A 72089-nucleotide genomic window follows, 5' to 3' on the forward strand; every position below is an offset into this window, starting at 1 on the left:
CCACCAATGTTCCCAGTATCCCTCCCACCTCCCCATCCCCCACCACCCGTGCACCCTGCCTCTTCGGCAGGACATTTCCTTTTGTTCTCTCTCCTTTTGGGTGTTGTAGAGAATATTTATTTATTTATTTATTTATTTATTTATTTATTTATTTATTTATTTTTTGCTTTTTTGGGTCACACCCAGCGACGCACAGGGGTCACTCCTGGCTCATGCACTCAGGAATTACTCCTGGTGGTGCTCGGGGGACCATATGGGATGCTGGGATTCGAACCCGGGTCGGCCGCGTGCAAGGCAAACGCCCTACCCGCTGTGCTATCACTCCAGCCCCGAGAATATTTATTTTTAATAATTTAAGAATTCTTAAATTTTGCCTGTTGTCTGTCGTCTACAAGTTGTTCACTCGAGTCATCCTGAATAGAATAAGGAGAACACTAGACAAAGGACTACCATGAGAGCAAGCCGGGTTCCGCAAAGGATTCAGCAAGATAGACCATATCCACAGTGATCAAACTTATTGAAGTTTTGCAAGAGTTCAAGACGCTGCTCTGTCTAACGTTCATCAATTTAAAGAAGGCCTTCGATTCTGTTGAGACTGATGCAGTCATCGAAGGCCTAGCCAAACAGGGTGTTCAAACTCAGTACATCAAGATCCTCTGTGAGCTGTATTACGGATTCACCACCAGGATCTCACCATTCTACAAGGAAGTGATCATTGACGTAAAGAGAGGGGTTCGGCAAGGTGATACCATTTCATTGAAACTCTTCAGTGCCACTCTTGAGTGGCATGACTGGAATGGGAAGGAATGGGAGTGAAGATAGACGGTTGGCAACTACATCACCTCCGCTTTGCGGATTACATCATTCTCATAATGCCAAACATTAGCCAAGTGCCACAAATGCTGGCCGACTTCGACTGCAAGTGTGGAAAGATCAGACTGCAGCAGAATATCAACAAAATGATGTTTATGAAAAACGAACTAGTCCTTGACGTTTTTCTCTCAATAGAACGAACATCTCCAAATGCAGCAGCTATGTGTACCTGGGTGGAGAACTCAACATGAGGAACGACTTGGAGCCAGAACTGTGCAGGAGTAAGAGAGCAGCATGGAACGCCTTTCAAGAGCATTGAAGAAGTGGCTAAGAGGACAAAGAACCTCCAGTTCTGGGCACATCTTTTCAACTCCAACATTCTTCTTGCACTAACATACGCCTCAGAGACCTGGGCCCTATGCAAACAGGATGAGAACGCTATTTGGGTATCCCAAAGAGGAATCGAAAGAGCCATGCTTGGAATATCACGTTTTACTCAAGTGAGAGAAGGAATCTGGAGTTCCGACCGTCAAGAATCAGGGACGCTGTCTCGTTTGCCAAAGCGTCAAAAATCAGATGGGCCAGACACATAATGCGATTCAGACGACGACTAGACTACGGTCGTTACCGACTGGATTCCATGGGATGTCAAAAGACCACATGGCCGCCCACCAACGAGATGGTCAGACTTCTTCGTCAAAACCCTGAATGAATGATTTGAGGCTCTTCCTGTTCCTGGAGAGAGTAGCTATCTATCATTGGGCTACACTCGCATGCGACAGGGACAAATGGAGACGTTACTGGTGCCCACTTGAGCAAATCGAAGACCAACAGGATGACAAATAACACAAGTGATACAAGAATTTAAAAACATTTCTATGTTGGAGAGATGGTTGAGTAGTTGCCTTGCATTTGCCTTGAATGCAGCTTACCCCCATTTGATCCCTTCATGGTATATGGTCCCTAAGCACCTCTAAGAGTGACCCATGAGCACTGCCAGATTTGACCTAACTCTTCCCTAAGCAAAATTAAAATAAAGTCTATTTTTTATCTCACCCTACCTATTAATTTTTTAATTTTATTTTTCAAAATTGTATCTAATTAGAGAACCAGGAATTACAAAGTTAAAGTTGTATTTTTGACATACAATGTTCCATCACCAATCCCACCATCAGTGTCAACTTCCCTCTACCAGTGTTCCCAGATTCCCTTACCTACTCACACACCCCAGCCCCTGCCTCTCATCTTGATAGACTCCTTTTAAATTTAGTTATTAAAGTTTGGGTCTTGCAATTTTCAGTGCTATTGACTCTACTGTTGGGATATATCTCTATAATTTATCTGAGACCCTTTGACCCCTACCCTTATTGCTTCTCATCTCTCTCTTCTCCCCTTCCCCTTCACTCTATTTCTTTCCATCTCCTCCCTATACTCTGGTGGTGATGCAGTGTTAAAATGAATTTCTATCCACTGTTACTGGGGATGTAGTCTAGTTCAACCCTTATAGAAAACAGTCTGGAGAGTTCTCAATAAACTTAAAATTGAGCTACACTATGACCCAGGATAGAAAAATATTCATTCAAAAAGATACAAAGAGACCGCAATTCACTGCAGCAATCAGTACAATAGCTAAGATTTGAAATCAACATGCCCAACAGGAAATCGGTGGATCATGAAGATGTGGTATATAAACACAATGGCATATTATGCAGCTGAAAGGAATGATGACATCATGCAATTGCTGCAGCATGGAGGAACTGGAAAATATCATGTTAAATGAAGTAAGCCAGAAGAAGAAGGACAAACACAGGACGATACCACTCATGTGTGATATTTAGAGTAACTGGATGAGAAATGAAATGGTTTAAGCGGGGGTGCCTAATATAAAGTCAATTTAAACTGAAAAAACTTTTTCCGGGGTCATAGATATTGTACAAGCTTACAGTGCTTGCCTTGCTTGTGGCAACTGTGGTTAGATTCCCAGCACCACACATGGTCCGCTGAGAACTGCCAGGAATTCTCCTAAATGCAGGGTGAAGAATAGCCATGAGCACTAATGGGTGTGTCCCCAAAAATAATGAATGAAAGACAATAAGACAATAAAAAAGAAAAGTATATTGTCTAAAGTGTGTAGGAAAGATAAAAATTTATCTTTCTTTTATTTTTTAAATATTTTTTCCTCTTTTTATTGAATCACCATGAGAACAGTTACAGAGCTTTCCAGTTTAAGTCTCGGTTATACAATGATCAAACACCCATCCCTTCACCGGTGCACACCCTCTACCACCAAAAACTCCAGTATACTCCCCATCCCACGCCTCCCCCTGCCTGTGTGGCAGATGATTTCCACTTTACTCTCTCTCCACTTAGATCACGTTCAATATTTCGACAAAAGACCCACCATTATTATTTGGAATTTTCCCCAACAATCAGGCCTGCTGAAAAGGCATTATTAGATAATTTGCTTTCTATTGCTGGTTATGAAGACCGTATGATGTTGGGCCGCCACTTTGGCCACACAATTTTGGATTTCTGATATTTAAGTAATAAGTCTGGAGGTATTTCTGCCCAAAGCCGCTGGGTTCCGAGATTGGTTTGTGTGCTTCTGGGATCATGGCCATTTAGGAGCTCTTCTTCTATTTTTTTAAATTAATTTTTTAATACCATGATTTGCAAAGTTGTTCATAGTATAGTTTCTTCAAGCATTTAGGATTCCAACACCACCAATGTGACCTTACCTCCACCAATATCTCCATTTTCCCTTACAACCCCTTCCTGTTCCCTTAAGCATCAAATAAATTTGCTTTATATTACTTGCTCCCCAAAAAAGAAATGCCAAATAGAATGATCAGAAAATAAATAAGGGACAATTTGTGATTGATATCTTACTTAACATATGTAAATAAATAAAAACATTTAATACAATATAATAAGATACTTATTCTAATTTACATAAGTAAGTTTTCCATTCTGGAATGTAAATTATATTTTGTTAACTTTTATTCTATACTTGATCTCATGGTAATAATCGTGTCTTACAAGTAATTAATAAATCTTTAAAAACAAATTTTGCTAATATATTTTGGAGTATAAATGAAATACGTAAGGCCTACTTAAGAAAATTTTACCCTTACACTTTATTTAAAGACTGTGGTTTATAAATTTGTTAATGATTATTTGTTATAGACATTCAATATCCCAACACCAATCCAACCACTACTATCACATTCCCTCCACCATTTTCTTCAATTTTCCCAACCACCTCTCAAGCTTATTGCTGTAGGAGGCCCACAATAATTTATTTTATATTGTTTGTTGCCAATAAATTGCTAACATAATGATAAATATTGTTTACTTAGAAGAAAATTAGTATAAATTATTTTATCTCATGAAGATATTGAGTCCTTGTATGAGGGATTACTAAGATGTTAGTTAAACCATCTGTGTTACAACAGCTAATTAGAGAGAGAGAACAGAAGGGAATGCCCTGCCACAGTGGCAGGGTGGGGTGGGGGGGAGATGGGATTGGGGAGGGTGGGAGGGACGCCGGGTTTACGGGTGGTGGAGAATGGGCATTGGTGAAGGGATGGGTTCCCGAACTTTGTATGAGGGAAGTATAAGCACAAAAGTGTATAAATCTGTAACTGTACCCTCACGGTGATTCTCTAATTAAAAATAAATAAATTATAATAAAAAAAATAAACCATCTGTGTTAATGTTTTTATTAGTCAAGATTGGTTAATTTCTTTTCTACTTTTCATCCCATCCAATCTGATATGCTACTACTGGATAGTAGTGTTGTAGAGTTTAGTGATGTTGCTCCAGAAAACCCAGAATTGTTAAAGGGTCTTACAGCTGGAATTCAATTTTTAACTGGGTAGTGGCTTTGGTGGGTGGATGCGATTGGTGGAGCTTTTGGAAGGAAGTACAGGGAAATGGGGGAGGTAGCCTATCCTGACTCTGAGAATGCCTAGGGATTTCAGTAACAAGAGCACGTGTACCTGAGTTTTCAGTAAGTTAATTTCTTGATGAGGCTCAGTCCTGATATGACATAATCCAGCTGTACAAAAGGCAGCGACTTTGGAGTATGGAAGTGAGTGGCTACCAAAGCACACCTCCAAAGTGTCCTAGATGTCTCAGCTGGGAACCAGTGTCTGAGAAATTTTGGCAGCCATTTGCTTATTTTTGAGATTTATTCATGAGTTTCCGGAACAATGCTAGTAGATGAGCTTACATGGCAGCAGAGGTGGTTTGTGGGTATGACTGCCAGGGCTTCTGGAAGTATAGGCCTGTAGGAGGAGGTAGTCCATCCTGATTCCAAGAAAGCCTGGAGATTTCAGTCACAGGGACCCATGTACCTGAGTTTTCAGCAGGTTAATTTCTCTGTGAGGTTCAGTCCTCAGATGATAGAATCCAGCCAGAAACACGGCGGCGACTTTGGAGCTGCTAGCATTATCTTTTAACAATAGCTCTTACCACTGATTGTATTAAGGTGGCATTGATCAAATCTAAGAGCTTTTCATTTCTTATGTATTATTATTATTATTATTATTATTATTATTATTATTATTTAAAACTCAGAGCCAATAAAGTCTGAGTACTTTTGGTGTTGCCCAAAAAATAACAGCAAAAAATTATGTTTAATTTTTTATTAAGTCATAGGATTTAATAAAGTTATTCATAGCTGAGTTTCAGACACCAATTCCATAACCAGTGGTGAACTTCCCTCCACCATGTCCTCTAGCTCTATCCTAAATCTTTGCTTGCCTCCTTAACAAGTACATTTTTAAGTTTGGTTATAGTTTGTATCTCATATTTTTAGTGTAGTTGGATCTGTGGTGTATATATATATATGTACATATATATATATATAGAGAGAGAGAGAGAGAAGGCACCCTACACTACTGATGTGCCCAATACCCCTGCTTCCTGCCCCTATAACCTCCATCCATCTCTTCTATCTCTCCCCTCAATTTATTTCCTTCCCTGCTTGTCTACTTTCTATACTTCACTATGAACCGTAATCCAGGTACCCCCCACCCTTGCTTCTCTCATCCCGATATTCTATATTCCATGTATATTTGAGATCATCCAGAGCTTTTCATTCTTCTGAATTACTCAATTAAAATGATATCCTTCAGTTTCATCTAAGTTGCAGCAATTACATGATTTTATCATTACTTAAAGTTGCATAATATGCCTTTCTGTATTTATATCATACCTTCCTTAGCCACTCATCTGTTGTTGGACATCAAGGTTGATTCTATAGGCTATTTCTCTAAGTGGTTCAGTGAGTATGATGTGTACATACTTTTGGATGAATGTTGTTTTGTCCTGGGTTTTAGTACCCAGAAGAGTAATTGTTGGGTCATACGGCAGCTCTATTATTCCTTCCTGAGAAATCTCCATACTGTTTCCCAAGGAGGTTGAACCAGACAACATTACCACCAATAGCGAATAAGAGTTCCATTTCACCACATCCTTGTCAACAGTTATTGTTCCAGTTTCTTTTATATGTACTATTCTAAGTTGTGCAAGATAATATCTCATTGTCATCTTGATTTGGGTTTCCCTAATAAGTGACTAAGAGCAATTTTTCGTGTGCTTATTGGCCATTTTTATGTCTTCTCTATACAAATGTCTATTCATTTATGGTCCCATAAAAATGTCCTAGGTTCTATTTAAAAAAAAACTTAAGCTGTATTTTGCATGACTTTTATAACATTTATATACTTTTTAAAACAAATTATTAAAGCACCATGATTTATAAAGTGATGCATAGTTGAATTTTAGACATATAATGTTCCAGCACCAATCCCACCCATTAGTATCAAATTCTCTCCACCAATACTCCGTGTTACCTCCCATGCCCTTTCCCCCACCAGATTGCACATCTTGACAGGAACCTTTTAAGTTTGATTTGTAAAGTTTAACTCTCATGTTTTCATTGTTGTTGACTTTGTGGTTTGGATATTTAACTCTATCTTAACAAAACCAATGTAGCTAAAACCACTTTATCCCTGCCCCTGTTGATTCTCATCTGTTTCTTTCCCCCATCCTTTCCATTCTATTTGTTTCCTTTTCCTCCCTATACATTGGGACCAAGTGTGATCTGGGCATCCCCCTTTAAAACATTTATGCTCCCAATTTTTTACAAAGTTTTTGTATTTGTGTGGTCTATCTTTGTGAGTATCTTATATGTCTTGGATATTGATTCTTTATCTGGTGTTTTGAGTGCAAGTATTTTCTCTGCCATACAGAAGTTCTTTAATTTGATGTCCTACCATTGTTTTATTTTTTATTATAATACCTTTGTTACTAGAATCATCATTGAAAACATTATTGTTGTCTAAATTTAGAAGAATTATGCTCATATTTTCTTCAGTGTAATTTATTGATTCTGGTCTAATCTCAAGACCTTTGATCCATTTCGAATTGACTTTTGTATAACGTGAGAGAGATATGGATCCAGCTTCATTTTTTAACATGTGGGTATCAAGTTTTCCCAGCATCATTTGTTGAAGAGCCTATCTATACTCCATTTCATGTACCCAATTACCTTGTTGAAAATTAGTTGACTATAGATCTGTGGATTTGTCTTTGGGTACTTGATTTTTACCCATTGGTGAGAGAGTCTTTTTGTATTCAAGCTACATGATAGCTTTATAATATGGGTTTTATTATGATAGTTTTATAGTATGGTTTCAAGTTAGGTAATGAGATACCTCTCACTTTCTTATTTTCAATATAAAACTTAATTTGATAATGTATGAGCTTTATTATTGACTGCTATAAGTTCTTAAAAAGTAACATGTGAGTTTGGATGGAGAAAGTGTTTATAATAATTTCAATAGGATGGCCATTTTGATAATATTGATCCTTCCAATCCATGAACGTGAGGCATTTTTTCATTTCCTTAGGTATTCTACCTCTTTATTAAGGGATTTATAGTTTTCATGGTATAGATAATTCACGTCTTTTGTTAGGCTGATTCCTAGATACTTGATGTTTGGGGCACTCTTTTGATTGTAGATTATCTGATCATTTATCTTCCAGTTTATTATTTGCAAGTATGTATGTGACAGATTTTTGTATATTGACCTGCAGCTGGCCACTTTTCTATAATGGTTCATTGTTTCCAGGTGCCTTTTTGTAGACATGTTAGGGTCCTTTATTTATATTATTATGTCCTCTAAAATAGTAATAGTGGGACTTATTTCCCAATTTGGATCCGTCTTATTTACCATTGTTGTCTGGTTGCTACTGTTAGGACATATATTGAATGAAAGTGGAAATATTCCAAGAAAATGTTTTAAATTTTTCACCTTTTAGAATAATATTGGCTATATGTAATAGATGGTTATTAAATATCTTATCACCCCTATTTTCTTGAGGTCCTTTCTCTTTTAATCATGAATGGATGTTGGATCTTATTGAATGATTTCTTTGCATCAATTGATACTTCCATGTAATGTTTATATTTTCTTCCACTGATATGGTGTATTATGTTAGTTTATTTGCCTGTGTTGAACCATCATTGGATGCTGCAATAATTCCACTTGATTGTGGTGTATGATTTTTTTATGTGCTCTTGGATTCAGTTCGCTAAGACTTTGTTGAGGACAGTTGTGTTGATGCTTATCAAGGAATTTGGTCTAAAATTTTCTTTTGTAGCACTGTCTCTATCTGCTTTGCATATTAATATAGTGATAGCTTCAGAGAAGATTTAAGGAAGGATTCATATTTCATCAATATTTTGGAAGAGCTTAATATGTAAAGGTAGGCAGTCTTCTTTGAATCTCCTTGTACAGTTTTGTGAAATAAGATGATGCTAAGCATCTATTTCTTCTAAGTTCTCCTGTTTATCAGCATAAAGATCTGATAGGATAATTGTATTTTCTATCCTTCAGTCAATGTAAAGGTTGGTCTATGTTGTTTATTCTTTTGAAGAACCAACTCCTAGTTTCATCAAGTCTTTTTATTGCTTTCTTGATTTATGTATTATTGATTTCTGCTCTAGGTTTTATTATTTTTTTCTTCTACTGCTGTTGGATTCATTTGTTGTTCCTCCTTTGGGTGTTTAAAATTTATGTTTATGTTGTTTATTGAGCTTCATAATATATTCTAAGGTAGACTTGTATCGTTGTAAATTTGCTCACATTATAATTTTTGATGTGTTCTATAGATTCTGATAGTTTGGTTCATCTTTTTCATTAGCTTCATGGAAACTTTTAATTTTTACTTGGTTTTGCCTTTGATCCAGTTAATATTTAGCAGTATATTTTTTCAGCTCCCAAGTGTTGGATTTTTTAACCTATCTTATTTTTGTGGTTAATTTCTACTTTCATGGCATTCTTGTCTGGGTGTGTGCCTCTTATTTCTACATCTATAAATTTATGCACTTAAATTATGTTGTGTTATGTGTAATATTCCATATGCACTAGATAAAGATATATATTTGGCATTGGGGGATAGAGAGCCTTCTAAGTGTCCATTAATCTCAGTTTTTCTAACTAATTAACGGTCTTGTGTCTTTACTGATATTTTGTTTTTTAATCTGCCAAGTGGAAAAAGTGAAATGTTGAAATCTCACTCTATTATTGTATTTCTATCAATGTGTTCCTGGAGGTATGTGTGTAGAAGCTATATAAACTTTGCTGACCCTTTATTTGATGCATATATGTTGATGAGGCTTAGCAATTCTTGTTGCTCCTACCAGTAAGTAGTGCCAATCCCTGTTCTCTAATTACTTTCTTTATATAGAATGCTATTTGGTATGAAGAAAGTCTGGCTGACCGAACCTTTTTTTTCTGATCTGCCATTTGCTCATATGCTTGTTTTTCATCCTTTACTCTCAGTCTGTATTTATCTTGCTATTTTAGGTGTGTTTCCTGTAAGTAGTAAATAGATAAATTTTGTTTGCTGATCCATCCAACCACTAACCATATATGTTTTGATAGGACAGTTATGTCAACTTGTATTCAGAATACTTATTTATTCAAAAGGCTGTGTTGCCATTTTATGTGTGGGGCTTAGTAATTTTTTTTCAATTTGGCCATTTGATTTTATAGGCGCCTTTTTAGTAATTCTTGCAAGGTTAGTTTAATTATGCAAACATTGCTGGCTCTTGTTTGTCTGAGAACTAATATCCCTCCTTCAAATCTAAATGACAGTTTTACAGGATAATGGACTCTAGGTTGAAGTCTTTTTCTTGTAATGGTTAAATGTCATTTAAATTTTTTATTTTTGCTAGAATTGTTTCATATGAGATATCTATTGTGATCCATATGCTATTTCCCTGTACATCAAGTTTGACATTTCTCTCAATGCATTAAGCAGTGCATCTATCTTTCTGGATCTTGCAATTTTTTATTACAACGTATCTTGGTGTTCTATTTATGTCTATTTAGTGTCTTAAATCTGTGCAGAATTCTCACTGCAGAGATTGGGGAATATGTCAAATATTATTTCTTCTTTCAGCCGTTCTTCCCATTCCCAATTTCCCTCTCCTTGTATTCCTGTAATTCAAAATTTATTCATCCTGTTTTGCATTAAGTATTTTACTTCCATTCTTTTACATTTTTCTCATGTCATCATTGCTGTTGAATAATATTTTGTCTTCAAGTTTGCTGATATGTTTTTTTGTACTCAAACTTCTGTTACAGTGTCTTGATATTGTATTCTTTAGCTCTTTCAATTCCATTTCTATGAATTATTTCATACTTTGAATTAATTCTTCTTTGAATTCATTTCATTTCTCTTCCAGTGATTGCTTAATTTCCATCCCCATTGCATCAAGAGTTGATCTGAGGTCCTCCTGTACTAGGTCTTGGAATTTTGATGAGACTGAGGACTTGCCTGAACATCTGCTCCTGTCTGTCAGTGCAGCTGAGTTCCTTTCTTTCCCTATTGTCCTTAGAGTTTTGAAGGTGATGACTGTTGAGCTTTTGGCTCCTGATTACTAATAAGATTTCTTATTTCTCACTAAGGGGATATTATTTGTGCCCGTTATTCTGACTATACCCATTACATGTATTTCTGTGGGCCAGTCAGGTGTAGGTTGATTTCTTCCCATTTGATTGTCAGGGCTTTTATGGAGGTATCCTGGGATAGAATTAAGACCCTGCAATTTTACACCATTGCTTAGAGTGTTTGGGGTCAGCTTTTCCACTGAAGCACCTGATTGGATTTAGATATGGTATTTGCTGCTACAGGTCCCTACTATTGGATAGTTGGCCAATGTGGGTTTAAAGGAGGGTCTTTGTAGTTTGGCACCTGGAACAGATATTGCGTTGGGCAGAAAGGGCAGGCAATAAGAATGTATTTGTATGTGAAAACAAACATATCTCACAAAAGATCAGTGAAACTTAGAGATGATTTCTTTGAAAGGATTAATTAAAAGCTATAAATGCATGCTAAGCTCAGAAAGTAAATTAAGAGAAAGCACTTCTAAAGTGAATCTGAAATAAAAGAGGAAATGTTTCAAGAAGTACAGCAAAAAAAAAACAAAGTATCATAAGAAAGTATTATAAAAATCTATGTACAAATTGGAAAGTCTAGAAGTATCAGAGAGAATTTCAAACCTTCTATGCCACAGACAGGAGAAAAACTGTAACTTGAACATAACTGATGTCATTCTGCTATAATTATTACAAAAGTTTAACATGGGGAAGCAAATCAGAATAAAGAAAACTACAGGACAATAACTCTGATGTAAAATGATACAAACATCCTCAATAATATCTCAGTGACCCAAATTCAGTATTTAAAAATATTGCACTGCTCCAGCACCAAGTACACTATTCACCAACCATAATCCAGAAAGTCATAAATAAATCTCAAATGAGACCAAATAGCTTCAGAGATACTTCTGAAGCCCATGGGAGGCTGAATTGTCTTGGTCACCCCGGAGGGAGACAGGTCATCCCAATGCCCGCCCAAAGAGAACCCCAGAAGACAAAATTGTCCACACTTCACAATCGCTACCATGCTCCCAGGTGGAATCCACTGCTTGGGATGAGCCTAACACAGAAATTAATCTGCTGAAGAATTCAGGTATGTGGGTTTTGTGACTGGAATCTCTAGATTTTCATCGAGTTGATGATGGGTTACCCCCCCATCTCTTTGTACTTCCAGAAGGCCTAGCTGTTATGCACATGCCCCAAAGCAGCCACACAGTTAAAAATTTAACTCCAGCTGTATGACCCTGTTAAAAATTTTGGACTTACTGGAACAACATCTCAAACTCTACAACACTGATGAACCAGCAGTAGCCCACCTGATTGGATGGGATGTAATGTAGAAGGCAACAAATCTCAATTAACAAAATGTAAACACAGAAGGTTTTACCTGCTTAATGACTCCATGGTGAGATACAACAATTTTGATTAATTTTATTCTAAGGAAATATTTCTGATCATTCTGTTAGCCAGTCATTGATAACAAGCAATATAAAGTAAATTAGTGGGGGCCTACTATGGGGGCAGGTCTAAGGAATGGTTGGGAAAATTGGAGACAATGGTGGAGGAAAGGTGTAATTGTGGTGGGATTAGTGCTGAAATACTGAATGCCTGTAACAAATGATCATAAACAACTTTGTAAACCAGTGTTTATATAAAGTGATAGGGGAAAATAAAATTAAAAAATGAAAGACCAAGAAGATTGTATGTCATGACAGAGTAGAATTTATTGCTAGAATCTAACAAAGGGGGCAGTCTGTGGGTGTGACCGCCTAGCTACTGGGAAATGGGAAATTTCTGTGTTGCTCTCTTCTGGGAGCTTGCTTTTAAGTCTCTGGATGCTGGCTGTGGATGGGATTACACGGCGCTGGGGGCAGAGAGTCTCTTGCCTGCATGCCTGGCTGTATTTTCCAGGGCCCCTTGGAGGGGATGGGCTTCAGCTTCCCTCTCCACCTCATGCAGAGCTCTCGGCGGCCGAAGACCTCAACAACCTACCACAGCCATGCTCAAGACCCCTCTCCACACGTTGGGACGAGCCTCACTCATGAAGTACCGGCAGAGGAACACAGGTGTGTGGGACCCAGGGCTGAGACCACCAAGCCTGCTCGGATCGTGACTGGGCCTCCTACGCCCAGATTTCCTATTTCCCAGTAGCTAGGCGGTCACACCCAGGGACTACCCCCAGCTCTGTGTAATCCCATCCACGGCCAGCATCTAGAGACTTAAAAGCAAGCTCCCGGAAGCACCCGGAAGCACCCGGCTGCTTTGCGGCCTAGAAATATCTTATAGCCTACTTCTCCTCTGGGAGATCCTGGCAAACTACCGAGAGTTTCATGCCTACATGGGAGAGCCTCACAAGGTCTCAATGATGTATTAATATGCCAAAACCAGTAATAAGCTGGGTCTCATTCTCCTAACCCTGAAAGAGCCTCCAATGCAGCATCGTTGGGAAGGATGAGGAAAGAGAGGCTTCTAAAATCTCAGGGCTAGGATGAATGGAGACGTTACTGAGACTGCTCGAGAAATTGGATGATCAACGGGATGATGATGATGATGATGATAATGATGATGATCTAACAGGGGTAGAAAATATATATGTATATGTATACATATATATAACATTGAAATGATTTATTGTGCTACATAGCATAGCATAAAGAAAAGGAAAGAATAATTTGTGATTATATAAATAGATGCAGAGAAATTTCGTTAAACTACAACATACATTTATGATAAAATCCCTCAACAAAACAGGTATCTCTCAACAAAAACGGGACTGGAGCGATAGCACAGAAGGTAGGGTGTTTGCCTTGCATGCTGCCGACCTGGGTTCAATTCCTCTGTCTCTCTCAGAGAGCCTGGCAAGCTACCAAGAGTATGCTGCCCGCATGGCACAGCCTGGCAAGCTACCCGTGGCATATCTGATATGCCAAAAACAGTAACAACAAGCCTCACAATGGAGACGTTACTGGTGCCTGCTTGAGCAAATCGATGACCAATGGGACTACAGTGCTACAGTGCAGTGTATTTTAATATAGAAAAAGACACAACTGTTGATTAAATTCTAGAAATGAAATTTATTAGATAACAAACTTGCCATATTGAAATAGTATAGATATCAATTTATGTATATATTGCTATATCTGATCGTAGGGTTGTTAAGTCCTGGTCTAAGAATATATTAAGCTGTCTGTTGCTTTGAGAGGTTATGTGGCCACACGGTCCAAGATTTCAGGATCTGCGATCTAGGCCAATATGTCGACATGGCAGTGTCTATGGGAGATTTGGCATGGCTGTGGGCCCTTTGGGAAGCATGTAGCTTGGGGGCCAGGTTACACACCAACTCTGGTTAAAACACCAAAATTCTCAGCTAGGGCACAGTATACCTGAAATTATTTACAGATTGGTATCTATACAGAGAATATTTGTGAAACGGTGGAGTTGAACCCTTGGCATGGCTCCATAGGTGGGGTGTGGGTGTAGCTGCTGGAGTATCTTCTGAGCAGATATTCAACCTGCCTGCCTCCCCAGGGTGCCCTGGAGATTTCAGCTGAAAAGACTTGTGATTCCATAAATTTTAATTCATTGGTGTGCAACTCATTGGAGATCTAGTTGGGAATTCGTAGAGAAAGGTTGGTGTATGAGTCAGCTTGGAGGTGGTTTTGTCAGACGTCTACTTCCACCACTGTAATTCAATTCAGAATTAGATTTTTTAGCTAGAGTAATAAAGCAAGTACAATAAATGAAATACATTCAAAATCAAAAACAAGAAAAATACCACTATTTGCTGACAACACGATAAATGTGTAGATACTCCTCTATCATAAAACTGTTGGAAATAATAAATAAATGCAGTAAACTGACAGCCTAATAAATCATTTTAAAATATATTTTGGGGGCCAGAGCGATAGTACAGCAGGCAGGATGCTTGCTTTGCACTTGGCCAACCTAAGTTCAAACACGACAATCATATGGTTCCTCAAGCCTGTCAAGGATGATCTCTGAATGCAGAATCAGGAGTAAAACCCCTGTTGGTGTGTATATATGATTATGTATCATTATTTATAATGATATTACATGTTATATGGAATAATATAGTGTCTATACCTATATATTATGTTTTGATATTAAAACAAGAAAGTATTAGAGACATGCAACATATCCCATTTAAAATTGCATAGATTTCATAGGAAATAAGTTTTTAAGAGCCAATTTTGCAAAGGAGGTTAAATAAATACACCACAAAAAACCAAAAACAAACAGCATTAGCATGGGTGTGGGGAAAAAGGACCCTCGTTCACTGCTGTGGGAATGCTGACTGATCCAACCACTTGAGGATAACAATATGAAAACACCTTTCAAAAAATTAGGAATTGAACTCCCATATGAACCAGTAATTCTATTTATGGGTTTCTACCCTAAGGATCAAAAGACTCAATTTAGAAAAAACATCCTAACTTCTATATTTATTGCAGCACCAGTCACAATAGTAAAGATCTGGAAACAATTCAAGTGTCCAAGATAAGATGACTGCATCAAGAGACTGTGGTACAAAGACACAATGTAATATTACTCCGCTGTAGGAAAAAGTGAAATTTACTTCCACATGGATAGAGCTGGAAAATATTATGTTGAGTGAAATCAGTCAGAAGAAGGAAAGGTACAAAATGATCTCTCTCATCTATGTAATAAAAAGAGATATAACTTAGGGAATAACTAATGCCCAAAGACATAAGAAATTGAGAATTTGTCATCGGTAGAAGCTTAACCAAAGGGGTGAGGAGAGGATTGTGAGGGCCCCTAGATCATTGGTGAAGGGAAGCAGAATACAAATAATGGCAGTTTATAAACCACGGTGCCAAAATTAAAAGTTTTAAAAAAGACATGAACTGACAACAGTGAATTGCTTTAAAACAACTTAGGGGACACATATAGAAATTAGAAAATATATTACAGTATTGAATAGGAAGAGTTAGTTTTGTTAAAATAACCATGATACACAAAGTATCATATAACTTTGTGTTATATGATACACAATCAATGAACACAATCACTTCAATCATTCAAAATGTCAAGCTGTAGAGGACATAAAACAAATGCTACTGAATTTGTATGGAACCAATAAACCTCCTGAATGGCTATGTAGACCTGAGGGTAAAAAGATTGGCATTTTTGTTTTAAATTATACTATAAACCTATACCAATCCAACAGTATAGTTATCTGGAATCAATGCCATCACTCAAAAAATGGAATACATTTGAGAGTAAATACATAAACTCTCACATATGTAGATAGTTAATTTATGACTTAGGAGCCAAAACCTTAAAATTAAAGAAGAAAATGCTCTTTAACAAATTATGTTGACTGAGGTAGTTAACAACATACTAATATTGAAAGTGGGCTCCTTTTACCATGCACAGAACTTAACTCAATCAGAGACCTAAATGGAAGACACAAATGCATAAAATGGATAAATAAAATATAGGCAGAACAAGCCATAATATTGGCTTCAGAGTATTATCAGTGAATCAATTGCTTTGACAAGGAGAATAAAAACAAGAAAACAATTGGTATTCATGAAACAAAATAGGAAAATAGACACTACTCAAAGCAAATAAAATTTTATGTTTTGATGACAGTTCTGAAGTTAATAATAGGGGAGAGGAATATAAAGGTCCTATAGACAGTGATGAATTGGAGATGTATTGGATCTTTGGTAGTGGACACGCTGTGTTACATTTTATTTCTAATACAAATATTTACAGTCTTGTAAAAGTAAACCTTTGTAAATTGAATTCAGCACTGTAATAAGAGAATTTGTCATTACAACCAAATTAGTTTCATGTCAGGAATTCATAGATGGCTTTCACATATGCAAATAAATTAATGCAATACACTGTCAATAAAGAAAGCATCAAAACATCATAATCAATAGCTGCTAAGAACTTTGATAATATTCAATGTTTATATGTGATAAAATACTCAGTAATTTAAGAATGCATATAGATTTCCTCAGCATAATTAAAAACCATATATGACAAACTCACAAATAGTATCCTGCCTCTGCCATTTAAGAGACAAGGTTGTCAACTCTGATCACTACTTTTTAAAATTAAATCATAGTGAGATAAACAGTTACAAAGTTGTTAATGATTCGATTTTAGTCATACTATGTTCCAACACCCATGCCTCCACCAGCGCACATTTTCCACGACCAATGTACCCAGTTTCCCTCCCGACAACCCTTCGCCAGCCTGTCTCGATGGTAGGCACTTTCATTCTCTCTCTTTCTTCTTTTGCGGTTTGTAATACAGATACTGAGAGGTTATCATGTTTTTCCTTTACCTATTTTCACCATATAGTTCTTATTCAGAGTGATAATTTCCAACGGTCTTTGTCATAGCTGTACCTTCTCTATACCAGCTTCCTTCTTTCCCAACACTTGAGGCATGGTTCCAACCGCGGACCAATATTCCTGGTCTTTGTTTTCTACTGCCCTTGGGTTCTAGTCTCACATTATGTATTTTTTATGTCTCAGAAATTAGTGTGATAATTCTATGATTCTATATCTGTCCTTATTTTGACTCATTTCAATCAGCATGATACTCTCCATGTCAACCCATTCATAAACAAAAAATAATTATAAACGAAAAAACATCCCACCCCATCAAAAAATGGGCAGAAGAAATGAACAGAAACTTCCTCAAAAAAAGAAATACAAATGGCAAAAAGACACATGAATATACAGTCTACATCGCTAATTATCAGGGTGATGCAAATAAAAACAATGAAATATCGTCTTACACCACATACTGACACACATCAAGAGGAACAAGAGCAACCAGTGCTGGTGTGGAAGTAGGGAGAAAGAAACTCCTTCACTGTTGGTGGGAATTCCAACTGGTTCAGCCATTTTTGAAAACAATATGGGCACTCCTCAAAAAACTACAAATTGAGCTTCCATACTACCCAGCAATACTGTTTCTAGGGATACATCCCATGAGCCCAAAGACACACAGCAAAAATGCCAAATACACTTCTATGTTCATTCACTTATAGCCAGTATCTGGAAACAGTAAAAGTATTGAAGAACAGATGACTGGTTAAAGGAATTATGGTTTCTACACAATGGAGTACTACACAGATGTTAGGGAAAATGAAGTTATGAATTTGTCACCACTACTTTTCAAACAGTTTTGAAACAAGTCACTAAGTTTGGCAAGAAAGAGGTACAAAAGTTATATAACTTGGAGAAGAGTAAGTAAATCTTTCACTATTAGCAGATGTCATAATATACACAAAATACCTAAGAACTGCTACCCCAAAACCACAAGAGTTAATGAGTTCTGTAAAATGGCAGCATAAAAGTCAATGCACATTGTAGTTCTGTATATATTTCTATATGTATTCACAATGATTTGATGGAAAGGGAAATTAAGAAAACAGTTCAATTGGACATTGTATTAAAAAGATAAAATCTCTGGGAATAAATCTAACAGATGAAAACTGAAATTATGAGGCTTTACTAAAAGATAGAAGATGCAGTTGAATGAAAATACATCTTCTGTTTGCTCATGGACTGGAAGAATAAACATTATTTTAAAAAGCTCTTAAGTTTTCCCCATTGAGGATAACGCTTGCCATCGGCTTGTGGAAGATGTCTTTGATGATATTGAGGAAAGTTCTTTCAAAACCCATTTTGGCAAGAGTTTAAATCATAAATGGGTGCTGGATCTTGTCAAATGCTTTCTCTGCATCTATTGATATGATAATATGGTTTATCATTTCTTTTGTTGATATGTTGACTGATTTTCAAATGTTAAACCATCTTTGCATTCCTGGGATGAATCCCACTTGGTTATGGTGTATGATCTTTTTGATGAGTTGTTGGATTCTATTTGCTAATATTTTGTTGAGGATCTTTGCATTCATGTTCATCAGGGATATTGGCCTGTAGTTTTTTTTTTTTTTTAGTGGTGTCTTTGTTTGCTTTTGGTATTAGGAAGATATGAGCCTCATAAAAACTGTTTGGGAGAGTTTCTGTTTCGCTAATGTCCTGGAAAAGCTTGAGAAGAACTGGCAATAGGTCCTCTTTAAATGTTTAAAATAATTCGCTAGTGAATCCATTGGGGCCTGGGCTTTTGTTTTGGGGAAGATTTTTGATTACAGTTTCAATTTCCTTGATAGTGATAGGTATATTCAGATATTCCAAGTCTTCTTGTTTCCCTCTTGGGAGATTATAGGAGTCCAGGAATTTATCCACTTCTTCTAGGTTCTCTTGTTTCTTGGCATACAGCCTTTTGAAGTAGTCTCTGATGATCTTTTTTTTTTTCTTAACATTTTTATTAGTGAATCACCGTGGGGTACAGTTACAGACTTACCAACTTCCCTGTTTGTGTTTCAGTCATGTAATGATCGAGTACCAATCCCTCCACCAGTGCCCTTTCTCCACCAGCAATGATCCCAGTGTCCCTCCCAGTACCCCCACCCCCTCCCCCCACCCCAGACCACCTCTGTGGCAGGGCATTACCTTTTGTTCTTTCTTTCCTTTTGGGTGTTGTAGTTTGCACTGGAGGCATTGAGTGACCATTGTGTTCGATCTATAGTCCACATTCGGTTAGCATCTCCCAACCTGAGCTGGTCCTCCAAATACACTTTACTTGGTGTTCCCTTCTCTCTGAGCTGCCTTTTCCCCCAGGATTCAAGGCCGGCTTCCAAGCCATGGAGTAAACCTCCTGGTCCTTACCTCTACTATTCTTGGGTGTTAGTCTCCTATTCTATTACTTTATATTCCACAGATGAGTGCAATCTTTCTCTGATGATCTTTTGAATTTCTTTGTTTTCTGTTGTGATGGCCCCCTTTTCATTTCTGATTCAGATTTTTAGGGCGCTCTCTCTCTTTCGTTGTGAATCTTGCCAGTGTTTCATCGATCTTGTTAATTTTTTTCGAAGAAACAGCTCTTGGTTTAATTGATCTTTGGGATTGTTTTTCGGGTTTCTATGTTATTAATTTCTGCTCTAAGTTTTGTTATTTATTTCCTTCTGCCTGGTTTGGGCTCCTTTTGTTGGTCCTTTTCTAAGATTTTGAGCTGTGAAGTCAACTTATCTATGCAGGCCATTTCTTCCTTCCTGAGAAATGCTTGCACCACTATCAATTTTCCCTTTAATATGGCTTTAGCTCTGTCCCATAGGTTCTGATAACTCGTGTCTTCGTTCTCATTTGTTTCCAGGTATCTTTTGATTTCTTCCTTGATTTCCTTCCTGACCCACTCATTTTTCAACATTAAGTTGTTTAATTTCCAGGTGTTTGATCTTACTTAAAGTAATCTACAGATTCACCACAGAACCTATTAAAATACCTACTAAATTATAGTTAACTTGCTTTAGTTACCTTTTTTCCCACGTGTGAATGAAACAATCCAGTAATTTAATTCATTTTTTACTGTTTCACTGAATGCAATCACTTTAAGTTTTATCTATTTTCCCTCAAAATACCCCATTTCATCTTTTTTTGACGTTATTATCCTATTTTATTTAGGGGAGGATTTTTTTTATTTTATATTCTTTTTAAATTTTTTTAAATTTTATGTTCTTTTTATTATTATTATTATTTTTAAATGTTTTATTAGTGTATAACCGTGAGGTACAGTTACAAACTTATGAACTTTTGTGTTTGCATTTCAGTCATACAGTGATCGTTTAAATTACAGAATAGGGGATCAAAGCAATAGTCAGCAGGTAGGTACTTGCCTTGCACACAGCTAATCCAGGTTCAGTCTCTGGCACCACGTGGTCACCCTAGCTCTGCCAGAAGTGACCCCTCAGAGAAAGCTAGGAGTAAACCCTGTGCACTTCTGGGTATAGCCCCCAAACAAAAAAAAATTGCACTGTATTCCACTTAGCATATATAAAAGTGGTATTCTACTTAGTATATATACATATCATTACTTCTTTACCCAAACATCTGTCAATGGGCATTGAGTTTGATTTCATGTTTTGACTATTGTGAATAATGTTAATGTGAATATAGGTCAAATATCTTTTCTAATTAAATATGAATATGCTGTCAAATATCTTTTCTAATTAAAGCTTTTTGGGGGATGTGCTATACCTGGCAGCACTCAAAGTCTACTTCTGGAGTGTGCTCAGGAGTCAGTCCTCAAAATGCTCCATGGGGCATAGGTACATGTCAGGAATCAAACCAGAAAAGGTAGCATGCAATGTAAGTGGCTTCACCTTTATACTATCCTTCTGGCCATAATTAATGCTTTTTAATTCTTTGGACAACTGCCTAGGAAGACTGTCACTTGAATCATATGTTATTTCTAAGTTTTTGATTTTCCATAATTTCATCAAAAAGACTGCACCAATTCCAACTCCCACAAATATTGTGCCGAGGTTCATAGATATGAATGTGTGTATACATACATATGCATACATATGTAGCACTGTAACACTGTTGTCTCATTGTTCATCCATTTGCTTGGATGAACAATAACAACAAGTCTCACAATGGAGATGTTATTGGTTCCTGCTAGAGCAAATTGATGAACAATAGGACAACAGTGCTACAGTGCTTTATTCTATTCCGTTGGTCGGTCTGCATATTTTGATACATTTCCATATTTCTATAATTACTATTGATTTATAATATAATCTAAAATTGAATAATGTGATAAAGGAATTGTATTATATATATTTAGATGCTTAAAGCCAAACCCTGTAATCCCAGAATATTTCAAACCAATGATAAACCAAAACATCAAAATAAAATATTTTTTGTTTGCTTTTTGGCCACAACCAGAGATGTTCATGTTCTTTGCGCAAGGATCACTCCTGTGGGTACTCAAGGGATAATAATGGGTATCAGGAATGGAACCTGGGTTGGTTGATGCAAGGCAAGCTTCTCATCCACTGTACTATCTGGCCTCTAAAATAGAATATTTTATGAATTATGTAATCTTAAAAGAAGGTTTTAGTTTTGTGATTGTTATCTTAACTTGTGAGAATATTTGATGAAAAGGATTAGGTAGAAAGTATTGTTGGGATAATTGGAAAAGAAATCTAGTTACACCAGCACATTTTTTCATTCATATTTCTCTTTTCCTAATTTCCCATTCTCTCTTGTCCTTTCCACCATCTTCACTAAATACCAATTATCTACACTTTGGAAAAACATCATTAAAGCAAATTTGCAGATAAACTTATTTGCCAGTTAAAGAGCCAAACTTTCGACTTTTAAGCCAAAAATTTAACAATACTGTTCTACAATTCATGTATTTTTTAGCTTAATACTTGTGCTTAGAACCATAGAGATAGTACAGAAGTTAAAGTCCATGATGGTGCATTCAGGCAAATTCAGTTTGATCCCCAATATCTCTGCATATGGTCTCCTGAGCAAATCTAGGAGTGATCCCTGAGCACAGAGCTAGGAGTGGTCCCTGGGCATCTTTGCGTGTGACTTAAAGCAGAAATAAAATAAATTAATAAGTAAACAAGTGTTTAAATGGACCTCAGAAACCATAAAACTATTTCTAAGAATTGTGCTTAAATAAGTTAAGTTTTATAGCTGAAAAAATGAGTCATAAATTTTTACAAAGAAAATCTTAAGAAGGAAACTTTCTATTTATGTTACTGGAATCTTTGCTAACAAAGTAGTCTCTACTATCATCTTAATAAGGATATACGGTTTTATTGTTTTTATTTTAATGTATTTTATTCATATTTATTTTCATTTTTATGACTGGATTTTTTATGGAATGTAGACTGTGCTGTTTTTAGTGGCATATTTTCTTTTTTTAAATTTAAATAAGTTTTATTTCAGAATTTCCAACATTGACAACTCTTATAAAAGCATCCAAGCACAGGGTACAGGACCACAGCACTCCGCATTCTCAGGATAGGGCAGGCACCAGGGCCACCACCCCGCCCCCTCCCTGACTAACTCCACTCTGAGACTCCTGTACAGCATGCAAAATCAGCCCATCAGCACCAGTCTACAGGATCACACCTATAGATCTGGAGCAGGAGTGTGCACCCACCATACCGTATTCACAGCAGTTGAAAACGGGACAGAGCAGATACAGGTATTGTGTCACTAATACATGCAGCTAACATATATTTTCTAAGAACAAGACTCTCTTCAAGTCTTCCAACAGATGTGGATGTTCTATGAATGCAAGAAACATTCTACATACATTATCTGATGCCATTACTCTCTGCACACTCTCACACCAAAGCCATGGCTTGAGAGACAGTTAAAGAATCTCCAATATACACCACCAAGTACAGTGCCCCACGGCAGACTGTTTACAGAACTCCTGTCAGTGAGTGCTTCCTCCACAGACATTTGAAATGAGACGAACTGCAGAGAGTAAATGAAGTCTTCATATCGTACTCTCACATATGAGGGGAGACAAATGTTAAAAAAACAAGCGGACTCCCATCCAAGTACTAACCAGGCCCAACCCTGCTTAGCTTCCGAGATCAGACGAGATCGGGCGCGTTCAGAGAGGGTGGGAAAGGGAGAGTATACCTTGGATATTGGTGGTGGGGAATGTGCACTGGTGGAGGGATGGGAGTTTGATCATTGTGTGATTGTAACCCAAACATGAAAGCTTGTCACTACCTCACAGTGATTCAATAAAAATTAAAAAAAAAAACAAGCGGAAAACAAAGAACCAAACATTGCAATACCATGATCTCCTGAGATCTGTATAGTAGGGTTCGAATTAAAACGAGGAGGAAAAATGTAGCTCTAACCAATGGTTTCCATTTTGAACATGCAAATCATTCGGCTGACAGGTCCAGGGATAAAATATTACAGGAGAAACCTCTTGATAGCAATTGTAGTGTTGGTTTACCAAGCAGCCAAACAGCAGTTCACTTTCAAACACTCACTATTTCAACCGTTCAGGTAACAGAACTTACAAAATTCCTTTAGCTTTACCTCTTTTTCTAAAGAAAAATGTCAAAAATACTGCTGAATATACTCCGTACAAGAACAAATCAATTTTGAAAAATTTTAGTACATATGTATTTTGCAATATACTTACCATGAGTTTAGAAAAAAATGAATTCCCACCAGTGTCTAGTATCTAACTGAATCTAACTGACTAGCGTGTGGCTTACATCTCCCAGCCCGAGGACTCTGAGTCTAGGCTTCGGCCTAAGCCGTCATTGAAGCCGCTCCTTGAGCCTGTATTGCAGGCCGACCCCCACCCGATCGCAGCGCCTGAATTCGAGCTGCTGTACAGTTATTCCCAGAGCCAAAGGCCCTTCTACAAGTTGCCCTGGCTCTGACGGGCCCAACTGGTCCTGCTGACTGGTCAACACCATCATCATGCGCCAGCTGCTCTTCAGGGTGGCCTGGCCACAGTCACCAGGGCCGAGTTGATACTGAAGGCGTCGAAGTTCATCCCACCCCTTATGTTACTTCCCGGATGTCCCCCAGCCCTGCCCCACCGTCACGCTGTTCCTGAACCCACTCTGATTCCCAAAGCCACCTGGATTACCACCAAGTGTTTCATTTCTCTCTGTCTATTGCTTGTGCTTAAGCTCTGAATTGGATATATGCTTGCGGATTCCTTTGATGATCAAGTCCTTGCCACGCAGAGATTGGGCCACGTGATCATCTACAAATGTAAGGAAGCCAAATGCCCAGAAGGGCTTGGGAATGACGACATCGACCACTTCCCTGTACTGGCAGAAGAACTGCCGCGGTTCATGGGTCATCATGATCTCTGTACAGCACCCCACATACACCCTTCTGGTCTTTAAAGGCTCGCTTGGGCTTTGCTTAGAATTTGGGAGCTTATAGTCACGCCATTGTCTGTCAATCATATGTCACTGGGACCACACTTTCACCTGGGTTTCATATTCTGTGACTCTAACAAAGCCAAACCCTTTTGAATGACCAGTATTGATATCTTTCTTTGACCTGGACCATGAGGACCTCCCCGAAGGTACTAAAATACTCCTTGAGGTCCTTCTCGGTGGTCATCCATGGGAGATCCAGCACAATGAGGTCAGATGTCTTCTGCACGGCCCTTTACACCTTCACCGCCGACGAAGCATCAGACTAGTCCATTTTCCTTTTGTTATCTTTGGGGTAGTTGACCACGTAGACCAGGTTCTCCAAGCCTGCTTTGGGAGCTTGCAGGATCCCCTCCACCAGCCACCCCACATGCACTGCAAAACGGGGTTCCAGTAGCACAGGCCGCAGGACCCAGAGAAGTCGGCCTTGACTGTGGACAGCAACGCGGTGCCATCGTTCTCGGACAGGATCTCGATAGGCTCGTCATTCTTGTCTTTCGTCACCCAGATGAACTCAGACATCTTCCTCCAGGCTTGTTCACTAGGCCACTGCGCGGAAACCGACAGGAGAGCAGAGCATGAGACCCGACAGCTCTAGTGGCATATTTTCTTTTCGATTTGTAAAAAATTCAAATTTAGTCTGCGTTAAGACAAAAGCCAACTTTAATATACAAGTTGATTATTTTAAGTGTTCCTTCCAAAGAACACGATGTATGTGTATCCAGAGCAAAGAATCAGTGAAGAAAGAAAACCATCTTTTTTGTAGTAAAGCTATGGAATTTTAATTTCTCTTTACTCAAAAGTATAGAACACATGATAAATTATCTTTTTTTAACAAATGAAATGGTTAATTGATCATTACAATGTTCTATTATTACTGAATTTTATTTAATTTGCCCATAAATTATAACAGCATATTATGAGCTTTGGAAGAGTTAAGATTTTAAATGTAATCTTTTGTGAGTCTCTATAATTCAGTGCTCTGGGAGACCAAAGGGCACCCCCGGAGATTCTTGAACAGTCAGCCTAGCAGTTCAATGCAAATGACCAAAAATGCAGTGCTGCTCAGGTTCTGCAGGGTCAGAGACCACGTATTGCCTCCCTAACAGAGTTCAAAGACCTCAAGTGACATAGCCAGTGGTGCTCAGGGACCTCCAAAACTATACCTGGTAATGCTGGGTGACCATGTGTTATAGGGCCGGGCATATGCTAAGTATGCACCTAATCATTATAGTATCTCCTGATTCTTACATGTATTGCTTGTAAGTGTTTAATAAAGACAGGAGAAATCCTAGTTTAGGAAACATTAATTATTCCATTGAGTAAATATAAAAATGCAACAAGAATAATTAAAGAATAAACACAAAAATGGTAGAACAAACTTCAAGCATAGGCCATCATACCCCACATGAATCATTTGGTAGAATTTAAAAACAACAAAACAGGGGCTGGAGCGATAGCACAGCGGGTAGGGAGTTCGCCTTGCATGCGGCCGACCCGGGTTCGATCCCTGGCATCCCATATGGTCCCCCAAGCACCGCCAGGAGTAATTCCTGAGTGCAGAGCCAGGAGTAACCCCTGAGTATCGCTGGGTGTGACCCAAAAAGCAAAAAAAAAAAGAAAACAACAACAAAACATCACAATGACATCCTGAATTAGAAAGCTGAGAACCCAGTTAAAATTCCCTAAGTTTCACTGGAATCAAGAACTGGTACACCACTTATCTTTCCATACTTGAAGGATGACTATCGTGATACATCTCACATGACAAATATTTATTTGAAATACAACTGCATTAATTATCTACCTGGAAAATAATGACTTACATACAAAAAATAATAAAAACAGCAATGTATAATACTTCTCTCTTTCAAATATGTCATTTTCTGAAGAACACCCATGTTTTACCCCAAACCTATTGATAAATTTATACTTTATCAAAGTATAAAGAATTATGTCAGCAGCACATGAATTATGTCTCTTTTGAATGCATACTCAATTCACCCGAATAATATAAAATGTACTAATAAAAAAATTACCTACTCTGAACGAATATCTATTGATTTCTAAGCTTTCCACTTCTTTGTCTCTAGACTCCAGTAAAGGAAGAAAATTATGCGGATGGATTTAATATTTTCTTTTCATTTCCTTATGTCTCTGTTGTTTATTGCTTATTCTATTCACATAATACATAAATGATTATTAAGTATTTTATATGTCAAGCACTGATTCGATGACAGGTATATGAAATAGATCTGACTGCCCTCCAGGAGTTTACCATTTATTTGGAGTATTCAAGCTAATATGACTATAATTGTAATATAATGTGATAAGTACCAGAACTTGTGAAGTGTTATATAAACATGAAAATTGTATTTATGCGAATTCAAAAAAAAGCTGACACCTGGTTGGCAAGTATAAGCTGATATGTAGATTGTTGCATGGTAAATGTTTTCGATGTTTATTGATGAATGTTTCTGTGTAGCTACAGAGTAGATAATGAATAAGGAGAAGAGGTTAAACAGTGAGACAGATGAACTTTTAAGAGATTGTTGTAGTAATTCATATAATAATTGTGACAACTTCATATAAGGTAATGACATTGAATTTAAAGTTAAATTGAAGACTTACTAAAACAATATTTTCAATGAATCAGCAGTGAATTAAACACGGATAAGGGAGGAAGAATAAAAACTTACATCCTTTTGTGAATTAGAAATTTTATAGATAGTGGTTGTATTTGGGAGACAAGGAACACAGAAGGAATGATTTGAGAGTGAATATGAAGATGAGTTCAAAGGATTTTTATACTTTTTCAATAGTAAATTAATGTTTCATTGATATTGGGTATTCTATTTCTATTCAGGTGACATTTTTGTACATAGACAACTTCATTGCAAGTTTTATTTATTAATGCAGAGCATTTTCTTATAATATTTTCTAACATAGAGATAATATTCCCGTTTTTGGATAAAACACACTTTCAACTATTTTACTGGCCTATTCATATTTTTCTTTCAACTTTTAAAATTCTCCTTACTCTTACTAAATTACGCATTTATAGAATTTATCTATTTCATATAAAATTTTAATGTGTTTAATATTATGGCTTATGCATCTGTAAAGAAATTTGTGCAGTTTTTGAAAAAATAAACTTGTCAGTGATTTAGTTTGTGGAATTTCAGGAGTTAAGCTTTATCTATATAATTGCATCTGTTACCATCTTCACAATAAAAATAAGTTGTCTCTCATATGCGAGATATAATGAAAAACAGTAAGAAATCAACTGATGGCCAAAAACAGAAACTGAAGATTTTGTTACTGGCTTTATCTGATGGAAGGGGGTGCTCAGAGGAAAGTTGACAGTCTGGTGATGGGTGTGGAGGAGAAATAATGTATGTGTTAGGATATAATTAACATTATTGTAAATCATGGCACCTCAATTAAAGAAGGCAGAAAAAAATCTAGAAAATTTTACTCTTTTTTTTGGTTTGTTTTGGGTCATACATGGTTGTATCCAGGGAGCCTGTAGTACTGATGATTGAACCCTAGCTTTCTGCTTGCAAAGTATGTGTTCCAGCCCATTGAACTATCTCTCTCATCCAGAATCTTGACCTATTTTTTATTAATTAGATTATATATTATTAGATCTAAAACACCAAGAGACAACTAAAAAGTATACCAATAAATATTTGTTATATAATTTATTAACAGATATTGTTCTGGTTTACCATTTATAAAATAAAATTGCATTGTACATTTAATTATAAGATTCTTCAGAATATTTAAAAAATGAAAAAATTAAGTCAACCACATGTAAAAATTTAAAATATTATAAATATTACTAATTATAGTGAAATTTTAAAAAGCTTAGTTCACATTAGTACTTAGAATTAATCAAGTAATTATAAATATTATTGAAGATAATATTTTTAAAGGAGTATCATTGGGGTCTTAATAAAATACATATATTGTTGTTGAATTGGAAACTTAAAGTAAATATTTTCTTTGGTTGTTAACATTTTCATAGATTGATAAGTGGGAGGGATTTCTATAATAGGGAGTTTAACAATGAAGTCTACACAAAAATTCAATTTGGAAATTTATGAGAAAAGAAACAAAGTTTCTGATGTAGGATTCAATTTAAATATTTTATGTTCTGAAGAGCTAAACTAAAGCATGGCTGTCAACAATATCTAACCTTTGATTGTGTAGTCTACATTTAATTTTTCATTGTTGTGTAGCTTTATAATTTGGTTTGTCTATTGTGCTAAGAAGATAAAAACTAAAGTTTGTTTGTTAATCTGTTTTATCAGAGCTTCATTTTTAGTGTATTGTTCCAAATATTAGCTGGATATTGGTTTGAGGTCTAACTCTGTGACAAAGCTATTGATACCTTAAACAATTTGGTCTTGCTTATCATTGTTTTATTTGTAAAATGTAAGCATTTACATTATCTAAATCATATAATTGTTTTTTTGTGTGTGTGTTTTGTTTTTTTTGTTGTTGTTGTTGTTCAGCCCTTTTGGAAAACTATATGGACTATTCTCAAAAAGTTAGAAATTGAGTTCCCATTTGACCCAGCAATACCACTCCTGGGAATATACCCCGGAGAGGCAAAAAGGTATAGTAGAAATGACATCTGCATGTCTATGTTCATTGCAGCACTGTTTACAATAGCCACAATCTGGAATAAAACGGAGTGCCCAAAAACAGATGACTGGTTAAAGAAACTTTGGTACATCTACACGATGGAATACTATGCAGCTGTTAGAAAAGATGAAGTCATGAAATTTGCATATAAGTTGATCAACATATAAATGTTTTGAAGATTAGAAAAGACTTAGAATGTTAAGGTCATAGCACAGAGCTTAGAATATGATAAGTATTTGATTCATAAGGTTTTATTTCATCACCTGTGATCCATATCATTTCTCTTATAATTTGAAAAGATTTCTGAGTAAGCATCATTAATATTTTTTACCTGCTCTATAGTACTTATAGCTTACTCCATCTTCAGTGCTCAGGGATCACTCTTGTTGGTGTTCAGGGGGCCATGTAGCATGCCAGTGATTTAATCAGAGTTAGCCACTTTGAAATAAAGAGCTTTAAACCTTGTGCTATCAATCTGGTCCCACAATCAATAATTTTTCCATATCAAAAAACCAGATTTTGGGGACTGGAGTGATAGCACAGCGGGTAGGGCGTTTGCCTTGCACAACCCGGGTTCGATTCCCAGCATCCCATACGATCCCCCAGCACCACCAGGAGTAATTCCTGAGTGTAGAGCCAGAAGTAACCCCTGTGCATTGCCAGGTGTGACCCGAAAAGAAAAAAAAACAGATTTAGCTATGTCTAAAAGTAAGATCATACCAAATTTAACTCCTGAAATACAGCAACTTGTAAATGAACTGGTTTCCTACTTTCTGATTCCTATATTTGGACTTAGTATACTGAGTTTACACCGGGTGTTCAAAATCATGCAATTTGTCGCAACATGGATGGAACTAGAGGATATCATGCTGAGTGAAGTAAATCAGAAGGAAAATAGATACAGAATGATCTCTCATGTATGGGATTTAAAGCTATAAAGAAACTTAGCAATAAGGAGCCAAGAGTAACTGGAGAGAACTGGAGAGAGGGTTCCCAGAACTGAGTTTACCCTGCGTAGGGTGGCGACATTAAAATGGATGAACCTTCAAGACCTTGGTGGAAGGAAACAGGTACTCAGAGGATGGGTGTGGTGTTGGAATTATGTATGCATGAAACCATGATTAACAATATTGTAAATCACAGTACCTTAGTAAAGATAATTTTTTAAAATTATGACTCATAGCAAATGTTTGGAGTTGTTATCTCCTTTTAATATTTTTCAAACATTCCCATTATGAAATACCTTTAACAACTCAATCAGATTTATAGTTCAATATGGAAATGGTGAATGAGGGGCCAGAGCGACATTACAGGGATTTAGGCACTAAATTAGCATGTGGCCAATGCTAATTTGACCCCAGGCGCCACATGTGGTTTCTCAAGAATAGTTTAAGAGTGGTCCCTGAACACAGGGCCAGGAATAAGTCTTGAGCACTAAAGGGTGTAGTCCAAAACACAAGTTAATTTAGAAAAGTAAATAAAATGGTAAATGAAGGAGCATTTTATAGTGATTCCAGAGCTCTAGGAAAATGTGTTAGGGCCTTTTGTATTGTACTGTTTGGGGGAGGAACTGAGACTAGGAAAGGAGCCTTGGGAAATGGCAATAACTCAAATATTTTAAATGTCACAATGTCAGTTTTAATTGGCTGGCAGAAATAACCCCTGGAATTTTCATGATCACAGAAGGAGTAATTTGTTGTTTCACAATGTTTGATTCAGACACACCCTTAATGTCCTTGTTTTCTTTACTGCATCAAATCTCTTAATGAATTCTAGGCTGGTACTGGCTTTGTAAGGTCTATTAGTTGCTGAGGAAAGTTAAAGTGTGCCTCACATGCTTGGAGAAAAGGCAGTGAGATAGAGAATGGACCACTAAGTAAATGATGGTTGGAGGGATCGCCCGGGATGCGAGATATGTGCTGAATGTAGACTATGGACCATACATGATGGTCTCTTAGTACCTGTATTGCAAACCATAACACCCAAAAGGATAGAGAGTAAGAGGGAATGTGCCTGACACAGATGCAGGGGGTGGTAAGGGGTGAGGGTGGTGGGAGGGATACTGGGAACATCAGATGGGCACTGGTGGAGGGATGGGTGCTCGATCATTTTATGACTGAAATGTAATCATGAAAGTTTGTAAGTCTGTAACTATCTCATGGTGATTCAATAAAAATAATAAACATACAGTAGTGAGCAAGTTGGAAAGAGCTTGATTTTGGATATATTTTAAAGGAAAAACATATTTTGTTAACGGAATAGTTTAAGAATATGAAGAAGACAGAGATGTCAAATATAACTCCTAAAGTTTTCACCCTGACAGTTGAATAAATGGTAGTGACATTTACTGAGATAGTAAGTACTGATGAAGGAACCAATTTAGGATGAAGAGAATCAAAATTTGTATATTGTGGAAATTCATTCCTCTAAACCAAAAACCTAAGGATGGGGTGTGCCCCTAGTTAAGATATTTTAAGCATTAGGATGAAAAGGGTTTGCAAAAATGCACCCAGGAAAGAATAATATAGCAGGAAATAATAGAATAGATAAACATGTTCCAGCTATAAAAATGCATCAAGCAATCATAAAGTAAGACTTTTAGGGTCTTTAAGATGTAGGGACTACATGGGCAACTACAGAATAGGAAACTATCAGGATTTTTCACTCCTTATTTTAAGGCTGCCTTATTATAATTATACAAAATATCCCAGCCTCTGTTTTTCATGTACCTATTGAATGTTGATGTTCTTACTCACTGTCCTTAATGTCTTTATCAACAATGGCTCACCTGTTGGGAGCCCCATGGGTGTGGAAGAGCAATACTGTATTGAATAAAAGAAAGCTTGTGAGAACATTGATGGCTGCTCAGGTGACATTAAAGCTTACACAGTCCCTGTGTATTTATCTATCTCCTGTCTGTCTGTCTCATTCTCTGCATCGAGCTGAGGTTGTAGGACCTGTTTGGTAGGATTTAGACAGTATATTGGTCATATTATGTTTGAGTTGCATTCAACCAGAGCTTCCATAGACAAACAGGGGACAGCCAATGAGGCCAAGGATGATGATGCATTATTTGAGCATCCACTTTGTGATAGACTGAAGTTTAAGAACTCAGGGGTACAGGGACTAGGGATGTGGCTCAGGTAAAGCTAAAGCACATGTCTTGGAACCTGTACTAGATTCCCAGACCCCTACAATAAAGATTCATAAAGTGTACACTAAAATATAAAAATCATAACACTGCCAATAAAGAATATATAATATAGTCATTAATATATAGCAGAAAAGAAAAAACAAATTTAAGAATGTTTATTAATGAAAATTTATAATTAAGTATAAATTAAGTAATTTATAATTAATTAACTAATTATAATTAAGTAACTGGTTATAATTAAGTATAAATTAACACTGCTAAAATACTCAAGGGTGGGCCAGAGAGATAGTATAGTGGGTAGGACTTTCACTTTACAACAAACTTGAGTTTGATTCCAGGCACGCCATTTGGTCCCTTTGGCTCTTCTGGAATGATCCTTGAGTGCAGAGACAGGAGTAAGTCCTGACCACCGTTGGATTGGATGTGACCCTCAAACAAGTAAAACATTTTTAAAAATTCTCAATGGTTTAACAAATAAACATTTTGGGACACAGAGATAATATAGGACTTAATTCATTTGCCTTGCATGTGGCCAAACCTTGTTCAATCCCTAGCACCACATATGAAGTACAACATTCTGAGTACCACCAGGAGTGATCCCTGAGCACAAAGCCAGGAGTAATCCCTGAGCACTGCTAGGTATGCCCCAAGCCTTCCCTATTCACCAAAAAGTGAATAGTTATTTGAAGACAAGTTCATGTTGCAGAGGTGTGGGAAAACAGGATTAATGAAAAGGCATGATTCATTTTGCTGTTGAAGACCTTATAAATAGAATTATACTGTGCATATTTAATTTAAATATTCTTCATTTCATATTTTAAATATCACAAATAAGAGGTAAATGAATGGCAAATATGATTTTAACACTAAATTTTGTGGTTTTTACCTGCTCTTAGTGTGATTGTTAAAGAAAAAAGGTAGATAAAAGTCAACAAATACAGACCTACTGCAATTACTGGGATTCACATTAAGTTAGCTCAAGAAATTGAAACAATATGTCCTGTCACATATTCAAAAGACATGAGATCATGGAACTGAAAGAGACACATGACCTGAACAAGTAGTTGCCAACTATACCAATAAGATAAATAATGTTTTTATTACATATTGTTCCACAGTTGCACTTTATTTTTTTAAATTTTTTTATTAGTGAATCGCCGTGAGGTTCAGTTACAAACTTATGAACTTTCGTCTTTGCATTTCAGTCGTACAGTGGCCGTTTACCCATCCCTCCACCAGTGCCCATTCTCCTCTGCCAGTGTTCCCAGTATCCCTCCCACTACCCCACCCCATCCCCCACCACCCTACCCTGCCTCTGCAGCAGAGCATTCCCTTTTGTTCTCTCTCCTGTTGGATGTTGTAGTTTTCAATAGAGGTATTGAGTGGCCATCATGTTCTGTCTATAGTCTACTTTTGGCACACATCTTTCAACCCGAATAGGTCCTCCTGACATCCTCTACTTGGTGTTCCCTTCTCTATCTCAGCTGCCTTTTCCCCAAGCATGTGAGGCCAGTTCCCAAGCTATGGGGAAGACCTCCTGGTCCTTACTCTCCTTCACTGCTGATGGGAATGCCAACTGATTCAGCCCTTTTTTTAAAAAAAATTATTAGAAAATCACTGTAATGTACAGTTACAAACTTATGAACTTTTGTGTTTGCATTTTACTCATACAGTGATCATTTACCCATCCCTCCACCAGTGCCCATTCACCTCCACCAATGATCCCAGTATCCCTCTCACCACCCCTGCCCCATCCCCCACCACCCCACCCTGCCTCTGCGGCAGGGCATTCTCTTTTTTTTCTCTCCTTTTGGGTGTTGTAGTTTGCAATAGAGGTATTGAATGGCCTTTATGTTTGGTCTATAGTATAGTTTGAGTTCGTATCTTCTAACCCAAATGGGTCCTCCCAACATCTTCTACTTGGTGTTCCCTTCTCTATCTGAGCTGCTTTTCCCCCCAGCATGTGAGGCTAGTTTCCAAGCTGTGGGGCAGACCTCCTGGTCCTTATCTCTACAACTCTTGGGTGTTAGTCTCCCACTCTGTTATTTTATATACCAGAGATGAGTGAAATCTTTCTATGTCTGTCTCTCTCTTTCGGACTCATTTTACTTAACATGATACTTTCCATGTCGATCCACTTATATGCAAACTTCATGACTTCATCTTTTCTAACAGCTGCATAGTATTCCATTGTGTAGATGTACCAAAGTTTCTTTAACCAGTCATATGACTTTGGGCACTCCGTTTTTTTTCCAGATTTTGGCTATTGTAAACAGTGCTGCAATTAACATATAAATGCAGATGTCATTTCTACTATACTTTTTTGCCTCTCCAGGATATAGTCCCAGGAGTGGTATTTCTGGGTCATATGGGAGCTCAATTTCTAATTTTTTGAGAATTGTCCATATTGTTTTCAAAAAGGTGGCCCTTCTGGAAAAAGGCAAAAAGGTATAGTAAAAATGGCATCTGCATTTGTATGTTCATTGCAGCACTGTTTACAATAGCCCAAATCCGGAAGAAAATGGAGTGCCCAAAATCAGGTGACTGGTTAAAGAAACTTTGATTCATCTACACAATGGAATACTATGCAGCTGTTAGAAAAGATGAAGTCATGAAATTTGCATATAAGTGAATCAACATTGAACGTATCATGTTAAGTGAAATGAGTTAGAAAGAGAGAGACAGACATAGAAAGATCACACTCATCTGTGGGATATAAAATAACAGAATGGGAGACTAACACCCAAGAGTGGTAGACATAAGAACCAGGAGGTCTGCCCCACAGCTTGGAAACTGGGCTCACATGCTGGGTGAAAAGGCAGCTGAGATACAGAAGGGAACACCAAATAGAAAATGTTGGGAGGATTCATTCAGGTTGAAAGATGCATGCCGAAAGTAGACTACAAACCGAACATGATGGCCACTCAATACCTCTATTGCAAACTATAACACCGAAAAGGAGAAAGAACAAAAGAGAATGCCCTGCCTCAGAGGCGGGGTGGGGTAGTGGGGGTATGGTGCAGTTGGCTGGAGGGATACTGGGAATATTGGTGGAGGAGAATGGGCACTGTTGGAGGGATGTAAATGATCACTGTATGACTGAAATACAAGCATGAAAGTTCATAAGTTTGTATCTGTACCTCATGGAAATTCACTAATAAAATTTTTTTTAATGTGGGCCTATCCTGGGATAGTGGGACTAATTCTAAGAATTTCTGTGGCAGAAGATTCATAAATTATCTTTTTGGGCCAACTCTGTGAGACAGGGTTGTCTAAGTTATGTCTAGGAATTAAGTAGCAGAAGGGAATGACATTGGGGGGTTTTGATTGCTTTTATGCCTTTGTAAACAGAATATATTTGCTATGGTTTCGAGTTCTGTGAATTTGGGGATATCTGAGATGTGTTCCATCCCAGCATGTGCTCTATCCTGGAGAATGTGTAGAGGAGAAGAATATAAAGGGGAGAAGAATGTAGACTCAGTATACAAAAAGGTGTATTGGGTGGGGAATGGAAGTTTTGAATATGTATATTAGACAAAACTCTTCCAGTTCCTTATTTAGGGCTCTTACTTCTTTACTAATATTTTGTCTGATTGACCTGACAAATGATGACAGTGGTATGCTTAATATCAATAAATTGAATGCTATTTTGTCTGAAGCCAGTATGACTGCCCTTGCTGTTTCTGGAGTGGGGGTGGTCTGATATTGATCGTAAAACTGTCTTCCAACAATTCCTTCTGAATTTATGATTATCAGGGGAGTTTAATCATGTAAGCAGTAGATGATTGTTTTGTTTTCCCACTCATCCTGCTACTCCGATCTTTTAATGGGGGAGCTAAGATCATTTTATGGGAGAGTTAAGTCCATTTTATGCGAAGTTTAGATATTTACATAAACTATTTCCATAAAATATTTGTTTTCATGTCTATCATCATCACTTGTCATCCCGTTGATCTTCTATGTGCTCGAGCAGGCACCAGTAACATCTCCATTCGTCCCTGTCACGTTCTAGTGTAGCTCAATGGTATCTGCTCACTCCAAGAAAACAAAGATCCTCAAACTGTTAGTCCAGGGTTTTGACAAAGAAGTCTGACCATCTCGTAGGTGGGTAGCCACGCGGTCTTTGGATGTCCCATAGAATACAGTTTGTAACAGCTCTAGTCCAGCGGTCATCTCTAAATCGCATTACATGTCTGGCCCATCTGATTTTGACGCCTTGGCAAACAAGACAGCGTCCCTGATCCTTGATCTTCAATGGATGTTGGAACTCCAGATTCCTTCTCTCACTTGAGTGAAATGTGAGATTCCAAGCATAGCTCTTTAGATTCCTCTTTGGGATACTCGAATAGCATTCTCATCCTGTTTGCATAGGGGCCAGGTCTCTGAGGCATATGTTAGTGCAGGAAGAACAGTGGAGTCGAAAAGATGTAACCAGAGCCGCAGGTTCTTTGTCCTCTTAACAACGTCTTTGATGCTCTTCAAGGTGTTCCACGCTGCTCTCTTCCTCCTGAGCAGTTCTGGCGCCAAGTCATTCCTCATGCTGAGTTCTTGACCCAGTTACACATAGCTGCTGCATTTGAAGATGCTTGTTTCGTTGAGAACGAATGGAAAATCAGGGACTAGTTCGTTTCTCATGAACATTGTCTTGGTGAGATTCAGTTGCATTCCGACCTTTCCACACTCATGGTCGAAGGCAGGCAGCATTTGTGCTGCTTGGCTAACCTTTAGTGTTATGAGAACGATGTCATCAGCGAAGCGGAGGTGGTGTAGTTGTTGACCGTTTATCTTCACTCCCATTCCTTCCCATTCTAGTCATTGCATGACATTCTGGAGGGTGGCACTGAAGAGTTTCGATTAAATGGTATCACCCTGTCGAACCCTTCTCTTTATGTCGATGATTACTTCCTTGTAGATTGGTGAGATCCTCTGGTGAATCTGTAATACAGCTCGTGAAGGATCCTGATGTAATGAGTTTGAATGCCCTGTTTGGCTAGGACTTTGTTGACCACTTCAGTCTCAACAAAATCAAAGGCCTTCTTTAAATTGATGAACATTAAACAGAACAGCATTTTGAACTTTCGTGAAATCTCAATGAGCTTGGTCACCGGGTGGATATGGTCGATCGTGCTGAGTCCTTTTCGGAACCAGGTTTGCTCATATGGTTGTGCTTCATCTAGTGTTCTGCCTATTCTATTCAGGATGACTCAAGTGAACAACTTGTAGATGACGGATAACAGGCAGATTGGGCGATAGTTGGTGATGTCATGGATGTCTTCCTTCTTGTACAACAGGTCAGTCCTGCTGCTTTTCCATTGGGACAGAACCTTGCATTCGGACAGGTAGTGTGTGAAGAGCCAAGCCAGTGTATTGATGAGTATTGGCAGCAAATTCTTCAGGTGTTTGGGTCTGACCTTGTCTGGACTGGGTGCTGTATACTTCTTTACAGATGAAATGGCATGTCAAATTTCATAAGGGAGAACATTGGGAATGACATATCCATCCTGCAGAATTTGGTATATGGGCAGGTGGACGTGGCTATCAAAGAGATTCGACTAGAAGTAGTGAATAGTCATCTTCATTGCCCTTCTGGATGATGTGATAGATCCTTCAAGACATCAGAGGGCAGTCATCTTGGTCTTGTAGTTGGCGAAAGACAGGCAAGCATTGCGAATATTTTTCCTGGCTTCTGCCACATTGGCCAACAGTGCTGCTCTTCCCTCTTTAAGGTCCTCCTTTATTGCTTCTCTGCACAGCTTTGCGAGTTTGGACATTAGCTTGTGGTTGCCTGAGGCTCATGCAAAACTACTTTGGTGAATGAGCTCAAGAGTTTTTGAAGACAGGCATCTGTTTGTGGCTTTCCCACTGTCGGTATTCCTCGCACAGTCATGGAGGTGCTGAACCAGTATTCCTTGTTGATGTTTTCAATGACAGCATCTTCCCACATTGCCACAATAGTGCCAAAGAGCTCGCAGTTGGTGGTCATTCTGGGAGTTCTCTTCTGAAACTTAAATTTTGTAGTACTTTCTCCCTGATCCCTGAAGTAGAATTTTGCATGAAGGAGACATTGGTCCTATCCCGTTTTGAATTCTGGGACAACAGCAACATTGGTCAGGCAAAACCATCAATTGACAGACCGATTGACAACAACATCGGGGTACCAGACGGAGAAGGTACAGCCAGCAAGACTTCTTCAGATGGAGCCCTGGCGACACTGAGCTTCTACTAACATGGCTCCAGTATGCGGGACTGGGACATCTCCAAACCAGACTTTCTTGATATATAAAACTTTCTCCAAACATTCTTGATATATAAAATACATGCTCAGGAATGGCTCCACCACCCCTGAGGGTCCATTATCCCAGAGGCACAGAAGCCAATCTCAGAAATGCAGCGGCTGCTGGCAGATATGCTCCTGGACTCTGAACTAAGCTATGGCCCCGTGCAGCCCCTGGAGGGGAAGAGTTTATATCCCTTGGCCTTTTCCCCTTTGGACAGCATGGCGACAGCCACCATTCAGAACCAATTGGACAGAGAGGTAGGAGTTTGCAGTGATGGGACAGGAGGCCGAACTCGCCCTTCCTCCTGCCCAAATGAGACCCTGAGATGTCACCCATGTATAGCTCCTCCGCTCCTGAGCAGCCATAATCCTAGTGCCACAGAAACCAATCTCAGAATGCTGCGTCTGCTGGCAGAAATCCCTCTGGACTTAATACTAGAATTCCAAATCTGGGTGGCCACTTTCGCTACCGTGCAACATCATATGCTCTTTGTTACCCACAATAGAAAACATACAATCTAATGATGCCATTCCAACAGGTCTGACAGTTGGGGGAAAATCTCCAAATAATGGTAGTGAGTTTCCTGCCGAAAATTGAATGTAATCAAAGTAATGGAAGAGTAAAGTGAAAATAATCTGCCACACAGGCAGAGGGGGAGTAGGAGAGGTGGTATGCTGGAGTTATTGGTGGTGGAACATGTGCACTGGTGAAGGGATGGGTATTTTAGCATAGTATGACTGAGACTCAATCCTAAAAGCCCTGTAACTGTGCTCACAGTGACTCAATTAAAAAATAAACTTTTTTTCAAAAAAAAGAAAGAAAAAGCAGGCAGGTACTGAAAAAGAAAATATAAAGTAGGAACAGATAAAATTGCATTAATATCTGGTAATATGCTGGCACAAAAATGTTTATCTGTGTATTAAAAAGCACTAAGTAAGAGAAAAAAATAATAAAATGTACACTTGATTTAAAAAAAAGAAGGTAGATCTGAGGCTGGAGCCATAGCACAGCGGGTAGGGTGTTTGCCTTGCACGCAGCCTACCCGGGTTCAATTCCCAGCATCCCATATGGTCCCCTGAGCAATGCTAGGAGTAATTCCTGAGTGCAGAAACAGGAGTTACCCCTGTGCATTGCTGGTTGTGACGCAAAAGCAAAAAAAAAACACGATTGAATATAATGTGGTCAATTTCATTGTGGAACTGACCACCGGGAGACTCCCATGTCCAACGTTTAGATTCAGCCTTCTGGAACTGCGAGTTACCATGGGTGGTCTTGGTAGACATGATGAACTCAGACAGACTTTCACCCTGTTCATTCCGTTCTAGGCCATGGCTCTCTTCAAGTTTATTGATTGTTTTAAAAATCATTTTCATGAGTCAGAAAGAGAGGGACAGACATAGAAGCACTGCACTCATTTGTGGAATATAAAATAACATAATATGAGACTGACACCCAAAGACAGTAGACACAAGGTTCACAAATATTGCCCCTGGAAGCCTGTCTCATGACCTGGGGGGAGAAGGCAGCTGGAATAGAGAAAAGATTATTAAGACAATGATGATTGGAGGAATAGTGCTAGATGTATGCTGAAAGTAGATAAAGGATCAAATGTGATAATCTCTAAGTGTCTGTATTGCAAACCATAATGCCCAAAACTAGAGAGTATGGGGGAAATTGTCTGCCATGGAGGCAGGGGGAGGGTTGGAAATGGGGGTATACTGGGGACAGTGGTGGTGGAGATTGTGCATTGGTGGATGGATGGGCATTTGATCATTGTATGATTGAAACTCAAACATGAAAGCTTGTCTCTGTATCTCATGGTGATTCAATAAAAAATAATCATTTTCAGATTGTTGAGTATTGAAATAACTGTTGTCTTAAAGGCTTCCTCAGGCAGATTACAGAGGACCAATGTCACTCTGGGTTTAAACTTCTTTCTGTTGACATTTTTGTATTCTAATTTAAACAATTCTTAGATGTTACCTTACACTTTTGACATGGGATAAGCTGGATAAATGCTGTCCAAGTCTATATAGTATTCTCTGTGCTATTGTTGGAAATGGAGAGGCGTTTACAAGAACATGTTCTCAGGTCCCATGTTTTTATGGTCTTATTCAAGTGTAGTTGTCAGTTTCAGATTTGGGGGGTAAGAGATCACACACAAGGTCTCCATGAGACTTTCAGAGCCTCATTAGAGCTCTGAAAACTTAGTCTGAGTTACAACGCCAAATGTCCGATGGGCTGTAGTCAAAGAAGATAGGCAGAACTGGATTGCCTCACGTTGATACTTGTAGGATAGATTTTCCTCCAGAAATTGCACTTCCTGACCTATTCATCTCTGTAATCTAGGGCCAGTTTTGCCCAAATTTGATACCTTCCGTTCCCTTCTCATTTTATTCTCTATGTAATAGATAAGTGAGGACATCCTATATTATTCCTTCTTTTAACTTCAATTAACATGATATGCACCAGTTTGATCTAAGTTGCAGTGAACTGCTTGATTTCATCATTGCTCATTGCTATGCAGTTCCATTGTGTATATAAGCCACACTTTCATTATCCATTCATCTTGCTTGTGTCACCTGGATGGTTTCCTTTATCCTAGCTGTTGCACTGAGATGCAATGAACAAAGGTGTGTGCATGTCCTTTGGAAGAACATTTTTTTGCATGTATTTTGGGAGTAGATACACAAAAGTGAGTTGCTGGGTCGTATGAAAGTTCTGTTCTTAATATTATTTTCCACAAGGGCTGAACTAGACAACATTCCCACCAACAATGAATAAAAGGTCATTTTTCTTAACTGAAAGTTGTTCCTAGTTTTTTATATATGCCATTCTCATTGGTGTAAGTTGATACTTTATTATCACCTTGATTTGGATTTTCCTGATAATATGTGACAAGGGGCAATTTTCCACATGCCTACGTGTCATCCATTTTGTCTACTTCAGAGAAGTGTGTTCTTTTTTTCACATTTTGATAAGTTATCATATGTATTGTGTTTTGATCTTTGTGGGTTTTATGTCTTGTATACAATACCTTATCTGACATATTGTATGCAAATATTGTCTCACATTCAGGGACTTCTAATTCTAGCATTGTAATTTCAGCCCTCATTTGTTTTGCTATGAAGAAACTTTATAATTTGTTTGTTTTTGTTTCTTTTCTCTTTGCTAATGGAATCATATAATTGAAAACACCTGTGAGTTCAAGTCCTGGATAGTTCTACTTATATTTTCCTTGATTCTTTAAAATGATTTCTTACTGCAATATAAATAAAAGAAATCCAGAAATTAAGTTCTGAAACTCAAAATAATATTGTTACTAGGGAAATAATAAGGATAATAAAATACTGAAAAGAATCTAAAGGACTTTGTGATTAGATAATGGAAGTAATTGGAAAAGAGGAGTTATTTAAACATAAAATGTTTAACATATTGATAGTGTCAATGACAGTAATAGCAGATCCAAGAATGGGGAGTTTAGAAACTGATTTAGGACAAAATAATATAAATATAGTTTTTATATGCACAAGTAGTTTTCATTGGTTGTGAAATCATTTAAGTTGGGCATTTGTGTAAATATTTGAATAGCAGAGATAATTTCCATACACTGAAGAATTTTCAGTCTAGTTGGGTAAATAAAGCTTCATATATAAAATAGTAGAAAGAAATATAAGATAAATATACAAACTCATGAGTATCAAATGCCTGGCAAAGAATGCAATTATATATTCTAAAATTTAAAAATATTTTAGTGAAGCAAGATAGTTTTACTGAATGAAACTTGCTTAAAAGACGTAAGAGGAAAGAAGGGAAATGTGTTCAAGAGAGAGCACAAGATTCAACAGGTGGAAATGAGCAAGCAAAGAAACACAGAGTCAAACAAACAAGATAAGCTTTTTAAGGGAGAACACTGGCTTGAAGATCAAACTAAAATTTAGAAGGCATTTCTAATTTATACAGCTCTTTTTGTGGCTCTGTGACCAATACATTGGTATTAGTCTTGACAAATATTAGCTGTCCATCACTGTCACTGTCATCCCCTTGCTCATCAGTAACGTCTCTCATTGAGAGACTTATTGTTACTGTTTTTGGCATATCCAGTATGCACGGGTAGCTTGCCGGGCTCTGCCACACGGGCTAGCTGACCATATACATAGGTATTAGTCTTTAGATGTTCAAACTGGCCCATTAATATAGTCTATTTTAATTTAAGTACCATGGAATTTTACCATGATATTTTGATCTCTATTGTTTTATAGTGCTATCACTCCAGCACAGTGGGTATGACATTTGTCTTGCATGCAGCCTACCCAGGTTCTATTCCTCTGCCCGTCTTGGAGAGCCTGGTAAGCTACCGAGAGTATCTCACCCGTACGGTAGAGCCTGGCAAGCTACCCATGGCATATTTGATATGCCAAAAACAGTAACAACAAGTCTCACAATGGAGGCATTACTGGTGCCCGCTCGAGCAAATCGATGAGCAATGGGATGACAGTGAAAGTGACAGTGACATTGTTTTATAGTATAATTTCATGTTAGATATTGAGATACCTACCCAGTTGCTTAGTTTTCAGTATGGCTTTGTATCTCTTCTTATTTCATAAAAATTTCATTAATGATTTAAATCCTTGAAGAATGTCATCTGAATTTGGATGGGGATTTTATTTAATCTATATGGTAGTGTTGCGGGTATGGTCATTTTGAAAAGATTTGTTCTTCTAATCCATGAGCATAGAATAGTTTTCCACTTCCTAAGGACTTTTTATCTCTTTCTTAAGTGATGTAAACTTTTCAAGATACAGATCTCCCGGACTGAAGCGATAGTACAGCGGGTATGGCGTTTGCCTTGCACGCGGCCGACCCTGGTTCAATTCCTCCATCCCTCTAGGAGAGCCTGACAAGCTACTGAAAGTATCCCGCCTGCACCACACAGCCTGGCAGGCTACCCATGGCATATTCGATATGCCAAAAACTGTAGCAAGTCTCATAATGGAGATGTTACTGGTGTCCACTTGAGCAAATCGATGAACAACTGGATGACAGTGCTACAATGCTACAGTGCTAGATCTCCCAGCTCTTTGTTAAGCATTTTCCTGTATACTTGATGCTTTTAGCCACACTTTAAATGAGATAGACTCTTTGATCACTTTCTCCTATGAGGCATTATTTGCATATTGGAATGCATCTGATTTTTTGTGTTCACTTTGAATCAGGCCACTTTGACATATTTTGTTTTGTTGCTTCAAGGATCTTTGGCAAACTATTTAGGGTCTTCTATATACATTATGGTATCTACAAGTAGTCATGATTTAACTTTATTTCTGATTTAGATCCTTTTGTTTTCTCTTTCTTGTCTGACTGACATTGCTAGGAGTTCTAATATAATACTGAACAAAAGTAAAGACAGTAGATACCCTTGCTTTGTACCTAATTTCAGCAGGAATGCTTTAAGTTTTTCATCATTTGTGATGAACACATATAAAGACATATATAAAACATATATTAAAAACATAGTATGAGACTAATACCCAAGGACAGTAGGAACATGGTACACAATGACTGATACACAGTTGGAAGTCTGCCTCAGGTGCTGAAAGAGAAAGCAGTTGTGATAGAGAAGGAACCACTATTGCAATTATAGTTGGAAATGACCACTCTAGATAAGATCTGTATTCTGAAAGTAGGTAAAGGAACAAAAAGATTAACTATCAGTATCTGTATTGTAAACCATAATGCCCAAAATAATAGAGAGAGAAGGAAATAAAGTGCCTGCCATAGGGACAGGCTCGGTGATGGTGGAGGGAAACTGAGTACATTGTTGGTAGTAAATGTACACTGGTTAGGGATGGGTGTTGGAATATTGTATGACTGAAACCAATTGTGAACAGCTTTGTAACTATGCATCTCACGCTGATTTAATTAAAAATACACTATTCACCACAATAAAGAGAAGTTGCCTAATAAAAGTAGAAAAACAGTGGTAGAAAAATTCAGTATGACTGGTCCATGGTAGGAAGCTTGCCACAAGTGAGGAGGAGTGCAATTAGCCCTGAGAAGGGACCACTATTAAAATGATAATTGGAAATGACCACTCTAGACAAAAACTGAGCTTTGAAAGAAGGTAAAGAAGGTAAAATGACATACTCGATAACCTTTTACTCGACATACTCCAATAAAAGTATTGAAAAAATGCCTAAAAGGACAGAGAGAAAGAGAGATAAAGAGAGAGAGAGAAAATTCTCTGCCATAGAGGGAGGCTTGAGTACAGGAGTAAAAAAAACACTGAGGACATTGGTGGCAGGAATTGTTCACTGGTGAAAGGATGGGTGTTGGAATATTGTATGACTGAAACAGTCATGAACAATTTTGTAACTGTATCTCATGGTGATTAAATTAAAATGATAATCAAGAAATGAAGTAACCAGTGCTAGGGAATGATATTGATGGGATTGGAGATAGTACACCCAAAGTGTTTGCCTTGCACATCAGCCTGATTTTGATCGCCAGAACCCCATATGGTCCCTGAGAATACTAGGAGGTATTCTGAGTTAATGTCCAGAAGTAAGCCCTGAAGATTACCGAATGTGCCCTCAAAACAAAACAAAAAATGAACTGTATTGGTTTGGGGTTAGTTACATAGGTGTTGATGGAGACTTATAGGAAATGGGGAAGAGGGAGAGATGAGATCCTTGAGAAGGGAGTCTGCTGCTTCCCTCTTTACTCACCATGGTCACCAGGGTAGTGCTTGGGGAAATATAGAACTGAGGGAAGTCTTCTATGACCCACTGCATAGGAAAGATCTCAAGGCTCACCAACCCCATGAGGCAGCTGTCATATTGCTCCTGAAATCCAATTGTTTTGTATGGTGTGGGAAATGATCCCTGCCCCCTTATTTTTCTTGGGGACCTTGAGATTCAGGCTTTAATGAAGAGTTACTCTTTTCAGAAATGGAAAGATAGTCTTAAATGTTTGCCAGGAGTTTCCATTCCATTGTGTTTCCCTCACAGAAAAGAATTTCAGAAGGAGACAGATAGTGAAGTACAATAGTTTTATTTCGACATTATGAGAAAGGGGAAAGAGCGGGCAAGAGCTCATAGTACGCATCTCAAATGGAGATGCAGGCCACCCCACAAATGGGAAGGTGTTTTGCTTTAGTTTGTAAGCTGATTTTGTAGGTTTTCTCCCAGCTGCTCCCATGTGGGGTTTTCTACCTAGATAAGAGTCTGCTGCTTTTGTGTCATCAAGGTGTAAAGATAAAACTTTTGGTGGTCTACACCCATGTCCTTATATGAAGCCATTACTTGTACTGAAATTTCAATCCTGGGAAGGGTGAGCCTTCTCTGGGCCTGTACTTGTGCCAGTTAGAGTCTTATCAGATCTCAGTTCTTGTGTCACAATGTAGATATGGAAGTAATGATTTTAACCACTTTAGGGCTAGTGACAGAGTAACTTCTTCAAATCACATCTTGGTTTTACAACATCTAAATAACTCATTACCAGGAATTCCCCACATACCTGCCTGCTTCACAGTCATTACTATCTTGAAGGCTCCTTCAGTCCTAATTTTGAGGGATTTTTATCATGAAAGGATGTTGTATTAATGTCAAAATCTTTTTCTGCAACAACTGATATGATCATCTAATTTTCATATTTCCCTACACTGATGTGGTAAATCATGCTAATTGATTTGAACATGTTGAATAATTCTTGCATCCCTGGGGTGAAACCCATTTGATAATGGTGTATGATTTATTTAATATGATGTTGAATCTGGATTGTTAAAGGTTTGTTAAAGATTTTTGCATCAAAGTTTATCAGAAAGACTGGTATGAAATTTCTTCTCTATAAATGTCTATGTATTTGTGGTTATTAGTAAAATGTGAACTTCACAAGTATTAGGAAACATTCATATTTCTCCAAAGTTTTGGAAGTGCTTAAGGAGTGACGGCAGTAAATCTTCTTTGAAGGTTTGATAGAACCCACCAGTGAATGCATCTAGATCAGGATTTTTGGTTTTGTGTAGATTCTTAATTACTACATTGATTTCCTTGCTTGTGCTTGGTCATTCAGGCTTTCTACTCCCTCCTCTTTAATTTGGGGAAGATTACATAATTCTAAGAATATGTCCATTTTTTACTTTCTTCAGCTTAACAACATAAAGTTGTTCATAGTAACTTCATTTTATTTGGAATTTCCTAGTAATATGTTTTAATTCCTCCCCTTTCATCTCTAACACAATATATTCAGACATTTTCTCTTTTATCTTTTTGAGTCTGACTAAAGATTTGTCAAACTTGATTATTCATTTGATAAGCCAGATTCTAGCTTGATTGATTCTTTGTATTCTTTTCTTATTTTCTGTATTATTGATTTCTGCTCTGGTTTTTATCATTTTGCTCCCACTACTATTGGAGTTCATTTATTGTTCCTTCTGTATATTTTAGATTGTTAATTGATCTTTTTCTTCTTCCTTAATGTAGGCCTGCATTTCTATGAAGTTCCCTCTCAGAATCTGTTTTGCTGTATCCCACAGATTCTGTACTTCTACCTTCAGTATCATTTGTTTCAATTAATCTTTAATTTATTAGTTGATTTCTTCTTTGAGCCAATTGTTATTTAGCAGTGATGTGTTTGGCTTTCCAACATTAGAACTTTGCTTCCTTTCTATGACTAGTTTCTACTTTATGACTCTGGTGTCTGAGAGGAAACTTTGATTTTTCATATTTGTAAATTTATGTTTGTTTGCCCCCCTCAATGGTGCACCACTACATCATGGCGAGGGGGTGTCAACGGTGCCAACTGGTGAAGAGTAAACCAATAGGTGATATCCAGAGATGTAGGCAGGTACAGTGCTGGACTCGTTGCATCGACTGTATAGATCTGGCCAGTACTATCTGTATGTGAGCAACATGTCTAGGCACAGGTGTGTGCCATGTTTGTCAGCATGCATATCATTATAACATGCCACCCACATGGCAGAACCTGGCAAACTACCTGTGACACATTTGATATTAAAAAAAGTAACAAAAATGGGCCTCATTCCCCTCACCCTGGAAGAGACCCCAACATGGCAGCATTAAGAAGGATGAACAAGGAGAGGCTGATAAAATCTCAGGGTTGAACGAGGCTGCCAAAACAAAGAAGGACTTAAATAACACTCTGCACTTTTAATGCATGTATGCTGGCATTGGAAGCATCCATCAAGGACATGATGGCGCAAGCACAGAAGATCAAGTACAACATCATTGGTCTGACCAAGACGAGAAGGCATCAATCATGCCATTTTTGACGCTGGAGAAGAACTGTTCCTTGGAACATGTAACAGTAGAGGCATCAGTGGTGTTGGTATGCTCATCAACACAAACTTGGCCATGAGCACTGATTCGTTAGAATGCCTAACAACCAGAATCAGACGCTTTCATTTGAATAGCTGTGGCTCATTGCCAGCAGTTTCTATCTTTGTCATCTATGGAACAACATCCAACTACAACGAAGAAGAAATTGAGATGTTCTACATCGAGCTGAGGAAATCTTATAAAGAATACCACACCTTCTATAAGGTCATTGTCGGTGATTTTAATGCCAAGATAGAACAGAGAACGTCACCCAAGGAACTCCACATCGGGACCCACGACCTAGAATGGAATAAACAGGGTGAGAGACTATCTGAGTTAATCATGTAGACCAACACCATCCAGTTCCAGAAGGCCGAATCTAAAAGCTGGACATGGGAGTCTCCCGGTGGACAGTTCCACAATGAAATTGACCACATCATATTCAATTGATGGTTTTGCCAGATGTCGCTATTGTCTCAAAATTCCAAACAGAATCAGACCACCATTTTCTTTGTGTGAAATTCTACTGCACGGATCATGGAGAAAGGGCTTCAAAGTTGAAAAGAGAACTCCCAGAATGACCACCAACTGGGAGCTCTTTGGCACTATTGTGGCAAAATGGGAAGATGCCATCCTTGACAACATCGTCGAGGAATACTATCGACTGGTACAGCACCTCCATGATTGTGAGAGAAACACTGAGAGAAAGTCACAAAAAAGATGCCTGTCTTTGGAAACTCTCGAGCTAAAATGTCAACATGGTTTGGTGTGAACCTCAGGCAACCACAAGCTAACGTCTGAGCTCACAAAGCTGTGCAGAGAAGCGATAAAGGAAGACCTCAAAGAGAGAAGAGCAGCAGTGTTGGCTGATGCGGCAGAAGCCAGGAAAAGTAATCTCAATGCCGGCCTGTCCTTCGCCAACTATAAGACCAAGATGACTGCACTCCTATGTCCTAATGGATCTACCACATCTTCCAGAAGGGCAATGGAAAAGGTTATCTATGATTTCTACTTGGATCTCTTCAATAGTCACGTCCACCTGCCCACATACCAAATTCTGTAAGATGGATATGTCTTTCCCAGCGTTTTCCCTTCCAAAATTTGACACGCCATTTTATCAGTAAAGAACCGTACAGTACCCTGTTGAGACAAGCTCAGAACCAAACATCTTAAGAATCTGCTGACAGTCCTCATCAATACACTTGCTCGGCTCTTCACATGCTACCTCTGTGACTACAAGGTTCTTTGAAATGGAATACTAGCAGGACTGTTCTGCTATACAAGAAGGGAGACATCCACGACATTAGCAACTATCGCCCAATCTGACTGTTGTCCATTGTCTACAAGTTATTCATGTGAGTCATTTTGAATAAAATTGGCAGGACACTAGACGAAGGACAACCATGCGAGCAAGCCGGGTTCCCAACAGATTCAAAATGATCGACCATATCTACATGGTGACCAACCCCATTGAGGTTTTCAGAGAGTTCAAGATGCTGCTCTGTCTAATGTTCATTGATTTAAGGAAGGCCTTTGATTCTGTTGAGACTGAAGTGGTCACCGAAGCCCTAGCCAGACAGGGTGTTCAAACTCATTACATCAGGATCCTCTGTGAGCTGTATTACAGATTCACCACCAGGTTCTCACCATTCTACAAAAAAAATGATCATCGACATAAAGAGAAGGGTTCATCAGGGCAATACCATTTCACTGAAACTCTTCAGTGCCACCCTCAAGAACATCAATGCGATGACTAGAATGGAAAGGAATGAGAGTGAAGATAGACAGTCAGCAACTACACCACCTCCGTTTCGCTGATGACATCATTCTAATAACACCAAATATTAGCCAAGCGGCATGAATGCTGTCCGACTCGAACATGAGTGTGAAAATGTCGGACTGCAGCTGAATCCCAAGACAATGTTCATGAGAAATGAACTGGTCCCTGACGTTCCATTTGTTCTCAACAAAACAAACATCTCCGAATGCAGCAGTTATGTGTACCTAGGTCGAGAACTCAACATTACGAACGTCCTGCCACCTGAGCTGTGCAGAAGGAAGAGAGCAGCATGGAACACCTTCAAAATCATTGAAGTTGTTAAGAGGATGAAGAAGCTCCAGCTCTGGACACATCTTTTCTACTCCACCATTCTTCCTGCACTAACATATGCCTCAGAGACCAGGGCCCTATGAGAATAGGATAAGAACGTTATTCAGGTCTCCCAAAGAGGAATCGAAAGAGCTATGCTTGGAATATCACGTTTCACTCAAGTGAGAGAAGGAATTCAGAGTTCCGACTTTCATCATTTATCAAAATTCAGGGACACTGTCTTGTTTGCCAAGGTTTTGAAAATCAGCTGGGCTGGACACGTAATGTGATTTGGAGACGACCACTGGAATAGATCTGTTACCTACTGGATTCCACGGGATGTCAAAAGAATGCTGCCCACCTACAAGATAATCAGACTTCTCTGTCAAGACCCTGAATGAACGATTTGAGGATCTTCAAATTCCTTAAGCAAGCAGACGCCATTGGGAGATGCTAGAACACAATAGGGACAAATGGAGATGTTACTAGCGCCTGCTTGAACAAATCGATGAGCAACGGGATGACAAGTGATACAACTGATGTTTGTTTGATTTACACTCTAGTATGTGATATGTTCTGGAGAATGTTTCGTGTGCCCTAGAGAACATTGCACACCTAGCTTAAGGGGCTGAAGGTCCTGGTATATGTCAATTAATACAAGTTCTTCTAGCTCCTTCTTTAGGGCTCCTACATCTTTACTGATATTCTATCTGGCTGATCTATATATTGGTGAACTTGGAGTGTTGAAACGACCCACTATTACTTGTTTCTGTCAAAGAATTTCTGTAGTTCTGTTGAGAGAGTTTTTTGTGAACCTTGATGATCTTTCATTGGCATAATCATTGATAAGTGCAATTAATATTCTATTGTTTCCTTAAGCAATAGGTAGTACCCATTTCTGTATCTAATAACTTCCTTTAGGTTAAATTAACTTTGGTCTGATATAAATATTGGTGTCCTAGTTTTTTTTTCTCTCCCTCATTGGCTTGTATGATTGTTATCCTTTCACTCTAAGCCTGCATTTATCCTATGAGTTTAGGTGTGTTTTGTGTAAGCAAAATAGAAGATTTTCTTTCTGGATCCATCCAGTTACCATATGCCTTTTGATTGAATATTTGAGTCCATTGATATTCAGAGATATTGATATAAAGGGTTGTAATGCCTTTTGTGTTTTTGTGTGTTTGTGTGGTTTTATTATTTCTTCAAAAGCTGTTTGCAGAATTAACTAACAGAAAGCTTTTCAGAATTACTTGAAAGATTCATTCAATTGTTGCAAATGTTGCAAGCTCTTGTTTGTCTACAGTGGTTTTTAATTAATTTTTTAATTTTTTAAATTTTTTAATGAATCACCATGATGTACAGTAGTAGACTTACAAACTTTCATGATTATGTTTCAGTCATAAAATGATCGAGTACCCATCCCTCCACCTGTGCACATTTTGAACCACCAATTTTCCCAGTATCCCTCCCACCACACCGCCCCATGCTTCCTTTGTGCCTTAGTGGCAGACACATTCTTTTTTACTCTCTCTCCTTTTGGGTGTTATGGTTTCCAATGCAGGTAGTAAGTTAAAGAAACATTGGTACGTATACACAATGGAATGCTATGAAGTTGTTAGAAAAAATGAAATTTGCATATAAGTGGGTCAACATGGGGAGTGTCTGCAGTGATTTTTATCCCTTTTTCAAATCTAAATGACAAGATAGTAGCTGCTATCCTGAAAGTTTTTTCATTAAGACAGGGCTGGAGCAATAGTATTGCGGGTAGGGCGTTTGCCTTGCACGCGGCCAACCTGGGTTCGATTCCCAGTATCCCATATGGTCCTCTGAGCACCGCCAGGGATGATTCCTGAGTGCAGAGCCAGGAGTAACCCCTGCACATTGCCAGGTGTGACCCATAATGCAAAAAAAAAGTTTTTTCATTCAGTACTTTGAAAATGTCTCTTAACTGTTTTCTTTATTGCATGATATCATATGGGATATCTATTATGACTCTTATGTTACTTTCTTCATAATTGATGTTTTTCTTATTTTTTGATGCTTTTAGTTGTCCCTTTATTTTGTTTTTACCATTTTGTTTACTATCTTTTTCAGTATTGTTATGTTAGAGTGTATTTTGTTTGCTACACATTGGGCCTCTTAAATCTGTTAGATTATTGTTAATAATGCTCTGCAAACCATAGGAAGACTCAAAAGGCTGGCTCAAGAAGAAATGGAAAATGTCTTTCTGCTATGGAAAAAAATAACCTCAAAATCTGTGAAGTATCCCTCAAACATGCCACCACCTTCTGGGCTCTTCTCTTAAGAAAAAGCCCTGAAAATTTTGATCTCTCCCTACCCCAGAGAGGGATAGGTTGGACTACTGCCCAGGTCACTTCTATGAGAATATGAGAGGCCAAAGGCCACCTTCAACTCATCATGCTGACCTGCTCTTTGCATCTTTATATGGGCCTAGCCTGGATAACTCTGATGTGACAGGTAAAATTACTAATGCCTTTATTAATATAAGTCAACTGTTTGTCCTTAACCCAGGGTTGCTCAGCAAAAATGGGAGTGTTCACCAACATTGCTGTATTTATGCAAAATAATTAGCCAAGTTCAATAAAAGCAAACCTCTTTAAAAAGTAAATGTGGAGAGAAAATTATGCTTCATAACATGCCTTTTTGTAGAAATTAGATCCTAGTTCTATGAGGTCTCTATTAGCATACCATTTATGTGTTAAACTTTCTGGAAGAATGAGGATACAAAATATCCCCTTCTAAGGTACAAGTTTTCAAGCAATACTTTCAGTATACTTACTCCTAAGGGTCAAACTGTCCAAAGACCATAAGGTTGTTATTCTTAATCTCACAGTACTTCAAACTAGAAAGCAATTGAGGAATTTTTTTGGGAATAACAGGATTCTGAATAATTTGGATCCCCAACTATTGCATTATAGTAAGACCTCTCTTTAAGGGGCAATAAAGGGGGTTAATTTTGATCCCCTAGATGAAAATAAGAGCTACCAACTGGTATCAAAAACTCATTTGTCACAAAGAGAGAAAAGAAAAAAAAAGAAAAAAAACTCATTTGTAAATTAACTTTTGAATCACCATGAGATAGACCATCATAAAACTTTTTATTGTTGGGTTTCATTCATGCAATGTTCCAACACCCATCCCTCCACCAGTATTTATTTCCCACCACCAATAGCCCCAGTTTCCCTCCTACCACCTCCCTTCCCCCACCTCCCTTCCCCCACCTCCCTTCCCCCACCTGCCTTTATGGCAGTCACCTTTCTTTTTTTATATCTCCTTTTGTGCAATATGGTTTGCATTACAGGTACTAAGAGGTCATCGTGTTTGTCCAGGGTGTTCAGTATTTTTTTCGGAAAGGCACAGCTCGAGTAACTCTTATTTAACTGGGTGATAGCTTTTGGCTGTGGATGTGACTGCCTGAGTTTCTGGATGTACAGGGAGGTGGGGGGAGGTATCCCATCCCAACGTTGAGACAGCATGAGATTCCAGTCACAAAATTCACATACTCAAATTTTCAGCAGACTGATATCTTCTGCAGTGGTGGAGTCTGTCTGTGGGCATGTCAGCAATTTTTGATTGTGGGGGCAAGTGGTTGCTGAGGGCTCTGTTTGGGTGGGCACTGTGATAACCTTCCCTCCAACGTGCCCCAGTCTGTTCAGCTTTGTGTGGATCCAAAAATAACAGACCTGTCTCTTTTAAGATTTATTTATGAGTTTCTAAATTGATGCAAGTAGAAAACCTTATATGGTGGCACTGCAGTTACTTACAGCAGTGTCTTAGTGACTTCCAGTATTTCAGAAGTATGGGGAAGTGGGGGTCAGTACTTCAACTCAATTCCGACCATGAGCAAGCCTGGATACTTCAGTCAAAAAACCCATATAGCTGAATTTTCAGCAGGTTAATATCTCAGTGAGGTCTGTCCTAAGATGGTGGAGCCTGGCAGGGGCTGTGGAAGCGATTTTGGATTATCAGAACAAGCAGCTGCTAGAGGCTCTGCTTTGGCGGGCACTGGGGTAATCCACCCCCTCCAATGTACCCAAATTATTTTAAGCCTTGTGTGGCTCCAATAATAACTGATTTTGATCCTTTTCACGATTTATTCATGGATCTGTGAAGCTGTTAGTGTCTGTGATCTAAGGAATGAGTGCAACACAAATGTGAAAGTTTAGCAGAGCTTTATTTTGCACCAAGCACAGAGTCCAGATACTGATCAATCAATCGGTCAGGGCTGTCTCCCCAGAAAGAGCATGCCCTTACATCTCTGAGTTCCTTTTATACCTCCAACCCCGTCAACCGACCTGTTCCCTGATTGGTGGGCCTCAGAGAGGTTGGGAACTTTATGACTCAGGGGTTGACTACCTTTTCCTGGGTCTGCTATTTCAGTTATTTCTTTCTCTTTCCCTACTGGTCCCCCAACTCCTGAAGTTGGCAGTTATTCCAGCTAGGTGGGCCCTAACAAAGCAAGGCAGATAAATGAACTTGTATGGTGAGCCAGAAGTGGTATGTAGGTGGGGCACTCACATACCTAACTCTTGACTGTTTAATTTCTTGAGAAACTTGGTTCTGAGTTGTTGGAATCTGACCAGAGGCACAGCAGTGATTTTAGGATGTCTGAAGGCACTATCAGGCTGCTGATGCACTAGCTCTGCTGGTGGAGGTCACCCTGCTGGTGGTGCCATGCCCCTTAGCCTCCATTGCCATGGCCACAGCAGCCCTGGCAAGGAGTAGGACCCGAGTCAGGGCTGCTACCATTCATGACTTTAGCACTCTTGTTGGGCCATAGACACCAGTAGAGCAGAGCCTGACCAGGGGGCACACATTCCCATCCTGAGACTCCAGACAGTTAACATTCAGGAAGGTTTTCTCCATGATATGCTTTGGGCCGCGTGGACTGGTCCCAGGAAAAAATGGTGGCAGGGCTGCCCCACCGGCAGCAAATCACCACTGGCAGCAAATCATAGTGGGAACCCAGGGAGGCACCTCAACTCTGGGACCCATGCTCTGTGGTGGTGCAAAATTGGACCAGAAGAGCCCCATTCAGATAAGTTAAAACTCTACCGCCACCGATAGCACTGAGATCTGTGGTAGTTCAGCCAGCTGGCAGTCACACTGCTGCCATCCTCACAAATCCCACTCCAGGTCGGTGCTCCATGGTGGGTGACCAGCTGATTTCTTTTAATGTTGCTGTCCTGGGGACAGAATATCCAAGGGGCATCTACATTCAACACAGAATTTTTTTTTACCCCATTGGCCGTTGAGAGCTCTGAGAGTTGCCATCCCTCCACCAGCTCTGGCACTTGTTGCTTTACTGCAATGGTCCATCTTAACCACAATTCCACTAAAACTTTAAAGATCATTTAGTTTCAGCTCCTGTTTCAGCAATAAATAATCTAGATAAGCCTTTTACCTTATATGTAGCTGAAAATAAAGGCATGACACTCTGTCTCTTAACCCAAAATCTGTGGGAAATTCCTAGTCCTGTAACCTATCTATCTAAACAGTGTGGCCTATTTATCCAAACATGTGGCCTGCACACCTCCAAGCAGTGGCAAAGGAGTAAGCAAAAATTCCTCTAGTACAATTCCTCTAGAAGTCCAGACACCCCATAAATTTCAGAGTATGCCTGAAATAAACTGTTAATGGCTGACAGGTAGGAGACTGACAAGTAACAAGCCCTACTGTTAGACTCTCCAGGAGTGACTCTTAGGGCTTGTTAGACACTTAATCTAGCAACTCTCACTCCTCTCCTTGAGGAAGCCTGTGAAAATAGAGATCACCTGTTTACAGAGGTGATCAGACAAGTATATTCTTGTAGGTCTGATTTAAGAGACAGCCCTTTGGATAATCCAGACGAAACTTTGTTTGTTGATGGAACTAGCCTAGTTCATGCAGGTAATCAAAAATTACACATGCGTTTGTGAGTCTGACCAGGATAATTGAAACAAAAACCTTCCCAAGGGGAACTTCCGCACAAAAATCAGGATTAATTGCTTTCGTTCAAGCCTGTCAATTGGTGGAAAGATTTAAGATAAGTATCTATATGGATTCTAAATATGTTTTCTTAGTCTTACATGCTTATTCCACAATGTGGAAAGAAAAAGGATACCTAACAGGAATAAGGCAATCCGACAAATAAATAGCAGTTATGCACTACTGGGAACCATAAAAAATGGGACACTGAGATAATTGAAGGAAATCATCAGGCAGATGCTGTAGCTAGAAAATCAATCCTTAGTTCTTGTTCAATTGTGGGACTTATATACCACCAAAAAAAGGTGTCGAATGCTTGAAAGAAGATTAGCAATGGGCATTGCACAAGATTTTCAAAAGGCAACTAATGATGCTTTATCAAGTAATGAAGAATACTTACTCTTGGCCAAATGAAGTGGGAAAGTTTTAAATTTTCATGCGGTCCCCACTTAGGAAGAGATGCCTTAATGTTAGCAACATAAGTGAAACTATTTTCTATAAAAAATGCTAAATAAGAGAGTAAGAGAAGTGACTAAGTTAAGCTTTGTGTGCTACTAATGAATATGATGGTGATCCTAAGCCTCCTATCCTGGCACCACGTGTTCAGCATCTAGGTAACTACACAGGAGAGGATTGGCAGTTTGACTTCACACAAATGCCTAAATGCTCAGGATACAAACATATATTGGTTCATATTGACACCTTCACTGGGTGGGTAGAAGTTTTCCCCATTTGTACTGAGAAAGTCAGATAAGTATATAAAGAGTTTCTTAAGTAATTTCTATATTTTGCTTACTCAGATCACTACAAACTAACAATAGTATCTTCATTCACTTCTAAAATTACTCAAGACTTAGTCTCTGATTTAAAAATAAATTTTCAGCTCTACACATCCTGTCACATCCAATGATCGGGAAAAGTGGAGACATTTAATTACACCTTAAAATGGTATTGGGAGAATTAAGCAAGAAAATTGAACTTTACCCTCACTCTTGCCTGTAGCTCTTCTCAGATACATAATAGCTACAAAGGTATAATTTTAGCCTCTTGAGTTTTATGAGGATGGACATCTTATCAGACCCAGAGAGTTTAAGATTGACTAAAAGGAAAGGACCTTACCAAGATTTCTTAAGCACTCTCCATGGCTGTAAAATTTAATGGAATTTCTAGCTGGGTTCATCTCTACAGGAAAATACCAGCTCCATTCATGCATACAGTGATCAAACTATGACAGACTTTGACAGAAAGTGAATCAGACTATTGGGTAGCTATGAAACCATTGAGATATTGAAACTCCTCTTTAAGAAACTGTTACACTGAACAACAACCTTTGTCTGATAACTTCGAACATACTTTTACAGGTAAACTGTGAAAACAAAAACAATTTCTTTTGCAACAGATTTACCATCATGTAAAAGAAGCAATAAAACTGCTGTAGCCATTGTATTGCTAAAATGTTTTGTCTTCCCAAGGATAGAGAAAAGTGCTTTTTACTACTCCAGTTATAATTATGTTTTCTCTTTTCAGACTTTTAGACAGACAACCCTGAGACCCATTGCCTGGGTCCATTAATACTAAGATATCCCGAGCTATTGCTCCTTTTCATAGGCTTGAACTGTGTCTACTCGTCTACATGGACAAATTACAAAAGATGGGCCTTTACTCATCTTTCCCCTAACAATTGAAGGAGGTAAAATATGTATGGAGGAAAGGTTGCGGGCAGGAAGATATGTGGACCTAGGTAATGCATATTGCGCATATCTGAAACCTAAACCAGCCCAATGGCATGGAGACCTTTGACACAAAGGACCCATGTAATTAGTCCAGAAAGCCATCTGAGACTTCCTGAAAGGACAGTGGACCTCCTGGGAGGAGGCACTTCAACAATACAACTAGTGTTCAACATACAAGTAAGGCCAGGTTAAAAAAAATGTGTAAAGACCATCATATTTAAAAAAAAGAGTTCCAAGCTCTTTGGAGCCCCAAGCTCCCCTTGATAAACATCCTAACAATGGAGTTGTAGGGAGCAGTTTGGGAAAGTACATACAAACTAGACTTGAACTAAGGAAGCACATGCTTGTGTTGGTAACAGGTGGAAATGAGAGCCAAAATAAGAGAACTAGAAAAAATGCCATTAATAAAAATTTTGGTAAATGAAATGAAAAACTCAAATGGATGTCCTCAACAGCAGAGTAACAAGAGCTGAAGAAAGAATCAGTGAGCTTGAAGATGAGATGCAGAAAACCTCAGGAAATAGCAAAATATGGAAAAAGACATCAAAATATTGAAAAGGCAGACAAGAGAACTATAGTATGAATTCAAGGAGAACAACATAAGATTCATCGAAGGTCCAGAGGGACAGGGAGATAACCTCAATGAGGTAGTAACAGTAAAAAATTCCTGAAGCTGGTGCAAGCCTCCAGCGTGCTTGGGATTGGAGTGACTCTGCATTACTACAGTGCTTACAAGAATAAGATAAAATGGTTTGAGGCCTTGCACTGCTCCATCCAGAGCAAGGTTATAGAAATTCCAGGCAATTGCAAAAAATTAATAAAAACAAACAAACAAAAAAACAAAACAAACAAGTTACTGAAGCTGGATAACACCGGCATCCAGATTCAAAGATCTGGTTGCCCCAAGGTAACCAGCTAAAACAAATCTTTCGGAAAGGCCCTGGTATCCAACGATGGATTTCAGACTGAAAGACATTAGTAGAAGAGACAGTTTAAGGTCATTTCTTTTTTCATTATATTTTTACTTGAATCAGCATGAGATATACAGTAACGATGTTGCTCATGATTGGGTTTCAGTCATACAATGTCCCATCACCCATCTCTTCACCAGTGTACATTTCTCACCACCATTAATGTCCCCAGTTTCATTCCCAATCCCTTCCCCGCAGCCTACATCTATGGGAAGCACTTCAATTCTCTCTCTCTCTCTCTCTCTCTCTCTCTCTCTCTCTCTCTCTCAGTGTGTGTGTATCTTTACTTTTGGGCATAATGATTTGCAACACACATACTGGAAAGTTATCATGTTTGTCAATTTACCTAATCACAACATTCAGTTCTTGTACAGAGTGATTATTTCCAACTCTGGCATAGTGGTCTCTTCTCTATCCTAGGTGTCGTGCCCCAGACATAACTTGTGTTCACCATTTGTGACTTAAAACTACTGACAATAGACTTCAAAGGATATTGGTAGCAACATAATAGGATAATAGCAACATAATATACTTCAACACCACTTTTACATCTCTTGATAGATCAATTATACTAAAACTAAGTAATAAAATACTGGCTTCACAGGATAAGAGGGCTAATAGATATATGCAAGGCTTTTCATCCCTCAAAAGCCAAATACACATCATTATCCAGTGCAGATTTAACATTTTTCAAGATAGAATACATGCCCCAAAACAAAACTCCATAAAATTTAGAAGATAGAAATTCTATCAACTATATTTTAAGAATGTATTGCACTGAAAATAGAATTGAATGACACACAGAGATGCATAATCAAATAAAACACCTATAAATAAAACAGTTCAATTCTGAACAACATATGGATTGGAGAAAAATCAAAAAGAAAATCAAAAGATTCCTGGAAACAAATGAGAATGAGAACACTAGTTACCAGAACTCAGTGGGACACAGCAAAGGCAGTGATAAGAGGAAAGATCATAGCTCCGCAAGCATTCATCGGGATGGAAGAAAGCCCCACATAAATAATTTGACATCACAACTTAAGATCTTCGAAAATGTACAAAAAGTCAAAGGAGACGAAACAAGGCAAGAGAATGAAAATAATAAAACTTACAGTAAAATTAGAGAGCTGAAATTCCTCCTCCCCCCAAAAAAAATCCAAAAGAGCAATGAAACCATGAGCTGGTTCATTGAGAAAATAAACAAGATTGACAAAGCAACAGCAATACTGACAAAAAGAGAGAGAAAACCTTAATAAACCAAAACCAGAAACAGAAGGGGGACATCACAGCAGAATCCATAGAAATTAGAAGGATCATCAAAGAGTACTCTGAGAATCTATATGCCACGAAACAAGTGAACCTTGAAGACATGTATAAATTTGTGGATTCCTATAATCTTACAAGGCTAAACCAGGGATATTTGGAATCCCTGAACAGACCTATCATTATTGAGACAACTAAAATGATAATCAAAGGTCTTGCTCAAAACAAAAGCCCTGGCCCAAATGGATTCTGTAGTAAATTCTACAAAACCATTAAAGAGGACCTACCACCAATATGTTTCAGACTTTTCCAGGAAAAGGAAGAATCAAAAACACAACCAAAGAGCTTCTATGAGGAAAATATCATCCTGATACCCAAAGGAGACAGAGATATCACAAAAAATAAAATTAAAGGCTGATATCCGTGATGAACACAGATGCAAAGATCTTCAACAAAATACTAGCAAAGAGAATCCAACAACTGATCATAAAAATCATAGACCATGACCAGTAGGATTCATCCCAGAGATACAAGGATAGATTAACATTTGCAAGTCAATCAACATATTAATGAAAAAAAATATGATTGTATCAATAGATGCAAAGAAACGTTTGGCAAGATCCAACGCCATTTCCTGATAAAAACACTCAACAAAATGGAAGTAGAAGTAACTTTCCTCAATATAGTCAGAGCTGTCTACCGCAAGCCCAAGGAAAACATTATCCTCAATGAAGAAAACCTGAAAATCTTCCCTCTAAGATAAGTCACAAAACAAAGTTGCCAGCTCTTGCCACTTCTAATCAATATAGTACTGGAAGTACTTGCCATAGCAGTTAGGCAGTAAAAAAATATCAAGGTCATCAAGATAGGAAAGGACTGAATGAGGCTTTTTCTATTTGCAGATGCCATGATATTAAGAAAATCCTAAAGACTCTACAAAAAATCTCCTAGAAATTATAGATTTGCACTGCAAAGTGGCAAGTTCCAAAATCAATATCCAAATGTTCGTGGCTTTCCTATCTACAAGTAATGAAAGAGAAGAAACATATATTAAACAAAATAACCCCATTCACAATAGTGCCTCAGAAAATCCAGTACCTCAGAATCAGATTAAATAAGGAGGTAAAGGACCTATAAAAACAACTACAAAACACTACTTCAAAGAGATAAAAGAGGGCATGAGAAAAAGATATAAAAGACATCCCTGTTCATGGATTGTGAGGATTAATATTGTCAAAATGCTATATCTCAATAGTAAAATCTGAATCCATAAGGTTCATCAAAGAAAACGTAGCAGAATCCTCCATGTCATTGAAATTAAAGACATCTTCAAAGATTAAACACCACTGAACAAGCAAGGGGAAGGAAACATAAACAAATGGGACTACATTAAACTAAGAAATATCTGCGCCTCAAAAGAAATGGTGACCTTAACATTGTCAAAATGGCAATACTCACCAATGCATTAAATAGATTCAATTCAGTCCCTATAAGGAAATACATGACATTTTTCAATAGACCAAACACTCCTGAAATTCATATGGAATAATAAATCCCCAAAAATATACAAAGTGATCCATGGGAGAAAGAAGATGGGAGCCATCACCTTCCCCAACTTCAAATTGTACTAGAATGGTAGTATTTAAAACAACATGGTATTGAAATAAAGATAGACCCACAGACTAATGGAATAGAGGGCGTATCCTGACATAGACCCTCAAATTTATGATCATTTAATCTTTGAAAAAGGAGGAAAAATAAGAAGTGGAGTAAGGAAAGCCTCTTCAACTAGCGGTGCAGAAAAAAATTAGGAAGCTACGTGTAAAAAATGAACTCAGACCTCTTTCTAACACCACCCACAAAAGTCAGATCAAAATGGATTAAATATCTCAGCATCAAACCTCAGTCCATAAGTTAGATGGAAGAAATCTCAGGTAAAACCCTACATGAAATTGGAGATAAAGGCATCTTCAAAGATGACACAAAACTAAGCAAGCAAGTGGAAGCAGAGATATCACGTCTCAAGAGGATGCAAGATGCAGGATGACACAGTGTGATAAGGAAGGGACAGATGACTACATGCAGTGTCTTTTTTTCCAAATAATCAGTGGTTATACACTATCCGTAGATAGTGTATAACCAATTTCCTACCACTAATAATGGCAATCATCGTATAGCAGTATATTACATAGCACCTTTCCTCCTTTATCATCAATCACGTATGATCACTTATTAGTTAATTTGTTAACTACTGTAATGCATCAAGGTGCCAACCGAGAGATGCAAGACCGGGGCCGTTCCCAGTTTGGGGAGGCACAAGGAGTTCCTTTTACTCAATGACTGCACTTGTACAGTCAAATCCTAGGCCTGAGTTTATCCCACAGTCACCATCTAAAGAAACTGTCTTCCAACAGCTCCTCCTGTTTTATTTTTTTAACATGGCTGAACAATGCACAATGGGAAGACTTTAATCAAATTAATGTTCAACGTAACAATAATGAATACCTGTTACAATAATAATGAATATTAGGGAAATCAAACTTCCACCAATTAATTGAGTACTGCTTTGCATCCAGCTAGAGGGGTCCATTCAGGCCAAGGCAGCAGATATTTCTTCAAGGCCATCAAAATCAGAATTTGGTGATAGAGTGGCAAACGCTTCTGCAACCTGTTGTTGAGGGCTATAAACATCTAAGGAAATGTTGGTGGCAATTTCTTGCAAATGATATTTAATTTGATCCCACCATTCTGTCCTATATTCTGCCCTTACCGAGTAATGCAAAAGGTGGTAGTATTCCAATCATAGTGCAGCATTATCTGCTGCTGTATAGCAGCAAATTGGTCTCCTAACCATTGTACAGCCTCTTGTAATTCACCCATATTCTGGTCTAATTCCTCATCTATACAAATTTATTGGTTCCAAAACATAAGGGAAGCTTGAGTCCAGTTCTGCACACAGTCAGGCATCTTGAGGACAGTGTGACAGGCCATCCCAAGTGACAGTGGCTGTGGTGGTAATGGCAATAAGTTCTATCACACCAGCAATAACCCAACCAATGTATCTGTGGGCTATATGTAGAAGCGTTTCCATGACCTTAAAAATCAATCTGGCCAGTCTTTGTGGTGTGAGATGATATCTCATTGTTGTTTTGAGTTGCATCTCCCTGATGACTAGTGATGTGGATCATTTTTTATGTGCCTTTTGGCCATTTGTATTTTTATCTGTGGAAGCTTCTGTTCATTTCTTCTCCCTATTTTTTTGGTGGGATTGGAGGTTTTTTCTTATACAATTCTACTAGTGCCTCGTATATCCTGGATATTAAGCGCTTATCAGATGGGTACTGGCTAAATATTCTTTCCCATTCTGTGGGCTCTTTCTGTATTTTGGTCACTGTTTCTTTTGAAGTGCAGAAGCTTCTTAGTTTGATGTAGTCCCGTTTGTTTTTGTTTGCTTCCCCTTGCATGGTCAGTGCTGTTTCATCCTTAAAGATGCTTTTAGCTTCAATCTTATGGAGAGTTTTGCCTTCATGTTCCTCTATGTACCTTATAGATTAATGTCTGATATTGAGGTCTTTATTCTACTTTGATCACACATTCAAAAGAACAAAAGCAACCAGTGCTAGCATGGATGTGGGGAAAAAGGGACAATCTTTCACTGTTGGTGGGAATGCCGATTGGTCCAGCCTTTCTGGAAAACAATATGGACAGTCCTTCGAAAATTAGAAATTGAGCTTACATATGACCCTGCAATACCTCTTCTGGAAATATATCCTGAGGATACAAAAAAAGCACAGTAGAAATGACATCTGTACCTATATGTTCATTGCAGCACTGTTCACAATAACCAAAATCTGGAAACAATCCAAGAACAGATGACTGGTTAAAGAAATTCTGGTACATCTACACAATGGAATACTATGCAGCTGTTAGGAAAGATGAAGTCATGAAATTTGCATATATTTGGATAGACATGGAAAGAAAGTATCATGCTAAGTGAAATGAGTCAGAAAGAGAGGGACAGACATAGAAGGACTGCACTCATTAGTGGTGTATAGAATAACATCACGTGAGACTGACACCCAAGGACAGTAAATACAAGGTTCAGGAAGATTGCCCCATAGCTGGAAGCCTTTTTCATGAGCGGAGGGGGAAGGCAGATGGAATAAAGAAGGGATCACTAAGAAAATGATGGCTGGATGAATCAGTCGGGATGGGAGATATGTGCCGAAAGTAGATAATAGACCAAACATGATGACCTCTCGGTGTCTGTGTTGCAAGGCATATTGCCCAAAAGTAGAGAGAGAGTATGGGGAATATTGTCTACCGTGAAGGCAGGGGGAGGGTGGGAAAGGGAGGGTATACTGGGGATATTGGTGGTGGGGAATGTGCACTGGTGAAGGGATGGGTGTTTGATCATTGTGTTATTGTAAACCAAACATGAAAGCTTGTAACTATCTCACGGTGATTCAACAAAATTTTTAAAAATCAATCTGGCTTCTGAGGATTCTTCCCAGGACCTACTCGGCTGTACTGGTAGCCAAATATGTGTATGTACCTTCATAATCATAATAGAATCCCTACTCTTATTAAAGGGTATAGAAGTATTCAAACATGTATAGAAAAAACATGGACTAAAAGTTATACTTTTTAAAACATGATTGAAGCTCTATAGCCCTATTGCTATAACAAAAGTTGCAAACACAAGCTTGGACATGAAAGATTACATTTAAACCAATAATGAGACATAGAGGTCTTTGTACCAGAGAAGTTGCCATGCCATATCTGTAATCTATGCAGATTAAAACTGCAGGCAGTTTCCAAAGTTCCCATTGTTCAGGTCTAAAATTTCCATTCTTCTTCTTCAGTCGTGGTCCAGGTCCATAAGGAAAGACTGCCATCATGGCAAGGCATTAGTCCAAATTGTCCTCGTTCAATCATGTCTCCTGATGAATTCCAGAAAATATGGGTGATGTAGTCACACATGGTAACATTAATGTCCACAGAGCATTTGGCAAGAAATTTCCCAGATAGTCCCAATTCGAAGTAGCTTTCCTTCTAGTCCTCTATTAGTGTCAAATGTACTGTGGTATAGAAATAATTTCTGTAAGAGATCTGCTTACAGAGGCCAATATAAAACTTTCTATGGTTAATAACAATATTATGCACAAAATGAAGACCAAGCAGTAGATATAGCCATAAATGTTCTCCTATGTGGGCTTTCTGATGAAACGTAAGCCCCTGCCTGCATTCTGAGAGGCAAACAAGGCATCAGACCCACATAAAGAGGAAGGCACTTGAATCCCACAGTAAGGTTAATGCTTAAGCCTTCCTCATTTGGATCACTAGGTCCTTCCTTGGATCAAAGCCCAGGCATATGATTGGTATCATAAGTGAAAACAATGAGTCCTATTTGTCCCCAGTTCACTACTTCCAGTTGCAGGGGTTGAGGGATGTAGGCCTAGTAAGGGTGATTCCCACTTAGCTCAGAGACACAGGATAGAACAGTGATTCAACAGTCAGATTAAAAAAAAATTAAAGTAAAATAGTGCTGTATTTAAAATCTGTAGAATTTTGGTTATTTGGGAGGAAAACTCCCCCTCTTTTATTTTTTAATTGAGAAAGTAAAACTATCACCTTCTAATATCTTAAACAGATTAGACAATGCTGATGTAGGAATGCCATGAACAGTCTGACCCAATTAATATTACCAAGTAATTTTTGAAAATCATTCAAAGTAGACATTTGCTCACGCTGGATCTGAACTACTTGGGAACAAACAGTCAAGTGGTCCATAAGGCAATCTAACTATTTTTAGGGACTGGTAGTTTTCACCTTCTCAGGCACCACTAGAAAACCATACTGGGGAAGTGAGTCAAGGCAATAATTTTTTAAAACTTCTTAATTGAATTACTGTGAGATAAACCCTTACAAAACTGTCCACAATTGGATTTCATTCATAAAGTATTACAACACACATCCGTCCACCAGTGTACATTTCCCAGTGCCAGTGTTCCCAGAATCCCTCCCATCATACCCCATCCCTGCCCCCTGCCTGCCTCTATGACAGGTGCTCTTCCTCTTCTTCCCCTTCTTCTTCTTCTTTCTCTTCCTCTTCTTCCTCCTCCTATTCTTCTTCCTTTTCCTCTTCTTTTTACTCTTCCTCTTCTTCCTCTACCTCTTCCTCTTCCTCCTCCTCCTCCTCCTCCTATTCCTCCTTTTCTTCTTTTCTTCTCTCTCTGTCTCTCTCTCCTTTTGGGCATTGTGGCTTGCAATATTGATACTGAAAGGTTATCAAGAAAATCCTTTAACCTACTTTTAACCCTCAGATCTAGTCCAGCATGATTATTCCCTGCTATTATTGTCATAATGGGTCATAATGGTCTCTTCTCTATCGTACCTACCCTCAGCCCCCACACACATTTGTATTTAGTTTCAACCATTGACCAATCTTCATAAGCCCTGTTTCCAAGGCCATGGATATTAAACTTCTACTATATACATGTGCATATATATGTATACAACAAGTGAATGCAGTCATTTTATATCTGTCCCTCTCCTTCTGACTCATTTCACTCAGCATGATACTCTCCATGTCCACGCATTTATAGGAAAATTTTATGACTTCATTTTTCCTGACAGCTGCATAGTGTTCCATTGTGTAGATGTGCCATAGTTTCTTTATCCATTCATCTGTTCTTGTACATTCAGGTTGTTTCCAGATTCTGGCTATCGTCAATAGTGCTGCAATGAACATAGGAGTGTAGATGGTGTCTCTGATGTGTGATTTTTTTGGGCCCTCAGAGTATATTCCCAGAAGTAGTACTGTTGGGTCAAATGGGAGCTCAACTTCAAATTTTTAAGAAACATCCATATTGTTTATCCATATTATTTTCCAAAAATGGCTGGACCATTTGCCATTTGCACCAAAATCCAAGCCAACAATGGATGCTTTGTTCTTTTGAATGTGTGCCAGTCTCTGTGGTGTGAGATGATATCTTATTGTTATTTTGATCCGCATCTCCCAGATGATTTGTGGTGAAGATCATTTTTCTTTCTTTTTGGGTCACACCCAGCCATGCACAGGGGCTACTCCTGGATTTGCACTCAGGAATTACTCCTGGAGGTGCTTAGGGGACCATATGGGATGCTGGGAATCGAACCAAGGTTGGTCACATGCAAGGCAAAAACCCTACCCGCTGTTCTATTACTCCAGCCCTGAAGAACATTTTTCATGTGCCTTTTTGACCATTCGAATTTCTTCTTTGAGAAAATTTTTTGTTCATTTCATCTACTCATTTTCTTATGGGATTGGATTTTTTTTCTGGTAGTGTTTATCCATTGTCAAGGCAATAATTAACAACATAAAGTAAAATTTTCTCATCCTTGCAAGCAAAAGAATAGCATCCAAATAATGAAAATAAAAACATGAAGAAATATTTTTCTGTCTGTAGGGGCCTGTGCTACAAAATATTGACAAATAGTAGGAGAGTGTCATGCCTTGAGGCAAGATTTTCTATTGATATCTTTGATAATGCTCTGAATTCTTCAAGCTAGGCATAGAAAAGGCAAAGCAGATAGCATGCTCATGATGTATAGAAATGGTGAAGAAACAATCCTGTAAATCAATTACTGTCATAGGCCGTTCTTCAAAGATGGCTGACAGTAGGGGAATCCCTGGATGCAGTGCCCCCATTACAACTATACTTTGTTTTATTTTCTGGAGGTCTGCAAGAAATCTCAATTTTCCTGACTTTTTTCTTAATAACAAAAACTGGGGAAATAAAAGGATAGAAAGATTCCTCAATATGTTTAGCAGCCAGTTGTTTCTGGACTGAAGTATACAGGACAGTAATCTTTTCTTTGGTAAAGGGCCATTCTTCTGTCCAGATGGGATTATGACATTTTCATTTAATTTGGGGTACATATTGTAATATATCAACAATGGCTCATAGAAAAAGTGTGAATCATCAGCTAGGTGGGACAAAGGGCACTTAACAATATAAGTCATGTTTTCCCAGGCTCTTATTATAAGCGGCTAATTTTGAAGGTAATATGATTTTCTTTGACTTGGGTTGAGGGAAAGGTGCCTCTAAATCGTTTAGCCTTTTCTCACCATTCATCTCTTGAAACTTTTTCTGTCTCATACAGGTGCTAGAATTGTAATATCGATTTTATTTTTCCCCTTAATGCCTAATTCAAAATGAAAATGTTCTTTCTCCTCTTCCATCTCTCGCAATGAGTGATTTGAGAGCAAGATTTCTTTAGCTTCTGACTTAGCCTTACCCAGATTATTACCATACAGCTCATACTCATGGAGTGGTTTCTGGACTTCCCAGTTTAGCTCTTCAGCATCCAATGAGAGTTTACTGTCTGCAGCTGAGACTGGAGTTCTAATCAAGGCCCCAAAAGATAAAAATTTTGGGGATCTTAGCCGCCTGTCTATACTGCTTTTCTATATTATTTTTCACTCTTTCCCAGGCAGCAAAGCCTAAGGTGCCTTCAAATGGTAACTATGTGGTGTATATTTCGACAACCTCCAAGTACTTAAATATTCTCTTGAGAGGTACTTTATCCATCCCCTTGGTTAGAAAGAATTTGGAGTAGAAGCAAAGCGAAAATAGAAGTACAAGAAGTTTGTCCCATCCTGGAGAGTCCAGTTTACTCACGTTTCTGCAGTACTCGCTCACGCTGCTGATTGTTCATGGAAGAAAAACTCAGGTAAAACCCTGCATGACATTGAAGATAAAGGCATCTCTAAAGATGAAATAACACTAAGCAAGAAGTGGGAGCATAAATGTAGCATCTCAAGAGGACACGAGACCTGGGATGACACAGTGCTATCAGGAAGGGACAGATGACTGCAGGGTCCAGCATGCAGTGTCTTTATTCCAAACCATCAGTGGTTATATACTTTCTATTATCAGAAAAACAATTTCCTACTACTAATAAAAGCAATTATTATATTACAATTAATCACATAGCACATTTTCTCCTTTAACTTACTAGTTAACTTGTTAACTACCATAATGCATCAAGGTGCCAACCTAGAGATCCAAGACCCGGGACTACCAGGTCAAGGCAGCACAAGCAGTTCTTTGTGCCCAGTGACTGCACTTCTGCAGTCAATTCCCAGACCTGAATTAGCCTACAGTTACAATCTGAAGGGTCTTAGGCAGCCTTCTATCACATAGACAGATGGGACTACACTAAACTAAGAAGTTTCTGTGCCTCAAAAGAAATGATGAATATGACACAAAGACAGCCGACAAAATGGGAAAAAGTATTTACCCACTGCCCATCTGATAAGAGGTTAATATTAAAGCTATATAAGGCACTGGTAGAACTTTGCAAGACAAAATCATTCAGCCTCATCAAAAATGGGGTGAGGAAATGAAAAGAAACTTTCTCAAAGAAGAAATTCAAATGGCCAAAAAGCACATGAAAAAATGCTCTACATGACTATCAGGGAGATGCAAATCATATCAGAGTCCAACAAACATCAAAAAGAACCAGAATAGCCAGTGTTAATGCTGATATGGGGATAAAGGCACTTTGATTCATTGTTAGTGGGAATTCCTACTGGTCTGATTTTGGAAAACAATATGAACTTTCCTAAAACAAATCTAGAAATTGAACTCCGATTTGAGCCAGCAATACCACTTTCGTAATTATACCCTGAGGATCCAAAATCACACAGTACGAACGTCATCTGCACTTCTATGTTCATTGTAGAACTATTCACAATAGCCAGAATCTGGAAACATCACGTGTAGCAGAGAACAAACAACCGGATAAAGAAATAATGGTTCATCTATACAAAGCAATACTACACAGCTGTTAGAAAAAAATTAAGTCATGATATTTGTTTTTAAATGGATGAATATTGAGAGTATCCTGCTGAGTTAAATGAGTCAGAAGGAGTGGGACAGATATAGAATACCTGCGTTCATTTGTGGAATGTGAAAATAAATACAGTTTGAGACTAATATGCAAGGCCAGAAAAAATGGTGCCAGGAGTACTAGCCACTGGTTGGAAACCCATAAGAGTATCTATGGGGGGAGGTGGGCAAAGGGTATTAGGATAGAGAAGGGATCAGTATGACAATAATACTTGGATATGATCATTTTGGACAGGAACTGAGTGTTGAAAGTAGGTAAAATGTTATACCGGATAGTACTGAATGGCACTGTCGTTGTTCGTCGATTTGCTCAAGTAGGCACCAGTAATGTCTCCATTGTGAGTCTTGTTGTTACTGTTTTTGGCATATTGAATATGCCACAGATACTTGCCAGGCTCTACTGTGCAGTAGGGATACTCTTGGTAGCTTGCTGGGCTCTTCGAGAGGGATGGAGGAATTAAACCCGGGTCGGCCATGTGCAAGGCAAATGTCCTACTCACTATGCTATCGCTCTAGTCCGTTATACTTGATAACCTTACAATATCTATATTGCAAACCATGATGCACAAAAGAAAAGGTATACAAGGAGAGTGAGATCAAAAGAGAGAGAGAAGTGCTTGCCATAGATGTGGGAGAGGAGTGGGGAGGGAAACTGGAACCATTGGTGCTAGAAAATGTATAGTAGTGAAGGAACAGGTGATGAAACATTATTACATGGCTGAAACCAAATCATTAATGATGTTGTAACTGTGTATGTCACTGATTCAATTAAATTTAATTTAAAAAATTAAAAAATAATAAATCTCAAATAAAGAAAAAGAAATGGTCACTAACCCTGTGCTGTGCTTTCGAACCTGGAGCCCTCCCGGCCTCTGCTTCTGGGGCTGTTGGTGTGCGCCATTCTCCAGGGCCGCGTCTTTGCTCCCCCTCCCAAGTGTGTGACCCCCCAATTGGCACCCCACCTACAGTGTGGTAGGAAGCGTGGCCTCTGCAGAAATGGGCATGGCCTCTTTGGGGGCTGCATTTATTTTCCCCTTTCCTGGCATTCTGGACTCACATCCTCATCTCCATCACTTAATTCTCTGAAGAATATCCTGGCCATCTCAAATACATTAGGCCAATAGTACAGTAGCCTATTCCTATTGCATCGTAATACTGGCGTCACAAGAAGATCTACAAGTCTAACAAAAAAAATACACATCCTCTGAAACTTCACTAGAGACCTCACATAAGCTAGTGAGGAGCATCTGAGAGGAAGGTGAAACTCTAGAAGGGGGAAAAGGTGACCAACATCGTCCGAGCTCATCCAGAACCCTTTCTCACAATTAGAGGGGAACACTGATAGTGAACTGGAAGATCCCGCCATCGTACTACTACAAAAACATGAAGAAACAGCAAAAATCCCTCCACAAGGAGAAGATAATGAAAGGGTCCAGACTCCTCAACAAGCATTACCTACAAATACAATCTCTCCGATAAAGAATTCAGGAATAAAATGTTGAAAATGTTCAATGAACTCAAAGAAACGTTTCAACAGACATCCAGTAAATCAAAGGAGGACATGAAAGAAACAATGGAATGGACAGCCGAGAAAATACAGGAAGAAATGAGAGAAGAAATAGAAAAGCTTCAAAAAGAAGTGTCACGAATAAAGGATTCTGTAGATGAAATTAAAAACTCATTGGGTGCCCTCATTAGTAGAATGGTTACAGGCAGGAAGCTTACAGGTAATAACAAGCCATGGGAAAAGACCTCAAAATAACTCTAGGGTGGATCACACACCTAGGGGATGGTTTCAAGAGGAACAATATTAGAATCATCAGAGTACCAGAAGAACAGAGAGACAACCCCAGTGAAAAAGCCACAGTTAAGAATATCATTGTTGAAAAGTTCCCAGAGCTGGAGAATGCAGGCAGCATTCTTCCAGATCCAAGGAGCCCAAATAGTACCAGATAAAAGAAACCCTAGTAAAAAGACTCCAAGACATATCACAGTCAGAATGTTGGATGCCACGGATAGAGACACAATATTGCAAACAGCAAGATCAAAGATGAAAATCACATACAAAGAAGCACCCCTTAAATTTACAGCATACCTATCAGAGGAAACTCTCCAAGCCCTAAGACAATGGT

At 38.4% G+C, this 72089-nt stretch overlaps 1 non-coding gene and 1 pseudogene across 1 annotated transcript; one reads left to right on the forward strand and one right to left on the reverse strand.

Moving 5' to 3' along the window:
• Window positions 1-23900: 23900 nt before the first annotated feature.
• LOC101544796 (TAR DNA-binding protein 43-like) lies at window positions 23901-25110 on the reverse strand (annotated as a pseudogene).
• Window positions 25111-58497: 33387 nt separating this feature from the next.
• Window positions 58498-58627, forward strand: LOC129400691 (small nucleolar RNA SNORA9). The gene has a single exon (XR_008627878.1). It is a non-coding gene; the product is annotated as a small nucleolar RNA SNORA9 (small nucleolar RNA).
• The last annotated feature ends 13462 nt before the right edge of the window (window positions 58628-72089 follow it).

This window comes from Sorex araneus, chromosome X, assembly GCF_027595985.1.
Source record: "Sorex araneus isolate mSorAra2 chromosome X, mSorAra2.pri, whole genome shotgun sequence".
Classification (NCBI taxonomy): domain Eukaryota; kingdom Metazoa; phylum Chordata; class Mammalia; order Eulipotyphla; family Soricidae; genus Sorex; species Sorex araneus.